This window comes from Populus trichocarpa, chromosome 6 (assembly GCF_000002775.5).
Source record: "Populus trichocarpa isolate Nisqually-1 chromosome 6, P.trichocarpa_v4.1, whole genome shotgun sequence".
NCBI classification, from domain to species: Eukaryota; Viridiplantae; Streptophyta; class Magnoliopsida; order Malpighiales; family Salicaceae; genus Populus; species Populus trichocarpa.
The window spans coordinates 24,251-92,882 of NC_037290.2; the positions used below are offsets into that span (position 1 = coordinate 24,251).

The window sequence follows — 68,632 nt, forward strand, 5'->3', positions numbered from 1 at the left end:
AGGAAGTGGTTGGTTGTTTGATAGTCTTGAAACAGGGGGGCGACCAGTGGAGGCCATGGATAATCAAAAATATTAAGCAAGAAGTACAGGGGTGGCGGCAGAGAAGAACCAAAAAATAATGTGGGAGCGGACCTTTGATCAAGAAGAACTCTCAAACGGCGAAATATTACAAAAATCCTAATGGTCAGATTGTAGTGGGGGTTGAGTCACACAACATATCAGAAAATGGAGATGATCCAACGGTGGCCGGAGTGGGTATTACTCCGGCAGCACAGCCTCTCTCTAGTCTCCAGTTCCAGAGCTTCTCTCACTAAAACTCAGAATTTTTTCCCTCCCTCCCTCCCTGAACCCTGAACCCCTAACCCAACCCTAAACCCTAAACCCGAAAACCCGAAACCCGAAACCCCTAAACCCTCAACCCTCAACCCTCAACCCTCAACCCGCAACCACGAACCCCGAACCCCGAACCCGAAACCCGAAACCCCCAACCCCCAACTCCGAAACCCCGAAACCCCGAACCCCGAACCCCGAACCCCGAACCCCGGAACCCCGAAACCCCCAACCCCGAACCCCGAAACCCCGAAACCCAAACCTCAACCCAACCCCGACCCCCCGAACCCGACCCCCGACCCCCAAACTCGCAACCACCAACCCCTAACCCTAAACTCGATCCCCGACCCCCCGAACCCCCGAACCCAAACCCCAAACCCTTAACCTCTAAATCCCCAACCCCTAAACCCTAAAACCCTAGACCCTAAACCCAAAAACCCAAAACTCAAAACCCTAAACCCGAAACCCAAAACTGAAAGCCCTTAATCCTAAACCTTAAACGCTAAACTCAAAACCCTATACCCTAAACCCTAATTTATTGGGAACTTCCATTCTTATTTATAATACAAATTTTCATTAAATCTCATTACTTTCCGGGTTAAAAACAATTATGCAATTGCATGCAGGCTTACACCGACAATCAAAGCCATTTATACATTTAACCATACATTAATTCATTTGAAAATTCTAAAATAGTTTTCTAAATATTTTCACCTTAAATGTATAAAAATTCTTTGTATTTATCACTAATTTATCAATTTTTCAACTAGGGGTCTACATTGTACCCTTTGTATTCGTTGGGTCATATTTTCCATATTCAGATGCAATTTTATATACCTAGTTTAACTAACTTGGGCCCCAACAGACGGGTCTACCAACCTGAGAAATCTAAGGCAAATACCTATCGACTAAAGCATTGACAGGTCAACACCTACCGCTCCAAGAAATCTTAGGCAAATTCCTATCGACCTGAGCAGTGATAAGATGAGACCTATTGACCCGAGCCCCAAAGGACCGGGAGCTACAGACACGAGAAAATCAAAGTAAATACCTATTGACCATAGCAAATACCTACAGACTTGACTCCTGACGAGTGGAGACCTTCCAGCCCAAGAAATCTCATGCAAATACCTATAAACCCGAGACCAAACAGGCCGACACGTATCGACCCGAATGTCGATGGGCAGTAAGCTACTGACACGAGAAATCCAAATCAAATACCTACTAACACGAGAAATCCAAGGCAAATATCTATCCATATGGTAAACATGCATTGTTAAGTTAACCATTCAAACTAGGTTCTTAATTTGAACTATAAACAAAGACCACTGGTCAACTGACCAGTTATTTATCATGCAAGTAGTTTAAACCTCGCTTTCAAGAGTCCATTTCACTTTTTTGTACATAAGTGACAAGGAGAGAACATAGCTTGTAACTACTCTATTAAGTGTTCATTATTTCAATCCACCAAGCATCATCACCTAGATATTTATCAATCATCCTAACCTAATAAAACATCTAAAAACTAAACAATCAGGATATAAGGTTAATTTGCCATTGCAATATCAAAAATACAAACTTAAAATTAAATGCATCGCACAAGCTAATGAATGAAAAAGAGATTATTCTTGTGTAGTTGTTTTGTTACTATTTTGATTTGGAACAAGAAATAAAAAGAACTAAAGCAGGAAAGAAAAAAGCTAGGAATTAAAAGCAAAGAAAGGGACAAGCTAGGAAAAAAAGAGAATTCAAGTAGGGAAAATCTGTCATTTTATTTCATCATGAAAAATTATCTCATAGACTGAAAGAGAAACATATAAATAGCATAACCCTAAAACATTCAACTATTGGGCTCAACCAATCAATTAAATTGTCTAACACAAATAACTCAAATAAAACAAATAAAATAATGAAATAAGTCTAAATGGGCTCAATCTCCCAACCAAAGAACAACAGGTTGGGCTACCCTCCATTATCGATAATCATACGCATGTGTAAATAGTGTCTCGGAACTGATGTCCCCATCAACTCTCCTAGGGCAGGAAGAACTTGACCTCATTGAGTAAAATTCAAAGCAGCTCCAATAATGCTCACAAAGATAAGGATCAACCTGTTGTGATGTTTCTTTGATAATCCAAGTATAGTCTAAATTTGGTCGTTTAACTCATACATTGGGATTCGCTGAAATTCATCATCCCTAATAAAAACAATTTGTGCATTTAAAGTAGCATTAATATGTTCCTTTTGTGCTAAAGATAAGGATAATAGGGTAAGGCTTTCAAAAAAAGCATCAGGGATAGACTATTGTGTTTTATATATAACGAGGTCATTCATGTCAAAAGCAGAGCTAATATCAAAGTTAATATAACGAGGTCATTTAGTGTTAATTTAATGATATAATTATTTGATTCAATCATTTGCAACACTTTGAATGGTCAAGCACTACTCATTTGAAATTTATGATTGGTTTTCAAATGACACCATTCAAGTCTAATCTGTATCATGAAATAATCTTCAACATTAAATGCATCATGATACTTATGTAAATCAGCTCAAAATTTATAGTGTTCATTACTTGCTTGAATTTGTTTTATAATCTCAATATGCATATTATGAATTCTACATGCAAAAGACTTAGCTAAATCAGACATTATAGAATGAAGAAACATAGAAAGAAGATCTACAAGCTTTCTAAGTTCGTAACAATGAACACTATATGATTAAGAATATGAAATGGAACAAACACTATTAAAAGTCTTAATAGATATAGTTTGGACATAACCTAGTAAATTGATATTATCTTCATCATCCTCATTACGTGTCAAGGGTAAAAGGATCATGGAGCTCAACATGTTGAAGATTATTGGTCTTTGGGTGCTTTATTCGAGAACTCTTTTAGGGCTCAATTTTTTTAAACATGTTGATCATCTAAATTTGCAGTTCTCTTTAAATGGCCATAAGAGTATCACTAAGGTTCGGGTCTACGGTAAGTGTAAACTTTAGCTTAGACACCAAATGATCATGACATAAATGCATGCAACACTAACTTAGAAATGAAATTGAGATCACAAATGATTCTTACAAGGAAAATCACAATATAAAAATAAAGCTAATTTTTTTTTATGTGAAGATTAATCAAGAACAAAAAACACCAATAAGATTATAAGCATGCAATACTAGATCCTTAAGTGTAAATGATTAATCAAATATAATGTCAAGGCAATGACTCCCAATTATCAAAGAGGACAAGGTAATATATAGTAGGAGTGATCATTTTTGGTTTGGTTCGGTTTTTATCAAAAAAAAAGTAACCCGACCGAAATTTTTTTTAAAAAAAACCGAAACCGGTTCAAATTGACCGGTTTCGGTTCGGTTCGGTTCGTTTTTTGGGACAAAAACCGGTTCAAACCGGTTTGGCTCGATTTTTTCCGGTTTGGCTCGGTTTTTTTCCAGTTTTTTTCGGTTTGGGTTCGGTTTAATTTGGTTTTTTTGGTTTCAAGCTTATAAAACCGAAACCGAACCGAACCGGTTGATTTTTTCAAAATTTTAATCGGTTTTTTTTCACGGTTCAGTTTTTTCAATTATTTTTTTCTGGTTTTCTCGGTTTAATCGGTCTTTTGGTTTTTTTCTCACCCCTAGGTAATAGATATCAATAACAAAAAAATTAAAAGGTTGATGCACAAAAATTAACAAAAAAAATGCAAGGTGGGTTTTTTTATTTTTATTTTTTTAATTATTTAGACATAAAAATAATATTAATGACAGCTCTAAATAACAATAACAAGTACAAAACTAAAGAGTGATTTACTGCTAAATTGCTTAGGAGTACGCTGGAATTTATTATCGATGATATGGCAAAGACATTGACATGGCACTGATATGGCAGTATATGATGATGGTGATGTGGTGTTTGACATGGCGCTGATAGGACAGTACATGATGATGGTGATGTGGTGTTAATGTGGCAGTGTTGGGACGGACATGGCGATGAAGTTCAAACAACGTGGTAGAGATTGGCAACATGGCTGATAAGATGGCAAAGGTTGTGTGCGTGGCAGCTGAGGTGGAAAGAATTGATGATGTGGCAGATAACATGTCTCTAGTAAATTAATTTGCCTGAGAAACTCTTGTTGTTGGTTTAGTTGCCGAGATCGATGGTGGAGATTTTTGAGGTGGTTGACGATTGATGGCAGGTGGCAGATCTTCCAAACAAAAGGAAATGCAAGGTTTGCTGGGAGAGGCTGGTTTTATCTGAGCAACGAGTGGTTGAAGGCTGATTCTTTTTTTCTTTTTTTCAAATTTTGATTATAAACAGGAAAAGACAAGCCATATATATTTGCTATGCTATTTTTTTTTTTTTCCTGTTGTTGAAAGCTTATCACAAGATTTAGGAATATAATGAATTTAAACAAGCCCATATATCATTTAATTATAAGAACAAAACAATAGATAAAAAGAATTAATGCAAGAGAGAAAAAAGTTAAGAATTAAAAGTAAAAATAAAAAACTATGAGGAAAAAAGAATTCGAAGAAGAGAAAAATCTATCATTTTATTTCATCATAAAAAATTGTCTTACAAATTTAGAGAGAAACTTATAAATAGCATAACCCTAAAACACTAAACTATTAGGCTTAAGCAATCAATTAAAATTATCTAACATAAATAACTCAAATAAAACAATAAAATAAGCTCAAATTGATTGAATCTCCCAACCAAAGAACATAAGGTTGGACTTCCCTCTATCGTCAATAATCATACACATACATAAATAGTGCCTCGGATATGATATCCCTGTCATATTTACTACATAAACATTACAACCAATCCCCATGATTGTTTTTCAAGATGAATGCTCTTCTATATCATGCAAGTTTTTGTTAGCAATTCACTCCCTAATTCCTATAGGCAGTTAGGCACCAAGGATATAAAAAGCACAAATATCTTTTATTTCAGCTATATTTTAGGAAAAATTGACTGAAAATATCCTGTAACTTTAGGGGGGGACCTTTATATTTGAAGAACAATTTTTGTTTCTGTTGATCCTAAAGGAGCAATAGGACTGCCACAACATAGATTGGTGTCGAATAGGTAGAATAGATGCTTTGGGGGCACAAGAGGAAAGGGAGATAAAAACAAAAGTTAATATATTCTTTCAATGGTTCAAGAGTTTCATAAACAAAAACCAAAAACAATAGGGTCAAATGAAATATTGGGAATCCAAGTGTACTCTAAAGTTTGAATAAGGTTGAGATAGGAGGACTAACGACAGCTATCACAGGCTCAGAGCAAAAGGGGCCTGATATTTGATGGTCAAAAGTACATTGGGTTGAAAAACAAAGCTTAAAAGGTTGTGTAAAATGAAAATAGGACTTCGTTTCCCTTTTATAGTTTGCAGGAGTTGTCTAATTTTTCAACAGGGAGTGCAAAAAACAAATAACATCACAGTAGTTTGATTATACTATTCTCATAGGCTAAAGATAAGGGGAGTTCAAGACATCGTATATGCATGATTGGAAACTTACGCAAAGCAGCATTTTGTTTTCCAGATAATTTAGTGAATTCTAGAAAATCTTCAAAATAATAAAGTGTACAATTGGATATAATATCAACCATTTATGATGTTGCTGAGTTTTCCAAGGAGATACATCAAATCAATAGCTATTTGAATCAATCACTTACTTTTACAAGACGGTTTGACAAAGGTGGGTGGGAGGGAGGTCGATATTATGGAACATGCGCACATGCATTGAAAGGTGAGGAACACACCTGGAACTACAAGAAAGGCAAAAACCAAGGTTGAAGTGCTTCATCGGCGAAAAGCATTGCCATCACCCACTTCAGTCCTTCCTTGTGAATAATGTGCACGACGACGGACGCTCTCCTCAATGGTTGAGCTCCCCCCCTTCTCAGCTCCATACACACTTTTATGAGCAGCATCTAGGAAATTCCTGCCACCCAACATGCTTGTATGAGTAGCTTCTCGTGCATCATCTTCCTCTGCCTTCCTCAAACGTTTCCATCTTTGCTCCTCATGCAACTCAGCATCAACTTGCATCTCCCGTAGCTTAGCAAGTCGCTCTTCTTCTGTCAGTTTAGAAGCGACATTTCGGCGTTTATAGTTTGAATCATAGCGAACGGACTCGGAAGAAGCATAAGACCTTGCTTCACGAGAACTGTTTGCATCCCTTCCCTTTCTATCAGCATCAAAATCTGTCCTGCCTTCCAATGAATACCTCTCATTCATTGACTTGCCATGATTCTTCCTGTGAGTATCCTGACCATCATTTTTTCCAGCTTTTGGGTGTGAGTACCCACGAGGAGATCGCTCTCTGTATTTTGAACCCCGATAGCTATTCCTTCCTCTCTGGTTTTCTCTTTCACTTGACTCACCATCTGAATCAACTTGTGCTTTATAATGATGCTCATCATACTTTGAACTCCTTCTATCACTAGTTTTTCTCCTCTTTTCCCCTTCAACTCTGACATCTTCTGAATCAGATTGTCGTTTGGAAGATGAATGCTTGTGATCACTAGTCTTTCTCCGTCTTTCCCCTTCACCACTGACATTTTCAGAATCAGATTGCAGTTTCGATGAATGCTTGTGATGCTTTCCTTTACTATGACTGTGCTTCTTTTGGTGTTCCTTTCTATCATGGTTCATCTCCTTCTCTTTACTTGCTTCAACCTACAAAAAAGTAATCATTGGTTCAGCAAGCGCACAAAACTGGTTATTTGCAATAAAAAGTTTGAGATTCTCCAATGATATTGATCTTCTTTCCCCTCAGCATGTAAATAGAAATGTTTCAGCTAATATTAAAAAAATAAAAGTATGCATGTCTGATGGGAATGTTGATGTCGCCAGGTTATGAGCCAAGGATACGTCTATGGTACCAAAGGTACTACTACCTTGAGATTAAAGTTTAACAGTTGATAGAACTAGCTATTCACCATCAATTTCATATCTAATAACGTATTTTCACAAAACCTAACAGACAGTTCTACATTACAAAATGGGAATGCATGATCAATTACATAGATGGAGAAAACAAAGATAAGGAAGCCATTCATTGAAAATTGTTATTCATCAAAAAAAGAGAAAAAGGAAAAAAACAGAGAAGGAAGCTTACAGATTTGCGAATCATGGCCATTTGAATGGGGTTGTTCTTGACACGGGCAAGGGCTTCTTGTTCTCGCTGGCGAATCAAAAGGAGAGGATCGGAATGGAGTTTCCTCCAAGCGTCATTGGAAGAGTGAGGCTTGTCCTCGAATAAGGCTCCAGGGGCAGACGACTGCTGGGCAGAAGAGGATGGCGCGTTGTTGTTGTTGCTACTGCTGGTGGTGCTGCCGGGAATGGATTCTTCAAGAGCCTTGAACGCAACTCCAACCCCCCCTCCGCTGGAACTGCCACTGGTCTTGCCAACTGCTAATCCCGAATCATAAAGAAATTCCAACCTTTCCTGCTTCCTGCCACATTTGAATAATCAATTAAGTAATAAGACCCTAACCCTAATCCTACTAACCCCAGTAGTACGATTGGTTGGTTGGTTGATTTTATTTGAATTGAATTTGAAGAAAAGAAGAGGACCAGCTTGCTGACACGATTGAATAATAATGAATAAGCGATTAATACCAACCCTAACCCTAGTAGTTTGATTAGTTAGTGGAATTGAAGGGAAGAAATGTAAAAAGAAGGAGATTCTTACGGGACAAGACCAGCTTGCTCCTGGAGAAGACGAAACTCAGAACGCTCACGCTCATCTTGAATCTGTTTGCGGAGCTCCTCCAACTTCTTCTGTTCGGCGTCGTGCTTCTGCTCAGCTTTCCACACGTTCTCTATGTTCCTAAGGCTCCCCGTGTGCCATCCCTTCTTGTTCAAAAACTTCAAAGCCATCGTCCGGTCACTATTTCTCTCTGCAACTCTTCTTCTTGTTCAAAGACACGGGACATGCACAGAATGATTTGTGTGTTTCTTCTTCCTTATTAAATAAATAAAAGAAAAGATGCAGCAGAAAACAACCCGGGAGGCGGCCGGACCAAGCCCAAACCTGTCTTTATTTATTTTTATGAAGGTGAGACAAAAGCCCAGGCCCAATAACAATAGTTTTATTTAATACGTGTGTTATCTGTGAGCCATTGAATTTGTTGAACCCAATACATACATACCCTCTGTGTGTTTAAAAAAAGAGCTATGTAATATGATTCTCCCTCCGGCCTCCACCAAATCCGAATAAATAAATGGGCGTGGAAATCACTAAAAAGCCACTGCCTGCCTCCGCCAGTGTCGGCCAGGCTGCCATCGCCACCCATCTCACACCATTATTGTTATGTGACCTCCTTTTCTTTTCTTTTCTTTTCATTTGTCACCACCATCCTGTCCTTTTTTCCCCTAAATACTAACAATAACAATAACAAACGGCACGTCGCTTACACGTTCGAAGTAGTAGAGACAGACATAGAGCATTACATTTTATTTTAGTTTCCTAAATAAATAAAATGGTCTCCCAAAAAAATCCTTGTATTTATTGGGCCGTTTCAAACCCTTTTCTTCTACCCTCCCCGTCCTTGTTTTTTCCGCTCTCTCCCGATTCTTCTACTTCTTCTAATATATAATATATATATAATTTTTTACAGAAAATTCCGTCGAAATTATATAAAAAGAAAAGGTTGCTGCGCAAGTATATATACTCCACATACATAAATTCATAATAAAAAAAGGGAGGACATTTCTCTTCTCGATCGATTGCCCTCCTCATTCAGAGGGTGAGTTGTTTTTAATCTTTCTTTCGGGATAGATAGATAGATAGATAGATCTGTTTGTTTTTGTTTTGTTTTGTATGATTGATTGACTGATTATATGATGTAAGACTGAAGAAGTGAATTTGGTTGTTGGATCTGGCAGGTTAGAGAGATCTGAGGAGAGAGTATTGGTGCTACTATTATTAAAATAAAGAAGATAAAAAATGGCTCATAGAGTAGATCATGAGTATGATTATCTGTTTAAGATCGTGCTGATCGGGGACTCTGGTGTTGGCAAATCCAATATTCTTTCCAGGTTTACCAGAAATGAATTCTGCCTGGAATCCAAGTCCACCATCGGTGTTGAGTTTGCCACCAGAACTCTCCAAGTATTTTCCTTTCCTCTTTTCCTATGCTCTGCTCTCAATATTTCTTCATTTTCTTTTATTATTCATTTCATAAATACATATTACTGTATTTTGTTTTATTTTTTTACAAAAAAGAAAAGGCACAGACATGACTCATATCTTGAGTTTTTTTTTTTTTTTTTGTATGTATTGTTTCGCTTTTTGATTGATTGCTTTTGCTATTATTCTTTATTTCCATCCATTTGTTAGTCATATGTTATCTTATCTATTCATGCTAATAGTTTCATTGTTAGCTCTTCCAAACCCAAAACTATTAACGACGATCCCATCCCCGTTTGATACTTAGTTTGTGATGCTCGTCCTTGTTGGATTCCTATTAGATAGAATACATTAAGTTATTCTAGTTCCCTTCCCTCCGCTTGTTTGATGATATGATGAAATGGAACCTTGCGCAAAACTATTTGCTCACCATACCATTACAACTCAAAGCTCCCCCTTTTGTATTCCATTCAATATCTGCTGTTTACACTTTGTGTCTAAGCCTCTTTATATGATTTAAGCTTCTAAATCTTTTGTATGCTACCGGGGCATTTAATTAACTGATGTTCGTTGCCTCCAATCAAACACTAAAACAGCTAGCTGATCATTATTTTATTTTATTTTATTTTCTTTTTGGTGAAGGTGGATGGGAAGACGGTAAAGGCACAGATTTGGGATACAGCAGGTCAGGAGCGGTACCGAGCTATCACTAGTGCTTATTATAGAGGAGCTGTTGGTGCTTTTCTTGTTTATGACATAACCAAGAGGCAGACTTTTGACAATGTCCAGAGATGGCTTCGTGAATTAAGAGACCATGCAGACTCAAACATTGTTATCATGATGGCTGGAAACAAGTCTGACTTGAATCATCTCAGGGCTGTTCAAGAGGAGGATGGTCATGCCTTGGCTGAGAAGGAAGGTCTCTCATTTCTTGAGACATCAGCTCTAGAAGCCACCAATATTGAGAAGGCGTTCCAAACCATTTTGACAGAGATCTATCATATTATTAGCAAGAAGACATTAGCAGCTCAGGAAGCAGCTGCCAATTCTACAGTTCCTGGTCAAGGAACCACTATCAATGTTGCCGATGCCTCGGGGAACACGAAGAAAGGTTGCTGTTCCACTTAAAGCCATACTTGAAGCTAGCAAGAAACCATATTTCATGATTATTATTTTTTTTTCCTTTTTGAAGTTTTGGCTAAGAGAGGGAGACATGTAGATTACTCTTTACCTGATTGAGTTTGTGAAATTGGAAAACGGTATTGTTAGAAGTTTCAGGGTGGTTTGCTCTTTATGTTTATTACTTGTATGTTACCTTTCAAACTGGAAGCGTGGAACTGACTGATAGCTGGGATTTTTGAGTACTGGGAGAAAGAGTGGTGTACATCATTTAATGAGCAAGTATATTGCTGAGAAAACTGTCTTGCAATTCATGCGTGCATTGTCTGAAATTGTCCCAGATAATTCAGTTCTGCTGTGGTTTAACTGCGCAGTGAGTACATAATATACACGTCATAAATTGCCATGACAAAACTCTCCAATTGGTGATTTTTATTACAGTTTAATATTGCTTGCTATGGTGGTACATACAATACCATAACAAAACAAAACAAAAAAAGACATACTCTTTGCATGCATATTGTAAATGCAAAGCCACAAACAATATGGCCCCAAAAAAGCTCATTTGAGGCAGAATCGGAGAGAGATTCATGAGATGATTCTACTTATCTACTCCATCCATGCTTCATGTATGTAGAAAGAAATAATACGGAGTCCATTATTGCTCCTCTCCCTGTTGTTGATTGTGACGGCTCTGATAGAACTGAATTAGCTGCCCTCGCAAGCTGCATTCCTTTACCTGAAATCAGGCCCACCATTTTATCAATACCGTTTGGATAGATATTTTATTTTTTTAATTGGAATGAAATGTTTTAGTTTTGAAATGTTTCAGTTTGAAGTGTTTCAGCATGTCATTTCAAGATTATACTATATATATATATATATATATTCAATAAACATCATTTAAATTCAAGATAAATTAATTATAAATTATGCAATACAAATACAATGTCAAACAAATATAATTTTAAAATTTAAAATATTTCTAAATAGTCAAGATTAAATAGATCTTTAACTTAAAGTAATTTAACTTAAACAAAATATCAAAATATTATGAAAGTAAAATGTTTTAACACAAATATTTTAAATATAAAGTTAGGTTAATGTTATCAAGAATAATGGAATCTAAAGCATCCTTTGTTTTGCTCAAATTCCTACAAAGTATAAACATGAAAAAAACAACATGAATATAAACCATATATATTAGTGATAAATCTAATTTTAAAAAATTAATATCATTGTTAATGAAAATAGTAATAATAATTTTCAATATTATTATTAATATCATTGTTATTGAAAATTGTAATGAAAAAGAACTTTTTATAATTGGGTGGTTTAATTAATTAAATTGAACAAGGTTCAATTTGATTCAATGGCTTTTCAAGAGCGGAACGAAACATGTGGAATGAAACAGGAACGTTCCGGGTGGAATTTAGCCGAAAAATCCGGAACGGACCGAGATTTAAAATGAGATGAAATTTGTTCCGTTTTGTTCCGTTTTTTGAATTGGTATGGAACGTTTCGGTCATTCCGAACAAAACGGAACAGAATTGACAACCTTGAAAAGAATTGAACAGCATGGTAGTTAATTAGAATTGAACATTTTTCTTTCTTCTTATCCAAGTGATTGATGAGCTCAGGGAATGGGCACAGAATACAATAAGATATCAGTAGTATAATTAATTATGAACAGAATTATGGTGTAGCAGACCTGTGAATTATATGTCACTGACAACAGATCCCCACATTCTTCAATAAGACCTCTTTCTCCTCCAGTCACCCTAGCTACTTCTGAGATCAAATGTTCTGTTTCTTCAGCCTGCATCAAGAAATGTTCAAAAGAATCATTCATGATGGGTTGGAGGATAAGAAATGGAGGCAAATTTAATTTTGGTTAAGGTAAGGATTATAGCTTGTGACACTATTTTGGCATATTAGACATGGGTGTGACAGAAGAGAAGGCAATTCTGTTTGGAAAAAGAGGGAAGCACCTACCTACTTCAGTTAACAGACTGTTCAGATTTTGTAGCGAACACGGGACCCTCTTTCTAACACTATGCCCTTATGCCGCATTGTTTTCCTTTGTAGGACACAATTAGGCTGGTCTCAAACAACCTTCCTCCTTCGAAAACTTTTCTCCATTGGTTCTCCTACCCGTGTGGTTGGCGTATATAGTTTATGGTTAGATGTTTTTTCACTTCCCAACAGAAGTACTTCCATTCATTGATTATTAGAGAAAAATGTGAGAAAATCCACCTCACCTTTGGCATAAGGCTTTCAATGTGAAAAGCTATTGTGTCCATCAATTTTGCTGCAGAGTTCAATGCCTCCCCTACCTCCCTAATATCAGCCTACAATGGACATCCATATCGTTGTCAGAGTACAGCACACAAGAATGATAAAACCCTGAAAGTGACCAAAGGAAAAGAGTAAAACATACTCTAGCATTTCCACTGATTGGAACTTGAAGTGAGGCATTCAACAAAGCTTGAATTGCTTCTGACAGGGATACTGAATAATCCGTTTCAAAAGCTGACCATTCATCCAGATATGGCATCTATAAAATTGATTCCATTAGAACAACAAATAGCACTATTGTTGCCGTAAACTATTACATGTAACTGTAGATTGTTTGGTCACAATAGAGATGCCTAAATGCAAAACACAAGTTAAACGCATCAACCAGGTGAGATACAGGCAATTTGTTTTTTTATTGTTATACATTATTATAGTTCTGGGGCAAAAGTTGATGAAGAAGAGGGAAAAAAAACTGTAGAATTCAATAGATACAATAAAAAAGAATGTGTGTGTGTGTCAGCAGCAGCAGCCTTACTTGAGCTTCAACGATGGTCCATAGAAGTTTGATTCTCTGCAGAAGGCCAAGCTCAACGCGTTTTCTTTTCACTGAGTTGTATAATTCTGCTATCTTGACACCAAGGGAATACAGGTTTCTCTACGAAAGACAAGAGAGGATTAATCACTTTTGAGATTGGAATTGAACAAAATAGCAAATATTAAGGAATGAGATAGTATAGTACCTCAGTTTCGCTTGTCTGAGCTTGTGTGGAAGCCTGTGCTTTTGCGTTGACAAATCTCCACTGTAGGTAGTGGTTGTGCAGCAGCTTGAGAGATTGCACATCTTCTTGGTGACTAGAAACTTTCTTTGTTTTTCTAGAAGCATCAATAGGGATCTTGGAGCAAGGGCCCACTGGAGGCAGCTTTGCAGATTTGAGTGAATGAAACAAGGAGGGATCGCAGCTGCTTGTAGATCGCTGTAAATTGAGAGAACGGGAGCAAGGGGAAGCACACGGATTGTTATTATTATTAAGCCTGTTAAGATTTCTCTCCGCTAGAAATCTAGTATCAGTATCGCCGAGGAGATCAGGAAGAGAGCTTCTGACATCATTATTGATGTTGTGATGATCCGAAGAGGAATCAGTGGAAATGGAGATCCCAGTGGATTTCAACAGCTTCGCAGCAGCCGATGATATGTTGATGTTGGAGGTGGAACGTTGATGCATCAATAGTAATTTAGAGTAAGAGGATGTGTTGATGGGGTTGAGTGTAGGGGTATCGGGCCTGTGACTATGGGTATGGGATCTTGGTTCGTTCTCCTTGGAAAGCTTGACCACAGCACGCTGATGATGTTGTTGTTGTTGTTGTTGTTGTTGTTTTCGCTGCGGGCTGCAGTCGGCGTCCAATTCCTGGCTGCGGCGCTGCCTTTGCAAGGAGCTGGAGCGCTGTTTATTGGACGGAAGAGGGGAAAGAGAGGAGGAGGGAGAAGCAATTGGAGACATGAACCTGGAACTGACCTCCCTCACCCTCGGCCTCCGAGGAGGAGGATTTGGGGGATTCGGGCCTAGGGTTGCCTGCTCTTGCTTCATCATCACCGATTATTCATTCATCTGCTCTCACAGTTGCGATTTATTTGATTTTATCTCAAAATATCCTCCAGACTAGACCGTCAATCGACTTCTGCAATTCGTATCTGTGCGTGAGAGGTACAAGACAGAAGATATCCGATCTGGCTGTGTTTAGGGCTGCTCCGCGATGCGAGAAAAAAAAAAAAAAAAACTAGCCGTTGCTGAAACCAAGGTAAGGCTAACGGTTCTATTTTCGAAAAAGCAGCATCTCATTAGAAAATAAAAAAAAACCAAAAACTCATTAAACTGGAAAAAAAACTCATTAGGATAACATGTTTAAAGTATCAATTCATGTAGCATTAATTTTTAAGTTTTCATTACAAAACATAAATTTTAATTCTATAAATATAAAATCTTATTTCTTCGAATATAGAAAGATCAAATACAATTGTACCTAAATCTATACAATAAAAAAATGTTTTCCTACTAAAAAAACTGGATCTTTAAAGGTGCTACCCAACTTAAACCTTTGCAACTATCACAATCAAATATTCAACTCAAACAAACAACCAAGTATAGTAATGATAAAGTTAATCTATCCTTCCATAAACATTCAGCTAGTTCTAGATTTTCAAATGAATTTTCTACATCCAGTACAATAAATCTTGAGAGAATTTCTAAAAATTTTTCAGTTATAAATATACATTACCACACAAACTCATCTAAAAAATCAATCTCTGATATTTCTAGCACTAGTTTTTAAAATGTTGATTATACCATAAATATACTTAAACTATTATATACAAACACTAACCAATTTTCTCCACCAACCTCCCCAACATTCTCATCTGTAATCGAAAACATCTAAATGAGCTGAATGTTAAACAAATTTTATTATAAAACACAAAATATTTTATTGATGATTTTTATAGTACCTGTAAATCTGAAAAGAGATCTTGATTTTTTAAGACTTTCAGCTTAAATTTTGTTGCATTACTTAAAGTTTAAATTTTGTTCTTTGAGTGGTTCGAATCATTTTATGTATTTGAACACCATATTACATATCCATTTTCAAAGCATGCATGTCCTATAACATCTAGAAATAAAACTCTTGTTTGGAAACTTATCAGTTGTACTTTTATTAAGTCTAAACATCTATCCTTGAGAAACCTCAAAATTCCTCATAATAGTCAGACTGTAGATGTTACCCCTTACAAAAACTCAAGTGAAGACACTATCATAAACACCAAACACATTATCAAGCAAAAGAACTTCACCAATACCAATCTCAATACCATAGGAAAACAATTGTCTAGAATAAATAAACAAATCTTAAAGACTATTGTTTCTCCAGTTGAAACTACAAAATCTGTAGACCAAAAGCTAAAAACCCAGTATTGAAACCATACAAAATTATAAGAACTAGCCAAACTCAATTCCAAAACAACAAAATTGACTTTCTTAAAGCCATTAAAGATCACCTTAACCACCTTGAAGCTTCGTCCTCCACCTTGATTGCTCTTGATGCCCTATAAGTTAGTAATAATCTCCAAATCTACACAAGCCACATAAACGCTATTCAAACTTACCAAACTCAGACCACTAATGAATAAGCCTTTCATGAAGAAACTCTTGAAATTAATAAATTTGTTTGGAGAAATCATACTCCTAAAACAATCATTGCCCTTGATATAACCCTCCATAATAAACTGGCTATTACAAACCAACAAAGATTCAGTGCTTTCTCTCTCTATGAATGGAACATAGACAGAATATCCGAATACAATATCCTAAACACCTTACAATAAATGATTATAAATGTCAATACCTATAAACCCCAAACTGAAACTTCAGACAAAGCTATAGTTGAATTTCTTATAGTTGGTTTTTCTGGTTAGTTAAAAGGATGGTAGGATTATCATCTCACTGAAACCCAACACCTTGAAATCCTTAACTCCATCCAAATGACTGAAGACCAAATACATATTCTTGACTCTGATGGAAACACCATCTAAGATGCAATTTCAACCCTCATTTTAACAATTTCCCTTCATTTTGTAAGAGATCATTTACTTCTCAAAGATAAAAATGTTGAACTTCTTTCCAACCTTAGATGCAAAAAACTCAGTGAGTTTCAATGGTACAAAAACATTTTCCTTACTCATGTCATGCTCCGAGAAGATTCAAACCAATCTTTTTGGAAAAAAAAATCCTTACTAGTTTGCCAACCCTCCAAAGAGAAAGAGTCAAGAATAAAATCGAAGACATTTTTATCTCCAAAGCAATCCCTTATGATCAATTAACATATGTTGAGCTTGTCATTTTACTCAAAAAGAAGGTCTTAAGATTTGTTAAGACCTTAAACTTCAAAAACACATTAAGTGGGAAATGAGAAGAACTAGATAGGAACTAAGAAGTTTTTGTCAATAGTTTAACCTATTCCTACCAAAGTCAACTTGTAATGGTTCATGCTTCAAATCTACCACCTTAAAGCCCAACAAACCACTTAATAGAAGATCAACCAATAAATACAAACGTTTCTATAGTAAAATTAAGCCATACTATAAAAAGACCACTACAAAGCCCACAAAACCTTTTCAATCAATACCAAAACCCAAGCCTAAAATTGATCTAAAAAACATTACATGTTACAAATATAGCTAGAAAGGTCATACCTCTATATTTTTTCGAATCAACACAAAGTTATATGAAATACAATTAGAAGAAGAAGGCATTCACCATATCTAAAACCTCTTGGTTAAAGCATCTAAGATTGAATCCAGGTCGTCAGACATTTATAAAGAACCCTTCCAAATATATGAGTTAGTAACATCCAGCTTTGGCTCAAACATATCAAACCATAACACTTGAAAAAAAAATGTCTTAACCCAATACCAAGAATTGATTCTTAAAGCTATTACAAGACTTAATGATCCTTAATAAAAAAAAAACAAAAAAAAACCTATATGGATAAACTTATGAGTTCCTTTCATAAGTCAAAGACACCACAACATGTTCAAAAACAATCATTATTGTCATCAACCAGTACAAATACCTATGACATTACCAAAATTCTCAACAACAAAAAATCTAAATATGTTGTTATTGACTGAACTACAAAATCTTAAACAAGCCCAATAAAAAGACTTCTATTTTACAACAGCTTCTTACAAAGTTAGAAAGTCAGTCTGATTCTAAACCAGAATCAGAAGATCAAACCTTAGATAATCATGCATTGGATCATGCATTATCAAATACTGAGCACATTCCTAAATATTTTCAACATGTTTTAACTCAAATTACTTCAAAGAAGTATATCATAAAAATTACATTAATCTTTTCAAATGATTGTAAAATAGACAGTGTTGTCTTGTTTGATATAAGTGCATATTTGAATTGTATTAAAGAAGGAATAGTTTTAAAACAATTTTTACAAAGCACTTCTGAAAAACTTTTTGCAGCAAATAATACTAAATTGGTTATCGAATACAAAACTCAAGCATTAATTTTTAATAATGAGTTTTATCTATAAAAAAAAATTATTACTAATGACATTAATCATACTGTTATTCTTGTCATTTAATTTATTGACATGATTACTACTTTAAAAAACTAGTAATGAAAGTACTATTTCAAAAATCAATGGCATGAAACTTGTTTTTCGTTTCATAGAAAAGCCAAAAACTAGGAATTTAAATCAATCAAGGCATGTTCTATTCATACTCATCACATCAATGCATTGATTCGAGGAAAGCAAGTTCATCTCATACATCTTAGACAAGATGTCTTTTTTTTAAAAAAAATTGTTTTTCGTTTCATAGAAAAGCAAAAAACTAGGAATTTAAATTTAATCAAGGCATGTTCTATTCATACTCATCACATCAATACATTGATTCAAGGAAAGCAAGCTCATCTCATGCATCTTAAACAAGATATCTTTTTACAAAAAAAAAAATTAAGCAGCAATTACAAAATTCTATTTTACAAAAAAGAATTTTAAAATTCCAAAACAAAATAGAAAAAAGAGATTTATTTTGATTTACCAAATGCGTTTTGAAAGAGAAAACAACATGTTGTTGATCTTTTTTATGATCATTTTAATGAAAAACAAATTCCTACAAAAACAAGACCTATTCAAATGAATGTTGAACTTAAAATCAAAGATTTAAAGTTTAAAGGCCTTGTATAAAAATCCAGATAACCTTGATCGTGTGTAGCTTTTTATGTTAACAAAAATTCTAAAATTGAACAAGGCACGCCAAGGCTTGTTATAAATTATAAACTTTTGAACAAAGCTTTGAAATGGATTGATATCCAATCCAAAAAAAAAATTTGTTACAAAAATTACATTCTGCATTCATATTTCAAAGTTTGATATGAAATTAGAATTTTGACAAATTCAAATTCATCCAAAAGAACATTACAAAACTGCATTTACAATCTCATATGGTCAATATGGGTGAAATGTCATGTCATTTGGATTGAAAAAATGCTCCCTTTGAATATTAGAAAATTATGAATGATATTTTCAATATATATTCAAAATTTTGCATAATATACATTGATGATGTTCTTATCTTTTTAAATTCAATAGAACAACATTTCAAACATTTACAGACATTCTTCTATGTCATAAAGAAAAATGGTTAGTTGTTTCAAAATAAAAAATTTCTCTTTTTCAAACTCATATTCATTTTCTTGGTCATTATATCTCCTAAAGAACAATTACACCTATAAAGAGATCTCTTATATTTGTTGCTAAATTTTTTGACAAAACTCTAGAAAAAACCCAACTACAAAGGCTTTTAGGATGTCTAAATTATGTTCTAGACTTTTATCCCAATGTGAGTAAAATAGAAAAACCCTTACATAATAGGTTGAGAAAGAACCATATTCCATGGTCTGATGAACATACTAGGATTGTTCGACAAATTAAAAAATAGGTTCAAGAAATTCCTTAGTTACATATTGTCAATCTCTTAGCTCCTAAAATAGTTAAGACATATGCTTCTGAGTTAAGGTACGGAGGTATTCTTAAACAAGTACAAAATAACAAAGAACAAATTCTTTAATTTACATCTGCACATTTGAATGATTGTTAAAAGAACTATTCTGCTATAAAAAAAAATTTCATTATGTTATGCATTACAAAATTTCAAAGGGATTTATTAAATCAAAAATTCTTTTTACGTATTAATTACAAATCTATTAAATGAGTTTTATAGAAAAATGTTCAAAATATTACTTTAAAACAAATGTTTGCCCGATGGTAAGCTATATTAAGTATTTTTTATTTTGAGACAGAATATATAAAAGGAGATTCAAATTTCATTCCTGATTTTCTAACTAGAAAATTTCTCTAAAACAGGTTCTGATACCTTCTAAATCCAGAGACAAAGGCAAAGCCCCACGAATAAAGTTTGAATCTCTAAATTCTCAAAAATTACAAAACCCTGCAAAACTCCTTTCCTTAACCATTTCATCTACAAAACCAATTACAAATCCTGGTATGAAGCAGTAATTGAATATAAGGAAGCAGAAAGCTTTTTACAAGTACAAAATTGGATAGAATCCCTATCCAATTCATCAAAATTGCTTTTAACCTTACAAACTATCAGCTAAAAGTCATCATAGGAAAAAAAAAGCCTTCTTAAAGAGGTAAAACTATTAAACCAATTTTCAAAACAAAAGCAGGTTTTTCCATACAAAACCACTATTTCCTTTTGATCCAAATTCTTCATTTGAACTGTTGTTGCCAATTTTTGAGTCCCCGCACAAAAAAGGAGAAAATACAAAAAAAAGTTCAAAAAAGTTAAAAAAAAAAGCACCACAACATGGTGTCATTTTAAACGGCACTGTGCTTCTTTTTCTTCCCTTGGACGTGTAGCAGGGGAAGAAGAGTTTTTTATTTTGATTTTCCCCCGCTTTTCTCCCTCTTTTTTCCCTCTAACTTGTACAAACCCTAACAAAAACCATACCCACATGCCCATGCCACCATGATGAAGAAAACCAGGGGAACCATGCCCTATAAGCAGCTTCCCATTACCCACCTTACCCTGCGCCATGGCAGGGGTAAGGTGCCCCTCTCCTCCTGCACTTATAAATACCAGGGGAGGCAGAGATAAAATAGGAGGGGATGATTTGGGATGAGGGAGATTGTTTTTTAAACCAAAATATAGGGAGATTTTAGAGAGAGGAGATGGACAAAAAAACAGGAGGGGTGAATGAGGAAAAGTTTTTGGAGGGGGGACGAATGAATTGAGGATTTAGGGGCGAGAGAAAAAAAACAGAGAATAGAGAGGAGAGAAACAAAAAAAAAAGGAAAGGGAAAGAGGCGGGGGAGATTTTAGAAGAAGATACAAAGAAACAGAACGGGGAACATAGAAGAGAGTTTTGAAGAGAGAGAAAGATTTTGAAAAAAAAAAGAAACAAGGAAACAGAAAAGGGAACATTTGAAAGGACTAGAAAGAGACAACCAGAGAGAAGAGAAAAACAATTGAAGAACAAAGGAGAGGAATAAAACAGAATAGAGAGAAGGAAACAGGGGACGATGAAAAGAGAGAGGAGACCAAAAAGACAGAAATGAGAGAGAGAAAAAAAGAGAAAGGAGAAAGAGAATACAGAGGGACGAGAGGAACGAAACAAAGACAGATACAGGAGGAAGAGCAATAAAAAACAGAAAAAGAGAAGGAAAAAAAAACAGACTTATGTCTCTGCATAGAGAAGAAGAAGAACCACAACAGAACCACTGTCACTCTGCTTCATCGCCGACAACACTGCCACCGTGAGCCTCCAGCACCGCCAACGTCGTTAGCAAGTCAGCTCTCCCCCCTTATCCTTTTTCTTCTTCTTCATTTCACCCTGCCTTCACTATTCACGTTGCATGTGAACAGTGGAGAGCTACTCCACTATTTATTGTCCGGCCTAGTAAAATATATATATATATATATATATATATATATATATATATATATATGTTTTTCCAAAAATCCTTTTAAAATTTGTGATTTTCCAGTGTATTTTTCCATCAAATTTGCTTAATATTGGTTTGTATTATTATACTATAAAGATACGAATCTGGTATTAAAATACCCGATTTTCTTCGAATATTATGAAAAAACAAAAATATCTTATTTTCATACATACGGCCAAGTCTCTCAAAGATTAAAAAAATTATATTGTATTTTCATACAACGAAAATTCAAAAAATATGTTTTAGCATGCATTTTGGACTTTAATAACTAGTTTATTAAAGCCATGAGAACTAGGCTAATATTTTAAAAATACCAAAAAAAATTATTTTGTTTTCTTTTAATATCTTGGATTATGAACTTAGACGTAAGACATATTCCTGATATTAAAAAGGTAGTTCTTTTATGTATAGACTTTATAGTGGTTAGGTTTTACCCAATAAAATAAGAATCTCCTTACTGGGAAGAACTTCTCTTAAATCTTAGACAGACTAACAATTAGAAAACACGACAATATCTTAACTTATATCAGACAATTAAACAATGCAGCTTACCTCATGTAAGGTGTATTTGAGGTGCTAATACCTTCCCTTTACGCACCCAGTCTCTATGCTCGATCACTAAGACCAGTTAGGGTTTCTAGTAACTAAAACTAGGTGGCGATTCCCATTTCCTCTTTCCATAGTAAAAGACAGGAATTCCTTGTCTTCCCCACATTTCCTGATACCTAAAACCAATAAAGTGAAAAATTATCGTGACGCCGCACACGTGCGACATGAATTATCTCAAAAGTTTTCAAAAGAAAAATTTGATTACATTAAAAAACCAAAATTTCAAAATATTTTAATTATTGAAAATGGAATTTCCATCTCAACCCTTTCATCGCAGTTATAAAAGTCTTCCCTTCAAATTAGTATTTCAAACATTGAAATTTATCCAAACCTCAGTCTTACTATATGACAATACTTAAGATAACAGCTTCCGTCAAATTCAAACATTTCAAACTTCAACAAAATCATTTTGAATACACCTACTCCACATGCATCATTCAAAATATCTTTCATCCTTCTGATTGGAAACAACTCATTCACTAAGCAATCCAATTTTCAATCAGTTAGCATGTTAAACTTGGTAATTTCATTCCCCATTCTTATTGGAATTATCAATACGCATGATTTAAAACTTTTTTCTTCCAAAATTCCAAGGGTACCCACTCCTTAAATATGAACAAGAATTTTATAATTTATCAATTTCTACTGTATATCTCCTTAAAAAAACAATAATTATAATTTATCAAACTAAGGTTAATATGATTCACCTAATTTTTCTTATTTTATATAGATTTTTTAAAAAATATATTGATTTTTTATAAGATTTTTCATATGTGCAGCCTTGCATAATTTTTTTATTCAATAAATTTTATGTATGTATCGGTTTCTATTACAAAACTGTTTTGATAAACAAATTCATTAAACACAACTACGTAAATTACTTATATTGCGATATTAAATATCTTGATCTACATTTATCTCTTAGTTTTTTCAATTTCTTTACCTAATAGTTATTGATTTGTTTAGTTAGATACATGCATAAGTTTTCGATTTACTTCTATGCTTTTTTTATGTAAAAAAACAAAATGAAAAATTTTGCATGTTCAATTTTTTATATTATGTTTTGATGTTTTAGATTTAATCATTATTTTTATGATTTTTGATTTTTTTTCCTTGACACTCTTATAAAAGTTTTATTATTTTTAATTTCACCCTTCAATCCAATCCAAGTTTATAATTTTTTTTTTTTCATTTTATTCTTCATTCTTTTGATTTTTGTCTTTTTGTTAATGTTTTTATTCTTTTCAATTTAACTCTCAAATTAAAAATTTGTTATTGCCCTTTGATTTTTTTTTTTTACGATTTAACCCTCATTTTTTATTGTTGTTTTTTATTGTTGTTTTTTTTTTGTTTAGTTTTTTTGTGTAATTTTAACCCTCATAATTTTTTCATGTATAGTGCTTTCAGTTTGATAATTCAGGTCATTGTTTGAAAAATTAACAGGGATTGAAATCTTTTTGGTTTTATTTCTTTTTCAATATCATCGTTCGATATTGTTTTTTAATTTTTTTTGTTGCCTTATATTTTTATCATATTATTAAATTAATTAAAATTTAATCCAATTATTGAATTTCTTTTATTTTTTTTAAAACATAAATATCTTATAAACTTTTTTTTAGGTTAAAAACATTAAACCAACTCGTGGCTTTGCGCGGAAGACCAATCCAGTTATATGTGTTTGGTATTGTGGTAGCTTTTGTGGTTGTGGTTTCAAAAAAGTTGTTTTATAAAAAGCACTTTTGGTTGAGGTTGGTTTGATATTTATATGTGTTTGGTTAAAATTATGGTTGAAATTGAGGTTGAATAAAAAATAGTTTAATGTGTTTAGTTAATAATGCTTTTCAAATTGAGGTTATAAAATAACTAAAAAAGATATATATATATATATATATATATATATATATATATATATATATATATATATATATATATAAATATTGATGGTTTTTAATTTAAATATTGTAGATTTAACTACTGCCATTACATATGAAATAAATAATATTTTATATAAAATATTTTTTATTGTTCCATTAAACTATCTACATTCCATCACGTATGAAATCCATCCGACAAGAACTACAGTTTCATGGTTTCCTGAGCGTGCAACAACATCAAGTAAAATATCATCAGGAATAAAATTGGGATTGCAATCAAATTCTGCAAATGATACGTCATCATGTGATCTCATTCTAATTTAATCGTGTAGTGCCATTGAATAATGATAAACACTAGTTTTTCAAATAAAACACAATTAAAAATAAAAAATAGATTTTTTTAATTTTACTAGGTCGGATCCGGTCCAATGCATTTAGGTTTGGGCCGGATCCGATCCGGCCATGAATAGTGGAGACGCTCTCCACTATTCAAGTGGAGATGGTAAAAGAAGGAAAAGCAGCTTCAACTTGCTTTCGATTACCTTGCGTTTTAAACATAAATTATACTGCATCTCACAAATAGTAAATTACTTTTAATAATTAACCAAACACAAATATTGCCTCAAATATAAACAGGCTCTAACACGAGCCTCACGAGAGTGGAGGTTGAGGATGAAGAAAGACCGACATTTTATTTATCAATCCTTGCTTGACATTTGAAACACGATTGGTTTCTTTTTGAAATATATTGGACTAGATTTTTTAAACAAAGAAGTATCAATTTCCTTAATGCTAAAAAAGTATAGAGCTATATTTTTTAAAATTTCCTTAAACTATCAAATGTGAAATAATAAAGGTAAGTATAAAATCAAATGAAAATTATACGCAACAAAAATAATAAGTGAAGTTGTGAACCAAACTTATGCAATGCGTATTAAAAAAATAAAATATCAATTGAAAAGGTAAAATTCTCAAATTTCCCTGGAGCAAGCGGCCGGGACAACACGCCAGCATGAATTATAGGAGGGAACCGGGAAATTTTTGCACGATTTCTTTCTTTTTTCCTTAAAAAAGGAAGGCCACAAAATAATTAGATGATCACAAGCCTTGCCTTGGTCATGCTTTGATTCCTGCTTGCGTATCAAGATACACACCCAAGCTTCCCTATATTCTCTCAATCACTTAGAGTGTTTGGAATTCCAGTGGAAAATATATTTGATTTTTTTTTTATTTTTAATATTACCACATCATAATCATAAAAAAAAAACTATAAAAACATCAATTTAATATTTTTTTCAAATAAAAAATACTTTAAAAAAGCATTGAAATCTGTATCAAACAGCCCGTTCTATATATATAACAGCTTTACTATATAAATTTAGTAAAGCTCTCGTATGCCCCATGCCCTTCTCTCCAACTTCTTCCCTCTCACACTACGCCACCCGACATTATTTCACAACAAGAAACTATAACAGTAGAAAGTCTCTTCTCAATTTCTTCTCTACTGCAGAGTAACATGAGGTATGTGACCATCATCATGTACATTATTGTCAGATCTAGCATCCTCATGTTCATAGGAAATTGCAGATGCAGACTGATAATCACATGAGGGAGTCGACATATGAGTAACTCCTGCGTCGGTTGTACTGAAGGAGGCTTCCATAGGTGCGATCCCACACTCCAATGAAGAGGGATTCTGTATCAGGGCTAAAAGACACACCAGATATCTCCCCAAAAAAGTCGATCTCCTGCTCTTTCTCAAACCCATTCTTCGCATCATAGACATGCACAAAGTCTGCTGGCTCTGCCATTGACATGAACTGCCCATCAGATGTAAAACGAATTGATCTAATGGCTCCTAGATTGCCCTTCAGCACAGCAACAGACTTTGACAAGTTCCGAGCATCCCAAATACGACAGGTTTTGTCTTGGTTCCCCGTGGCAAAAATGCGGCCATCAGGATGCCAAGCAGATGCAAATGAGAAATCCACGTGCCCGCATAAAGACATAATGGGCTGCAATAATAAGGACGTCAAATTAGATGAAGCTGCCCACATCCGAGAATGCAAACAGGTCTATTGAGCTCTAAGAACAAAGGATTCAACAACAATAATAATAAAAATGTTTTATCAAATGCAGCAGGCTACCTTTCCTGTTTGAGAATCCACCAGTATCCCGTCGGGGTTGTCACCGACAATGACAAGAAGCTTACCATCAGGACTCAATGAGGTGTGCTATCAACAGAAGCAACATATTAATACATAGAAGGAGAGCATGTGACACATTAATTCAAATGTTATGAGCAATACATGCTCATTCAGTAAATAAAAATCTCAAATCAGCCAATCCTTTAGATCAAATCTGGGGAAAGCATCCAGAGATGTGCACTCAGAACAACTAAACATAACAACCCGAAGGCCCGGATGCAATAGACACTCACAGACGCATGAGTGCACATGCACTCAAATGTATATCACAATCCCAAATGAGAAGCATGACTTCTTTGTACACTAGTATCATACAAAGTAAATAAAAAACCATACATGTATGTTCACAAAGTGAGGAGGTGAGATCGTAATTTTTATATCACAATCCCACCCCTCCCTTTTTTGGCATCCTAATTTATTTTTCCTTAAAGGCATAATCAATCTTGTGAAATATTTAGTATATCTATCTCCTTTTTTTAATCACAAAACTCCATATTTATCTCCATTTAATCTCTTCCATCAAAGCCTTTTTACCATTGTTCCCATGTATCAGCTCAGCTTTCTTCTTTGCACCATCAAGATCCAAGATTACTTATTTCTCCTTCAATCTTTGAACCTCCCTCCCTTTTTCCCACAAACTTATTGATTCCATACCTACAATTTCTTTTTGAAAAATATCCTGGACTACCTTTGCATTTTGTCTAGGTTCACTAGATCCAATGAAACTATAAGTTCCCCTAGCTACACAAGCCTTCCACCAGCCCCTATTGAGCTCCAAAAAACCTTCCTTCATCAACAACATACTCCCAAAGCAAAAGGGGAACTTCCCAAATCTAAGACCCTTTTAGAACTCGTTTTGGGAAATTGGTTACTGGAAGAAAGAGAAAAGAGCTTAAACCATGATGAAGGCTAGCTGGCAGTAATGGAACAAGGTGCAATCAAAGCACATGAATGTGAAAGATTAAAAGGTGGGAGAAGGTGGAAGGACAATCTGGAGTGAGGACAACCTGGAGCATCTGTTACAATAACATGATTATGGGGGCACTTAAAATTTATAATTAGGCTGAAATGTTTACATTCACAGAAGGAATACTTACATTCACAGGCCAATCAAAGCAGAAATGCTTAGTTTGCTGAAATCTCTCCATGTCAAAGTTTCTCACTCCACTGTCATTATTTGAAGCCATGAAATGAACTGCACCACTGCACAGCATTTGCTTCAAGTCAGATAGAATTAACAAATGGCACTGTCCCTTGACCAACATCTAAAGTAAAAAATGTGCAAAGAGGTGGAAGTAATGAAGAACCTGGGACATTCATAAATCTCAATTGCATTTGTGATGGCATTATCATCATAGGTCGTTCTGGAGCAGAAGCTAACACCTGGTCGATCCAAATACTGCATCCTCAACAAACAAGCAAGCAAACAACTCATTGGCCATTATATACAACATTCTTTCAGAAATAACCAAAAATACTCAACACATCGTAAACATCACAATCGCAACAGAAATGGCTATGGTAAGTTGGTTAATTACTTACAACTTTCATTTATATGCACCATGACCACCAATCAGAACAAGCACAAAAAAGTATGTATGGGCATAACAATAGAGAAAAGTTGGCAGATATATCAGACTTCTACATTTTCAGTTCATTCAATCAAGAAATTCTTTTTCTGATGAAAATGATTATTGAATAATACAATGCAACTTAAAAGTACTTACAGATGAAAAAGATTACCTTGCAAATTAGTTCTCCCTGGAACCCCCCAGCAATCAACAACCTATCCTTTACTGCCAGTGTACTAACTTGAGTTTGTGTGAATCCTTCTAAGAGGCTTCCCGGGTGTTTCTATCATACAAAGAAGTTATTACCGCAACTTCACAAAGAAAGAAAGAAAAGCATTTGACTATATTGTGGGATGTTATATTGTAAGACATCAAAAGATTTATATACCTCACAAGGTGCCACATGCCCAGAAACATTAAGGACTTCATTTTTTTTGCAACTTAATGATGACCAGTGAACGATGGAGTAATGTGACATGAGGTAGACATCATGCTTTGATGTTGACCAAACCAAGTTTCGCAACTGCAATGCCAAAACAACAGTTTTCAAATACATAAAGTAGCCTTTTGAACAATATTCTTTAAAACCTTTGCATTTTTAGTTTTTTTCCGCATTCAAAACACTTCAAATGATCAAAAGTCTCTAAATTAGTTGACATCTAGCTCCTTTCTTCAATTCTTTGCATACTTATAAAATCTTAGCTTCCCAAAAAGTCTACTAGATTGGCTCCTAAGATACCGAAGTTCCAATAAATCCTGAGTTGCCAATCATTAGCTAATGTCTCAATACTATGTCCTTAAATCATCTCATCTCAGTCTTAAATAAGGAATCCATCAGCATCTCACCACCATCCAGCACCCCCCCCCAACCCACCAACACATGGAGATCAGACATCATGATTATGTAAGACAAGAAAATCTTATCAAGTAGATCATACAACTAAAAAATAATTCAATTCAAGCTGATGGGACAAAAATATCAGCATACTTGGAAATGAAGGATTGTAGATTTCACTGATCTGGTGTTGTGCCAGAACTCATAAAACATCCCCCCTTTCTTAATAGGTTCGCATTCCTGGAGATGGTTAAAATAAAAGCAAGTGAGAAAGAAGGGTCAACTGTATCTAGTAGTCCAATAGCACCACAAACTAGGAGAAAATAGATTCTACCTTCTCTGAACTTTCTCCTGATTGAGGTACGTTTTCATAGTTCTTGTACTGCTCTAACCTAGTTTGTCGGTACTTCTCTCGGGAAATGCTCAATCTTTCCCAAGGAATTCCCTGGATATCCTTTCCCTTCCGAGCATCTGCAGCAGATGTATCCGTTATCTTATTATCCTGCATAACCAACAACCCACCCCCACCCAAGGGCCAAATGAAAAAAGAACAGAAAGGTCACAAACAGGATCTGTCAATAAAACTGATAGTAAATAAATAAATAAACAACATATTTTTCATCACATCAAAAGCAAGAGTGCCAGATGATGTAATGGACAACAAAAGACCCATTCCACATTAATGGCAAAAATAACAAAAAAAAATGTGGAAACTGATGTATGAATTGAACAAACCAAATGATCATATTCATCATCATCATCATCATCCTCTGACTCTGAATCAGCCATGAATCTGCCATGAAAATAGACATCATCATCTACTTCTGCGATCTCATAGTCATCAACCACGTGATCCATTTCATCCCCTTGGTACTGGGACATAACCGATGATCAAATTTATAGCTGAGCCAACAGAAATGAAGGAGAAGGAAATCATGATTCTATTATATTTATTCCTCTTTAACAAATGGACTCAGCACATAAATGATAGTACTCTTATACATGCACCAAAGTGAACCACTAAAAAGGAAATACAGTAAAATTATTCCAACTGAAAAAAAAAAAACTTCAACCATTTAGATTCTTTAGACTGCTCTTTATGCTTCCCATTAACAACCTCCGATACACTCCCTTTACTCACTAGCAAACTCCTTTGAATCCAACAAACTTTAGGAAGAAAAATCCCAACTCGGGGAATCTTAAAAACTTGTCAAAACCTGAACTGAATATGAACAATCTCATTTGCCTAGAAAAGCTGCATCCAAAATCTATCTCAAAATGACAACTCTCTTGAAAGAAGGAGGAGTTCTTCGAAATATACACAAAGCCCATCGGACAATGAGTAAAGAAGTCTCAAGTACTTAAAAGACCAAATAACCAGAGCATTTACACTCGCATTTTGCTGCCCAAAATTACATAGAACTAATATATCACATGTATATGAAGCATCCAATTAGAAGCAAAACAATTAATAATAGACCAATCAGTGCTGAATTCCCGCTAACCTTTTAAAGGGTTTATTTTGCGGTGGGAAAACGAAAAAAAGCAGATTGTTGGTATGAGATCTCTTTGGATTAAGATGTGATCTGCGTCTGACTCAATCGAACCTTCTGCAACAATAACGCATCCAAAAAAGGGGAAAAAAAACAAAAGTAGGGGAGGCAGGGTCAGTACTTATAAATAGTAATTGCAATTGCCCACCAAAAACAAAAACCATCTTATGGCAATATCAAATCATCAAAGGTCATGTTCACTTACCATCATCATTGTAAGAAGAAGAGAAGAAGGGGGAGGCCTAGCTAAAATAGACAGGCGAAGGGAGAGTGAGACGCACCAGTCAGAGAGTTAAATAATAGCATCTTACATTTATGCCCCCGACTATTGAGGGGAAAAAGATCAAGACTTTATGACTACCAAAGGAAGGTAAAACTTGCCCTTATCCCAATCTTCCTAGTAGTAAAGTAACTGGGCTTGCCAGGTTTCATTGTTTGTCTTGTTTTAGGGGAAGCAAAGCAAAAAAGGCCTCATCCATATCATATGATCTGGGCCATCTCATCTGTAAAAGTAAAACTCCTTCATTCTCTACAGACTACAGGGTTGATTAATTAATGTAATGTTACTCCTCGAATTCCAAAGCAGATTAGTATTTATCGGAAAGTAGAAGAGCAAGTGAACTGGATTGAAGTGAAGGGAAGGGGGATGAATGCGAATACAACACTCACTCTAACCAACATTACCACTAGCATAAAAAACCCGTTAATGTTAACGATGAAGTTTTGTCCTTGTCCTTGCCCTTCCCCAACACCACCACCTCCGTCTCCCATTTCTTCAATCAGGTCTAGCTGCCGCCGCCGCCGCCGCCGAACAAGGTCCTTGCAACCCAGCATGGTCATACAAGACACATCTACTACCGCCGCCTCCGCCGTGTCTGATGCTGATACTGATACTGATACTGATACTGATTCACTATCTGTTTCCCGTCGCCTTATTTTGCTTCGTCATGCTAAGAGCTCCTGGGATGACCGTTCACTTCGAGGTCTCTCTCTCTTTCTCTCTCACCCACTATCTACTAACAATAAATATTTATCTGCTCTTAACAATCCCGTTTTTCTTCTTATTGATTTCTTTAGTCTTAAACATAAACCGGCCAGTTAATCTTCTGTTTGCTATATCTATGAATTTCTTCCTAATTGTGTTAATAAAAAAAATAGATCATGACCGGCCACTGAGTAAAAGCGGAGAGCTTGATGCTGCCAAAGTCTCTCAAAAGCTCCAACATTTGGGTTGGATACCTCAACTTATTTTGTCTAGGTGGGTTTCTCATATCTTTCATTTCTCTTCTCCCTCCACCCTAACAACATACTAATACATACTTCAATAATTAATGATATTCATACTCAGTAAAAAATGACTGATGACAGTGATGCATTGCGAACCAAGGAAACACTTCAAATAATGCAGCAACAAGTACCAGACTTTTTGGATGCAGAGGTTCATTTCATTTCAAGTTTCTATTCTATTGCAGCTATGGATGGTCAGACTGCCGACCATCTTCAGCAAGCTATCTGCAATTACTCAAGGGATGACATTCTTACTGTCATGTGAGTCAATTTCTTTGCTGTTAATACTCCCTTCACTTTCACCCCAAGGATTAACTAACACTTGTGTACTGCCGCATTTTTTTGCTGCCAATTGCCTTGGTTAAAGTTTCTTTCTTCTATCGGAAGATCAATTTAGTCCTGTTTCTTTCTTCAATTTCAATGCAATTTGTATATTAAATAAGTGTGCTACACTCTCTTGATAACAAGTTGGCAATATGATTTGGAAAAAGTTTCTTCCATTGGTTAGAAGATAAATTCTTTAGTCTTGTTTCTTTGATTTTCTCAATCTTCTAAATGCGATTTGAATGCATTTTGTAATCTATCCTGCCAAGAAACAAATAAAGATGATGATTTTCTTAAACGTCGACGCTGAGGAGTTAATTGACTCATGCCTGGCATATTGAGAATTGGCTATAGAGAAGACAAAAAAAGGAAAGAAAAGAAGAAATGGAGTGTGCTAAGAAATTATGGCTTTAGGCATTTTGATTGAATGCTGTTTGCACCTTAAATCTCATTGCCTTGTTTATCTCTGGAACAAACTGGGATTATAGAAAGTTGGAAAAACTATGCTGATTCTTAGTCAATTATACAGGTGCATGGGGCATAATAAGGGGTGGGAGGAGGCTGCCTCTATGTTCTCTGGTGCCTCCATAGAGCTAAATACATGCAATGCTGCTTTGCTTGAAGCTGCTGGGAAATCCTGGGCAGAGGTTAGACTCGCTCCTTTTCTTTTCGTGCCTGGTATTCATCAGTTCAGTGACCTTCTCATTCTATGCGTCAAAGCAATGCAAAATTGGAAAGCTTTCTGATTGATGCTATATCCTATTCATGGGGTATAATTGCTAAAGATTAGCCGTCTCCTTTCAGAATAACACCTTGAGATTATCCTACCACGATTATCGTGGCCCTTGCAAGACATGCTTATCTATGCTTAATGTCCTCATCCAAACCTCTTTCTGAGACATAATTGTTGGCCGCATTAGTCATCTCTTCTCAAAGTACTGATTTAACCAAGATTACCCTATTCTCAATTCTCTTAACCCCTATAGTTTTAAGCCCTTCTCAGCAATAGTGCCCACCCCATTTATGTTCCTATTATTCTCAGTATACCCAACTATTTTATGATGCTTGATGATTTTGGTAGTCAAGTTTCAATATAACCTTTAAACTTGCACTTCAAATGTGAGTTTGCTGGCATACTGCCCTTCATCCTGCTATCAAATAAGCAATGCCCCGTAGAAAATATTTAGTTCCTGCATATGTACTGGCAGTGCTTTAGAACATTGGTTCTTGCAAGTGTCCTCTTTCCATGGTTAGCAGATAGATAGGAATGTTTCTAAATAATGAAAGTATGAATTTAGATATGGAGTTCTATTAAATTGAGACTTAAAAACTGCATAAAAAAGCATATTTTAGGTGGAGGCAGATGGAGCAGAATTATTGATGCTTTTACCTGTTACAGGGTTCAAGAAATTAGTAGTGATCTAATGAACTTAGAAATGACTGGGGCGGGGCTGTAAAGTTTGAGGATTGTTGCTTGCCAGTGCTATATATGGTTCAATTACATAAGGTGAAACTGTTGCTGTTATTTTTTTTAAAATATTCATTTATCTTAGCCTGATCTGATGTCTTACACTCTCAGGCATTTGCTTCCGCGGGACTTGGTGGGTGGAAGCTTCAGGACATTGTAAAACCAAGTGATAGCCCAAAACTTTGACATCCAACCCTCCTCTCCAAAAAGAAACAAGATCCTGCCTTTGGGTTCATGATGATAAAAAAATCTACTCCTTATGGGCTGAACCAAATATGCCCTCCTCTTTTAATTATTCATGATCTTTGGTGCAGTTTGAGAAGACAATATCATCCTCCGACCCAAGAAACCTTCTACAATACCATGGAAAGATGGAAAGCAATGACGTGTCACTGGAGATGTGTATGGATATACAAGAGAAACATCTAGAGCAATTATTAGAAGAAAAAAAATTTAAAGGATTTCTGTTGATCTGATGTGTGTCCATCTCTGTATTGTATAATGTTGTTTTTGAAATGACAAATCAGATGTCGACTGTATTCATATATAATGCTAATCTGATTCTTACTACACTGAAGTGCCCACGTAAACGGGGACACCAAACCAAACAGTGAAAGGATAGGCGACATTCGTTAGCATCAAGGGGACCTTGGGAGCTCTCATGCTCATGGGTGCCAAAACAAAGTGATGGTGATTGCAGGTTGAGTTTGTTTGACTTGGATTTACATTATTACGTTAGATCTGTGCCTTCATAATGCTTAACCAAAAACTAAATGCCAGTTAGAGGAGTTAAACTGAATTTGGGGACCATCTAGGATTGTAAGAAAACAGGTATTTGATGAAACGCAACATTGGAGTCACTGGGCTGGTTTAACTGGGGACCGTATGTATGATAAAACCTAAGCTATACTTTAGCTTAGATTGGATGACTTGTGAAGGGCAAGGGAGCTGGTCCCAGATGGGAAAAATTCCTTTTCAATTCAACCCCATTCTTATGCCATACATGCTAGATTGGAGATATGCATAAATAAATCCATGTTTCTACTCCACCAAGAACATAGATTTCTTGTTCAAAAGCTCGGAAATTTGTTGTTGCTTTTTTATTATTACTATTTCTTTATTAAAATTTGAAACACCACCAGCGCACTTACTGTAGTAGTATGATCTAACAACATTGTAGTTGTCTGTGGTGTACTAGTACAACGTAACAAAAAAACAAAAAAGGAGAGCAAAATGGGGGAAGGGAGGAAGGTGATGTGAATGGTCAGTTGGTTAGCTGTCCAAGAAAAGAAGAAGTAAAGAAATAAGATAACTAATCATACAACAAATACTACAACAACAGAATAACGTCGTCCTAGGAGGAGCATCGGTAAAGGTCAAAAAGGACAGGACGGAGACACGCAGAAGCTGGCAATGGCTGACACAGGTAGATGCAAGTAAAATCCTAAAATGGAATAAAAATTTGGTGTCCCTTTCTCTTATTTATTTATTTATTCAATAATGTAGATGAATGAATAGAACACACTTACTAATGGTATATAAAAAGAAAAGGGCAAAAGGAAGCAGAGGTAGAAGAAAAACAATCAATCAAACAAAAGCGTAGAAAGTACTGTTGTAAGCTGTGCCTCTCTCTCTCCCCCATCCCCAGTGTCCGGCGACGACCCAACCACATCCCACGCAGCAAGCAACGAGGTCAAAACACTCCTCCTCCTCCTTCTTTATGGCTCTTTTTAATCTAAATTTTTGTTGTTGGTAAAGACGTGGACTTACTCTCTCTCTCTCTCTCTCTCTCAAGGTATAAAGGAAACCCTTTCTCATCAAGTTTTCATTTTTTCGTCTTTTACCTGGTCAAGTAGGAATAGGTGTTTGTTGTTTGATGTCTTTAATGTTCTAAGATCTGAATTTGGTATTCTTTTTTCCGTTCTCCATTGCAAGGACGATGAGTTGGCTCAACTAGTTGAAGAATTGAAATTCTATTTTTCCAGGTTTTAAAGGCCAACACTCCTTCCTTTTGAGATCTCCTGATAAACTTTTCCTTTCCTTTTCTCTTGCTTTCTGTTTTTCCTCACTGTCACAGTCTCTTACTCCTAAAAAAAAACCCCCCTGAAAGTGGCATGGGGTAAAATAGACAAGTAAATGGGTGGTTGAGTTCAGATTCTCATCATCATTCACTTGCTCGCTCGCTCACTTTGGCTCAAGTTTGCTACATTTTTGGAGGGGAGGATATACTTTTGGATATGCCCAATTAGAAACCAAGTTTAGTTCTATGATATGATTGGCCAGTTCATCAATTTTGTAATTCGCCCTCCCAGGTACCCTTCTGTGCTTACTATTTCTGTTTACTTTTTTCCCTTTAATCAAAATATGCTTCTTCTTGTCATTGATGATGTATTTGGCTGAGCTCCATATATTATTGTACAGGGCGGATTATAACCCAGATCAGTATTTATGGGAGAAGGATTTCACTCTTGCTGGTAGAGCATACAAGAGACAAGACTTGGAGGCAAGTATGGGCATCATTAGTTCACAGTAATTTTTTACTGCCATTTTTAACTTTATGTCTTTAATTGCTTGCAGCTTACCAATGCAAGGGGTCATACCTTGCGATGCAGCCATTACCTGCCTTCATCTTTCCCTGAAGATACTCCCCTTCCTTGCGTTATATACTGCCATGGAAACAGGTAGGCAACAATCATTCTGACAGTTCCATGTAGTTTTGCTTCTATATAGTCTCGTCACTCAGCTTAAATAAGCCTTAGTTCCAAACTAATTAGGTAGGCTACATGGATCTCCTTTTTTGGTTCGTTATATTCTGTATATGATCAAATTTTCTATAAAAATGTTGTAATTAGTTTTCATTTTTGGCCAAATCTATTATTTGCTTCTGTTTCAAATCAAATCACTGATGCATTCATAGATAATTTTCTAGACCATTACCTTATCGCTATTCATTTCAGTATAATATATTTTTAAGTCTATAATCTGGTTTTCCATTCTACATACATTTCTTTCAGTGACTTCATTGACCAGAGGCAAGCCATGTTGGCTCTCTTCCCAGCCATCATATCCACTGACTTTGTTCACTTTCTTGTCGAAGATCTGGTATTTCATGTCCTGAAACCAATCCTACTCTCCAGCTAGGTTCCTTACCCGCACCTCTCCACTAATAAATGAGAACCATTTTCTATTTCTCACCACATTTAGGCACCAATGTGGCTTCTTTTTTTTTGTTAACACCCAGCACCATAGCCTACTTTTCACAACATCAGGAGTCTGATACAATGCATCACTAGGGTTCTGTGACATCTACATCCATATGTTGAAAGTGGTTTTACATTTGCTGTCATTGTATTAAAAGTCTTCTCCTTTATCCTGGTTTGGGATTAAGGTGCTCGATTTCAACATCAAAGTCAGCTTGGGCTTAGTTATAAAATCTAGATCTGCAGTGAAATGTACTATATGTGTATATAACAGTGCATTGTGTTTCCTCGTCCTTTCCCTAAATTAGTAATTGTTAGATAGTGCACAAGGGCAGAAAACTTACTCAATTAGCAACTTGCACAAAAATGCAGCGGATGTAGAGCAGATGCAAATGAGGCTGCTGTAATTCTTCTTCCATCAAATATCACTGTTTTTGCTCTTGATTTTTCGGGTTCTGGCTTATCTGATGGTGATTATGTGAGCCTTGGTTGGCATGAGGTACGTCCCTTCTCTATTAAGTCCTTATGTAACTTGGCCTCTCTCATTTTCTGTATGCCTTCTTTTCCCCTATGACAGAGAGATGACCTCAAAGTAGTGGTCTCGTATCTAAGAAGCAACAAACAAATATCATGTATAGGCCTGTGGGGACGATCAATGGGTGCAGTCACTAGGTACCTTTTTTATTTTTATAATTGAGATGATAAATACCTTTTTAAGGACTCTTAACACAACTGATAAGTGGTTGTTCTGTAATATTATTCAGCCTTCTCTATGGAGCAGAAGACCCATCCATAGCTGGAATGGTGCTGGATAGTGCCTTTGCAAATTTATTTGATCTAATGATGGAACTCGTTGATGTATACAAAATCAGGCTTCCAAAATTTACTGTATGGATCTGTCTCTCTATCTTTTGTTTTGTGCCTAACTGTTGGAAGCTCTTGCACTTGTCCTTACACCAATACTTTTGATATATTGTTTTGTTTGGTTTAGTCTGTTGATCCTTCTGTTACTTCTGCAATTTATTGGTGTTTGTCTTGTAATTTGCATTTCCTTTTGATTTGGATAACTATATGCAGCATTTTCAATGATCAATCTCCAAGTTATAAATACTGCATGCTACGCTTGTAACCATGTATTTGACTAGGTTTCTAAACCTTGAATGTTTATTCTGTTATTTTCCTTACCATTTGTGTCTTTGAGGATTCTCTAGTGTGGCCTCAGGTAATTTTTGGGGTTTGGATGCTGTTAGTTTCATCTTTGTTAATCATATATAACCAATCTGGAAATATGAGGTTATTTGGAGTTTCAAAACTTGTTTTATTTCCCTTAATGTCTGGCATATACAAATGTAACTTTTTTACACATTTTATTGCAATCAGGTTAAGATGGCGGTACAGTACATGCGTTGGGTGATTCAGAAGAAGGCAAAATTTGATATTATGGATCTTAACTGCCTAAAGGTTTGTCTTTGTTTCTTAGACCGTTAGATGTTGAGATCATACCATCCTACTATTGTTCTTATAGTACGCCCACCAAAAAAAAAAAACAATGCCTAATTTTTGGGATTGTATGCGACTTATTTGCATCAGATATATTATTTCCACGTTCACACACCCATTTTTCAGTAATATGTTGCGTTCTTTATTTCCTGGATGATATAAAGGCATTAATGCCTTTTGATTCTCACAGGTAGCACCCAAAACATTCATTCCTGCTCTATTTGGGCATGCCAGTGAGGACAAATTCATTCAACCCTGCCATGCCGACCTCATCTTTAACTCCTATGCAGTAATTATCATTCCAAATTTCTTATCCTTCTATAACCATATTGGCTCATTTTGACAAATTAACAAAGTTTCCATCTTTTGCAGGGGGATAAGAACATGATAAAATTTGATGGCGATCACAACTCTTCTCGACCGCAGTTTTATTATGACTCGGTATCCATTTTCTTCTTCAATGTCCTTCACCCTCCTCAAACTTCAGCTTCTTCAAATAAGCTTGAGAGATATTATGATTTGGGTGATTTGAAAGTCAGTGCTGGCATGGATGAGGTGATCTCCTTACCTAGCTTTTTTGAACAATTAAAACACCAACTTCAGATCAGTTGCTGATTTTGGTAATTAACAAACCTAAGGCTTTTGCTATCTTCTTTCCTTTACTGCTGTCGGTACCAATTCCTCTAACATCTTCTTGGTTCTTGGAATCTGTTTCTAATTAAGCATCTCAGCTTTTGCACCAATAAGCTAGCTCACTACCCAGAGACCATTATAGTAACTTAAAATTTAACAAGCGGCATCTCACCCATTTGGTGGGTGTGCATTATAAATATTAACTCTGTCAATTTTATTTATTTATTTATGATTTTTTTTATCCGAAGTATATGTATATCTGCTGTTATTTATTTATTTTGTGAGATCTCTTGCGTTGCAAGGACTGCAGAAATCAAATACACAAGACACACTATGACCATAACTATTCAACAATTTCTTACAGCTGTTTAGTCAACATGAGTGCTTTGCGTGAAAATGAAAACTCATTATGCTTGGACTGTTATAACGTTACCATAAAAATGCCCATGACAACTACTTGAGAGTTGACGGTGCATCTACCGTCCAAAAGGATTGGCAACATGATAGTGCTCCTTTTGTACCAGCATGATGCAATGATAACTTATGGCCTGTTGTTTATTTGTTCTTCTCTTTTTTTCTTTGAGAAAATGAAACCAAATATTATTTGCCAATTTTTGTTCCTAGAGCCTCTTGTATGAGATAATCACAGGCCTTCGTTCTGCCTGTACCGATGCTGCAAGTTCTTCTGTTCGTCCTAGCATTCCAACCACGAAATCTGTGAGCGAACTTCTTTCTGAAGTTGCACCATTAGCTAATATAGTGGTATAGACCTTCTCTTTTGTGCTTAATTAATCATTTCCTTCTGTTGTTTTTTTTTAATTGAATATTGTGTTGATGATTTAGGACTCCATGGCTAGTGAAAATGCTGGGCTTTGCAGCGATGAGCCATCAAATTTGCAGGTGAATTGAGTTAATGGAAACTTGAACATTAAAAACCTGGTTGTAGTCATAACAGAGAGAAACCAGTACTGGAGAACTGATGGTTGTTTGTGTATGTCCTTGGCTAGTGCAAAATGTGTCTTTGGCTAAATGCACTGGGCCAAACATTTATTGGAAATTCAATGGCGGCGTTGCAGTTTTTAGCTCAAATGGATTTTTTTACTCCCGTCAAGATTCATACATTTGTGTGCCCAGTAACTCTCTTACCAGCCAATGCCCTGAATGGTTACAGTATACACACAAGTTGCCCTTAAAATAACCTACGCAGGTTAATCAAATAATGTGACATTTTAGAGTATAGTACTTGCAGTTCAGGTACACAGTTGTTGGAAAAGTATTGCATGTAGCGAAGAATGACACCGTTTGATTTTGTTGTGACCAGTGACCTTAGAAATCAAGTAATGAAGACAGAATGAGATATGAGTCATGGTTGTTAACACCTAAGTTATATCTTAAATATTCTGAATAGCCTGATATTTCTTTTTCTTTTGTTTTCCTTTATGATGTTATTTTTTTTATTAGTCGAGGACACTATGGATACATAGAGCCAACTGCCCTAATGGTCATTATGCATCTGCATTACTTCTACATCTTTTACTAATTACTGTACAAACTCTGCCTTGCTGGGATCACACACGTCTTTTTACTCTCCTAAATGTGATTCTTGGGCTTGCACCCATGCTTTGAGTTCGACTGAAATTCTTTACTGATCTTTCACTGGATATGGGAATTTTGATTTTACAGGGAAAACCAAATGGCCAGAGCGAGTGTTGCTCTTATACAAGCTCTAATAGAGAGAGTTGGGGAAGATGCTCCTCCCTAGGAAGCAGCGATGAAGAATCTCCTGCTGAATGCAGAACTGTGGACAATAGCCATGAGGTCACTTCTCTTGCTCTTTCATGATTTTTCCTGGGTAGATTCGGTTCAACACTAACTTGTGCCCTTTTTCACCTGCTTTCCTTATTGTATATATGCTGTGCAACTTTTTTTTTTTTTTTTAAAAAAAAAAGCATGCATAATGGCTGTAGTTTCAGTTGGTTTGGCCTAGTGCAGTTAAAGATCTCCTTTCGTTGATCATCGAAAGCATGGGTATCTTGTACACACTCAAAGACCACCACACCCCAGGCGAGAAAAGAAAAGATAGATATTCATTTGGTATCCATTAAAGAAATGAGAACCATTATAAAATTGCTGCGTTTATGCCAGCAAAATAATCTGTTAATCTGCATCATATAACTATAAGAAAGTCATTTTCTTCGTTTTCTTTTTGTATTTAGATGACTCTAAAGGCATCTGCAACACCTCTAGGAAGCATACAGCAAAAATCCCCAGTCCCAACAAAAGAGGAAAAGAAGAAGAAGAAGAAGAAGAAGAAGAAAGCTCTTACAGTGCCAAAGAAGCTCAAGGGTGAGAAATTTGAAAAGCTTGAGGCCTTCAGCAAACGTCTACGCCATTGCATTCTAAGGAGGGTAAACCATCACAGGCATCGTTCTTCATGACAGCTGCTGTACCATAGAAACATGTTTATAGTTGCAAACTCAATTTAATCCACCTCCAAGTTTGAATTGTTATATTGTCCATCCCCACCACTTATAGTCAAGAGGCTTGATTCTTTTTATCTTGGCAAACTTAATGGCATGGAAAGGTCGTTCAGGATGAAAAGGTCATCGATTTGGATAAAAATGTCAAGGGAGTCCTTGTTATTTACCCTGGAAACCGAGGCAGAGCTTCCTAGTGACCATTTGTCAAGGAGCATGATAGTCAATTATACGTGAACAAGCGTGCAGTGCAGAACTAAGAAATCTCGTAGTTCAGAAACCAATTAATGACTGCAACTGCCAGGGAGGGCGATTGCAGTTATAACCAAATTCATCCTCGTTGATATTGTTTCTCATTTACTCAATGCATCTACTAAGTTTATAGGATATCAATGTAAAATGGACAACTTTCCTTAAACCTAATTATCTAACATCAATTTGTTTGACCTGATTAAAAACACGTTTGAAATTACAGGCAAGGCAAAATGTAAAGAGTCAAGGAGGGTCCAAATCATGCAGCCAACAAAACTAAACATCACTGCCTGAAACTTTCTCCATTTGATCTTCGATTCCCATTGATAACCCAGATGAAGGATCAAACTGCTCTCTACCCAGGAAGGCAGAGTGTGGTCGTGGATAGGAATTTAAGCTTGACTCGAGTATCTGGTGTGTAAGAACCATCTCTTGTTTACCATATGTTACACCCATGCTTACCCGTTGCTTCTTCATAGATCTCTCACCTCTAGGGCTCTCTGCTGGGGAGCCAGCATTGCAACGTGAATCTGGTGTCAGTGGCTCAGGCTGAGAAGAGAATGATTCATCAATTGAAAGGCTCTTTGCTGGGGCACGTTCCTTGGCAGCCTTGTCTTGGAGGGGTGATTCAGAAGTTGGGGCAGGGGTTGCTGGGTCTGTCTTGTCAGATTCTGGGCAGTTATCACCTGATACTGGGGCAGTGACCCCCGAGCCAGGCACATCTTCAAGAACTCCACTCAATCGTTGTTGCTCTTCAATTATCTTCTTCAAATACTTCCCTTGGGCTTCTATGCGTAATTGTAGCTGTCTCTGTACCTGTTATGTTCAAAGCAAACAAGAAATTGCATGCTGGTAAGAGTAGGGTTGGACATAAACCTCTGATTACACAGTACAGTTAGACCTTAGATTAGAACCAAGGACACATGTGCATAGAAGTCTCCACACATGATGGCGCTGAAAAATATTAAAGTTTCATAAATAAATAAACAAAGATGGTAAAATTCGGCTCTTGCTATTATTTCCATCTCCCAAAAACATCAACAGAAATGGATTAATCCTTTCTCCTCATTCAAGCAGGAGTTTAAAAGCCCAAGTCGGTGATAAATGATCATACTGATGAGGGAAAAAAATGATAATAAACCAATTAATCGGATGCCGAGTGCAAGGAAAACATGCCTCCAATTGCTCATGTAGACGCTTTTGCACCTCCATCTGCAGCTTGAGTGCTTCTGTAATTTGCATGCCACTGCAAAAAAGAATCCTCAAATAACTCAAGCCAATCTCCAAATGATTCAAAACAAATTAGGAAATATACAATTTGTGAGTCATGACTTTGCAGCCAAGGTGACAAGGCGTTTTATATGATTAGAATAAAACCAAATTCTTCAGTCTAGAGTGTCCAAAAGAAGTCCACAACACGTGGTTCTATGAACAAAATTATTATGAATAACAGAAACAAAGAGGAGAAGAGACAAGCTCTACTTACGATGAACCATCCAAATTGGAAATCATATCCCCTGTTTCCTTCTTGTCCGCTTTTTTCCCTTGCATTACCATTTTAATTTGTTAAGAGATGCACAAACAGTGTGGCATGCATGAGCAAATAAGCACATAAACAGCAGATATCAAGGGGGCTTACCATCAGATGAGGAGTCAGGAAGGTATTTTGCAAGTCGATATTTCTGGACACATCAGGAGATCACAGTCATTAGATGATATTAAACAAGAACATGGCGTATCTGCTTCCTGAATAATCAAAGAAAAAGGAATTTGAAGTTTTGAATAGGATGGGAATTGAGTTTATACCTGTAAATGGCTTTTAACATGGTATATTGTTAAGCCTTGCACACCCATGACTCTGAGAACACCTTTAGGCGTAGCCCCTGGAGAGAGAGGTAAGAGAATTTAAATTAAAAAAAAATCTAATAAAAAAACAATCTTCAACACCTTAGTTGTTCAATAAATTGACATGTTTTGAACATCTGATCTGCCTTTTCATGCAGTTATATCAAGCTATAACTCTCATTTGGGTTCTCACATAATTAAATAAACAAATTTCCGGCTTCAGGCAAAAAGAAGTTTATTTAAATGGGAGCCCTATGACAAGTCATCTAGTATTTATTTTTTTCCTGACAATTGCCTCCCTCTGTATTCGCCTGCCTTTCCATCAGTCAAAATATGCAAAAGTTGCCAGATATTTCCATCTAGACAAAATGCTTAACAGGATATCCAATGGCAGATCAAAGTTCTCTAGAAACAATCAACTTGTCAATTAAACATATGAGACAACTAGAATTGCATGAAAAAAAGGCATTCACTAATTTAAGCACTTCAATGCTTTATAAAGAATATATTTGAAAAAATCAGATAAATGGTGTTTAAAAAATAACAAAAAAATCAAAGTTAGAAATAAAAGACCAGTCACGTGGATGTTTATGAGACTTACGATCTGGCCCACCAAGCTGAGCCACAGCATCAACAAAGCGTTCGTGAAGCTCATGAGTCCAACGCAATCTTTGCTTTGAGGCAAGATTAGGATTGTTGTTGAGATTGTTCCCTCCATTGATGGGATCCATTGTCATATCATCACAATCTAAATACTGATCATTAACTAATGAGTTTTTATGGACCGAACTTGAACTAGGAACGCTCTCCAGCTGATACATATATCATGCATTCATCTATAACCACAAAACCCAGCAGGTCAGACAGAAGAATGAGAAAGGAAAGAGGAACGAAGTGTAACAGTTCCATTTGAGTATAGCTTGCATTTGGAAAAACACACTGAACAAAATAGAATATCCATCTACACATGGATAGTGCATCCTTATTATTAACCAAAGTCGTGAATGAACAAGACTCTGATTTTCTTGGCAAAAACACACATGATTATTATAAATATCCAGCACACCAATTTTTCTACAAGGGACCATAACCTAAGGCTTAAGGATATTTTTCTGTCACTAAATCTCTAAACCCTGGAATTGGGTAAAACTGTACTACCTGAAGCAACTTTGAATCAATGGGGAATTCAGAAAAAGAAGTGACCATAAGAACTTGGATGTAACAACACACAGCGTTAAATAATAATTACCAATATTCCACACCCTGACCTTAAAGATGTTGAATAACTCAAAGAAAGAGTTGATCTTTGGTTCCGCAAAAGGGGTTGTTGAAAACTAAGCTGAATAGAAAAGGGAAGTGATTGGGACCCCAATTGATCCTCAACACTATCTCTGGCTGCTGCAATGAATTCAAGGTTATTTCCACCAAGATTTCCTAAGGTTCACCAAAATTGGAGCTTAATTATAAGGTTAGAGGAGAAGCAAACAAAAGACAAGAAAGAGGAGTGGAGAATAAGTTGGGAGAACAGTAAGATGCAAGGGAAGGCAGCTTTATTAACAAATCACAAATTAAATCAAATCAAATCAAAAAAAGAAAATTGAAAGCAAAATTAGGAGTGAAAAAAAGAAGAAGAAAAATAATACGTACTCCCCAGATCTATCGTCGGACTCTTGTTAATCCCATCCCCTGTACCTTTGCTGATCTTGCTGGAATTTCGGAGCTGCTGCTGCTGCTGCTTTCCCTAATCGTAATATTAATGACTGATTGGTTGAAAGAATCTATTAAGTAGTCATCTCTATTATTAATCAATCTCTCCTTCTCGCTCTGTTTAATTAACACTGCTATATAGAAAGATAAATAATTTGTCCTTTTTTTTTTTTTGAATGAGAAAGAGAGAACGAGAGGGGGGAGACTTGTTTGACCCAAATGAGGGAGCAGCACTACCACCACCCTCCCAGTCCACCATTATTCTCTTTTATTTTCTTTCTTTTTTTCCTTTCTTTGGGATTGCGGACCGTGATTTTAAAAAGTTTTAGAATTTGTTTGGTTGAAGGTTGTATTTTAAGATATTTTTTATTTAAAAAATATTAAAAAAATATTTTTTTTATTTTTTATAAATTATTTTTGACATCAACATATTAAAATAATTTTAAAATATTAAAAAAATATTAATTTAAAGTTAAAAAAATAAAAAAATTAAATGTTTTTTTAAAAGCGCTTTTAATTTTTCTTAACTTTATTTGCTATATTAATAAGAAATTTAAAAATAAAAAATATTATTCTAGCATATTTTTAAATAAAAAATATTATGAAATACAATCTTAAATTAAATTCTAACCTGTCCACCTTGTATATTTGACAACTCCGAAGCTATTTGGTATTTGGTAACATCTTAAGAATGATGTTTTTTAAAAAATTTATTTTTTTAAAAAATGAATTTCTTTTATATTTTTGGATTGTTTTGATGTACTGGTGTTAGGAATGATTTTTAAAAAATAAAAAAATATATATTATTTTGATGTATTTACAAGTAAAAACTACTTTGAAAAGCAACCATCATCAAACTCTCAAACACCCTCTCTACATAAAAAGATGATTGAACTTGTAGCTCTCTCTACAATCATGAGTTCACGATCAACACTCTATTTAAATCGAGAAATTTGAGTATGTTACTAATACTTATTGTGTATATTGTTTTTCAAAATGTGTTTATCTATTTAAAAATATATTAAAATAATTTTTATTATATATTTTTTGTACTGCAATATTAGCTGTCGTGGCTTGACTAAGGGCAATAGAGTTTTTAATATGGCCGATTAATTGTTACTTACTGGTATTAATAACATAGTTAGAAAACTTAGACTGGGTCAACTTGTGACTCCATTTACTCGAGATTTAGACTAGTCTGGTTTTAAAAAAAAAAAACAAGTTAAGACATTCCATAACCCAACTTAATCAAAAACTCGAGTTAGACCTTTAGTTTTTTTTTAATCATGTTTTACAAAAACAATTTTTTTGGGGTCAATTAATCAGGATTAATAATATATATTTATACCTTGTGTAGTGTGGTAATATATACTTACTACACAAAATAAATAATGATTGATTGATAAATACAATAAAATTAAGGATAAGGTGATGCTATGAATTACAATTACACAAAGGATAATTATATTATAATAAGACAACCATGAACATGACACCGATGGATGGATTGAAATCGAAGGACAAGACTAAAGAGAGTGAGTACAACCGGCCTTCTCACGGAATCTTCTTTTCTTATATTCCTTTTTCTTCTCCCAATTTAAATTATAATTACAAGAGAGATACTAAAATAATATTCCGGCAAGTTTCCGTCTCTTTCCTTTCCTTCATTGAGTGTTATGTGTTTGGATTTTCTTCTTCCTCATTTATTTGCCTAACCCTAGCTTCTTTTATTGTTAATTCGTATTTATTTATTTATTTATTTGTATTTCCAATCATTCCTAATATCTCTTCCTCGAATAAATAAACAAAGATGGTACTTTTTGTCGTGCTCTCATGCAACCTTTTTTTTATAAAAAAAATTAGTACATGGATAGATAACATCATTATTCGGGTGATTATATATATATATATATATACGGGCTTGGAGTTAGATTAGTTAGCCATAGAAGTATCCGCAGTTAATTCACTATTGATCGATCGGTCTTGCCTCCCAAAAGATGCGATCTATCGAGGGACTCGATCTCTCCAATCCCATCTGTTGCTTCCTTCCATGTGGCTAAATTAACAGGTATTAATATATATTGACGAGGCTGTACGTTGAAAACTTCTCAAAGAATATCATATTGAAGATATATTGGGTTTGGACAACGAAAAAACCTAGCTACAAAAACAAGTTAAGTGGCTTTAGAAACCCAAGAGCTTCATGCATGTGTCTACAACTTTTTGACCGAGTTGTCTTTGAAACTAACAATCTATCTAGGCTATGATCACTCTTCTCAACTGCAATATTAATGGATTTATTGATGTATATATAGTAGTACTGTTGTCCTCACTCGGGTGTTTAATTGTTGTCGAGGCCGCCCTCCGATCGATCTGGGATATATATCTCCATGCATTGTCTTATATATATATATATAAAGCATCACGAACTAAGATGAAGCGCTGGCCGTTAACTATATATATAGTGATCAGTTTTTATGGACTAAACTTGAACTAGGAACAGTACTACTCTTCAGCTGATAAATTTACATGTACTGATCATGCATTCATTTATATATAACCATACAGAACCCAGAAGGTCAGACAGGAGAGTGAGAAAGGAAAGATCAGAAAAGAAGCTGTGCGGTCGATCGATCTGTTTGATCAGTACAGGTTGCATAATTTGGAAGAAACAATGACACTTCACAGCATAAAATAATATCATGCATGGACCATGGAGAGAGTACTACTGGGGATACTGCATCCAGCTTGTCGTGAATGAATAACACACAGCTGGTTTTCTTGGCAACAAATTAAACGCACGCGTGATTAATTATTCTACGAATTCATTCTCTCTATTAATTCCATTTCACCAAAATCTCAAATTCTCAATCCTTCCTCCACCTGCCTCGTTACCTAAGACAACAATAAGTCGAGCCATTATTGTTTATTGGGCTATGTTTTCCTCAATTAAGTTTTATTTCTTTTTCTTTTTATCCTTTAACATTTATTAATTTAATTCTCACAAGATATATTTAAATGTTATATTTTTTAGGACTTACTTCAGTATGAGAATAAGGACCATATTCTATTTTTTAGGACTTACTTTAGTATGAGAACAAGGACCATATTCCAGTGTTATATTTCTACAAAACAAAATTTTAGGTTATTATTGAGAAAGTTAAAAAGAATAGCGATTAAAGCTAAAGCTAACACAAAAAAAAGGAGCCCTTTTCATTTGCATTGCTCTTGGGATGCGGAAAACTTCAATTTGGTTTCTCAAATTTTATTTTTTTCATTAATTGAACATAATTATATATTTTATAATTTCTTCATTTCATTCCTCAACTTTATTTTTTATCATGTTTAAGTCATTGAATGTTAAGAGAGAGAAGAGAAAATTATTGGAAAAGAGAGAGCAAAGAGAAGAGTTCGACGGACCACATTTTAACCATATAAAAAACTGTTCTTGATGTCAATGGATTCGTCTTGGAGATATAATGAGTTTAATAGAGGTGATATTACCCTTTAAACACGCCCAAAAAAAAGAATCGAAGCCTATAAAGTTTTTTTATTTGATTTGATTGTTTTTTATTTTTAAATTGAATAGAGGATGTTTTGGATTGGAATTTAACTTATTGAGATTTTAAGATGATTTTAGAGTATTTTCAAGTGAAAACAAGTTGAATGATTTTTAAAATTCAAAAACTCAAACCCTGCTTTTTAATAACTAGAGGTGCTAAAAAAGAATCGTTGGACAACTCTTCATCTATCTAAACAAACAATATATTTTAATTAAAAAAAAACTAATTGGGCACGCATGCTAGCCATTTAAGCCCAGCAACACTTACTCTTTATTTATTTTTATTTTTAAAAAAATTATTACCATTTATCTCATTTTTAAATTTTTTTAGTTTAACTATTTTTTACAATATCAATAAATATTTTAGATGGTTTATATAATTTCATAATATATAAATACACCATGCTATTGTAATTTATCTTTAATTTTCTTCTCATGTTAAATTTAAAGTATATAAGTCATATTTGCATTATCCATTTATAATAAAGAAAATCATATGTTCTTAGAAATCATACATATTAAATCTCTTAAGACTATGATAAAATATATCAGATGAAAAGAACAATTAATTATGAAAAAATATATGTATTAATTTGTATCTATCTTGTATCCAATTCAATATCGCGCAGTAACTTCTTTTTTTTTTTTTTTTTTTTTGTATAGACGGCTGCGCTTCCAAAACCATTTCCTTGTGCAAAAGAAAAAACTTGCACTAAAAAGGGAAGGTTCCACAATGGCCTGCTTGGTTTTCTAATCTCGCGCACAAAACTCCATTGTGTGGGGAAGGTGGTAGTGGGGGCCGGTTCAACCCTCCACCATCACGTTCACACTACAAGATATTTGCCATCGAAGCATTTTCTTTGATCTTGCATGGCTTTTATCAACCAAGTCATTGTGTTCCTAAAATGCGTATCTTTCACAGCACAAGCTAGCTAGCTAGCTAGCTAGCTGTTTTCATTTACACCAGGTCAAATATTCGCATTTCACACATCATTTCTTTCAAATTCAATCATCAGAACAGTTTTTTTTTTCACAGCACAAGACTGTATTTTTGTATGAGAAGATAAATTAATTATATAGTGACAATGATAGTTTAATAAAACTACAAGTCAATTTAATCAGCATCAAAATGCCTAATTCAAAGGTTAAATTTACACTCACGAGAAAAGTCGTCTTCACTGCAGTTCAAATGACCATATCCTCATTTTTACACTTGAAATTGTAACTCATTAAAGAATCTTATACCCAATCACATAAGATGATCATCCTGGAGTTTTTAATTCTATATACCATACACAGGCACCGTAGGAATTAACTTGGGTCACATTAACTCCTGCAGTTTCCATTTCTGCTTCACCCCAGATTAATTAAAGATGTTGCCACCTCCAAGGTCAGCGCCTGTCTTCCCTCCAGCAGGAGATCCTTCCGTATTCAAACCTCCAGGGCTCTCATGAGAAGTCAGGCAGCTTTCAGTAGAACAATCAGCCCCTTGGTGATGAAGACTAGGCACATCGATTTGTTAGAGAATAATATAAATCATATCTTAGAATCTCAAATAATAGCTTAAGCTTTTGGGTTGAGATGATTTTTTGACATGATATCAGAGCCTGGATGACCAAGCGGTCACGAGTTCAAATCTCACCATCCTCATTTATTTGATAAAAATTAAGCACAAGATAGTGTGAACCTGTGCAGGTTTCAAGCCCAAAGAGCTTTCACTTGAGGGAGTATGTTAGAGAATAATATAAATCATATCTTAGAACCTCATCTAATAGCTTAAAGTTTTGAGTTGAGATGGTTCCTCTTGACCATTCATAGAGGTTTAGGAGTAAAAGCCAAGTGAATCAAGAGAATCAATTATAGTTGTATTAGTTCCCACCCCCTTCTGGCTATCTGTATTGATAACTGCAGCATCAATAAATTGACTAGTAAACATCTTACAAGCTCTCTCAAGCATGGTCAGATATCTTCGTTTTGCATCCAGGGGAATATGCAAGTGCTTCTCAGCCTGCATAACAAACATATAAAGATCAGCTAGCTGGTGCATAGAGCCCCTAAGCAAAAGAGAAAGAGTTTAGAGCCAAATGTAAAGTCCACTTGAATTAGTTCCTTATAGAATGATAATGAAAGATTTTATGTCAATTACTTACATTTCATGCATATGATGAAACTGAAAGCAACTTGTTATGAGCTAAATGAAAATTAAAGAGTTCTTGATTATCAACTACATCTCAAGCTTAGCTAATCAAACCCACTTTCAAACACTCATTACTTGTTGGAAAAAAAGGATAGGGTGTGGTAGCTAATTTATAAGAACAATGAGAAGAATGAGAGGAATGATATTAATTTCATTTAGAGTTTTCTCAAAATATACACCTTTATAGTTCTTCTCGATATCTCTCTATACTTGTGTGATGCTTAAGATTACAAGCCTATTTATAGGCCTCAAGTTTTAGATAATAAAGGAATTAAACTATTTCAAGAAAATTCTAATTTAATAAGGAATCTAACATTCTAATTAAATAAGGATTCTAAAAAACTAGTCTATTATAAATCTTTCTTCATCAAGGATTCCTACATTAACTAGAGTTCCTTCTTTGGCTAATATTAAAACTCTTACAAACTCTAAATCCTATTAGCCTAAATCCTAGTTAATATTGAACTTCAACACTCCCCTTTAATATCAATTGTCATCATTCTTCATAATTCTTAGCATATTTCTCATCTTTGCAAAAACATCATATTTAAGTGGTTTTGTGAAACTATCTACTACTTGGTATTAAGTCTTCACATACTTGACTTCAACTTTCTTGTTTACAATGCAATCTCTTAGATAATAAAATCTTGTGTTGATGTGCTTACTTCTGTCATGAAAAAAATGGATTTTAGCTAATACTCTAGCTGATGAGTTGTCCACATAAATCTTTGTAGGCTTTTCTTGTGACATTCATAATTCCTTCAATAATCTTCTTAGCCATATGGAATGACAAACACATGATGTAGTAGCTATATATTCAGTTTCACAAATAAATAATGTGATAATAGATTGCTTCATTGAACTCCATGTGAAAATCGTGTCTCTCATGTAGAAAACAAAACTTGTAGTGTTCTTTCTATCAACCGTATCTCTAGCCTAATCACTATCATTATAACCCATAAAATCAAAGCCATTAAAATAACCATATAATAAGCCAAAATCTATGGTACCTTTGATATATCGTAGAATTCGCTTTGATACTTTGAAGTGAGTCATAGTTGGTGTCTCCATAAACTTACTCACAAGGCTTATTTTATAAAGAATATCTGGATGAGTACATGTTAAATATCTCAAACTCTCAACTAAGCTCTTAAATGTTGTAGAGTTTATCTTTTTGGTTTTGAGTATGCTTCTTGTCATGTTAAGGATATTTTTATTCTTTCTCTCCACCACTTCATTTTATTGTGGGGATCTAGACACTGTTAGGAGTCTCTTTATACCATGATCAAACAAACATGGTTTTATAGGACTACAAACATCAGCATGTATTTCTTGTAGGGGTTGATTTTCTCTTGACGTAGACTCATTCAAAAAAATCTTGTAAAATTGCTTGCCCACTAAACATCTTTCACACAACTGATTTGGATGTATAATGGATGGTAGACCCTTCAACATCTCCTTTAGTGCCATCATCTTCAAGTTATCAAGTTTACATGCCCAAGTCTCAAATACCAAAGCCAAGTTTCATTTTCACACATGCATTTAGGCATTTAGACACATCCGTCTTTATATTTAGTAAGAACATTCTATTTTTTTTTATCATGGCTACCTTTGCAATCATATCTCTTTTAGTGTCAAGTAATGTCAAAGTATGATCTTTCATCTTAATTTCATACCCCTTCTCCAATAATTGTTCTAAGATCAATATGTTGCTTTTCATCATTGGTATATAATAGACAATCCCTCTTGGTTAGACTCCAACAATCCCTAGCGTAATGACCTGTCTTTTGACACTATAACATTTAACTTTTGATTTGTCACACTTGCTATCAAATTTGGATCTTGGATTGCTACTGCCAGTTAAATCAGTTGATCGATTCCTTTCATTTGGTTAACCGTTTGATCTATTAAGGCTTCCTCGACCTTCTTTTCCAAGTCTTTCTCTTCCTTCTTCTTATTGGGAATATCCAGAACCATCTTGCTTTGAAAAAAAATGTTTGTGCACCCACATCCTCTTGAATCTCATTAACTTTCCTCATGGGCTTGTAATTTTCCCATAAGACCTTGTATTGAAAGAAAATCTATATTTTACGACTCCTCTATTGCGACCACTACATAATGAAACTTTTTTTGTAGTAAACGTAGGATATTCTCTACCACACGTGTCTCTTCCATATTTTCCTCATATCTTTTCATTTAATTGTATATGGCCAATACTTTTGCAAAGTATTCTGAAATATTCTTTGATTCAAGCATATGTAACTTTTCAAAGTTACCACGTAGTTTTTGTAGATGTACCTTTCTTACATTGTCAGCTCATTGGTTTGCTTCTTGTAAAACTTATGATCATGCTTATTTGTATGTGGATGACTTGATCTTTACAGGAAATAATCCAAAGATATTTTAAGACTTTAAGCAAGCAATGATCAAGGAGTTTGAGATGATGAATATTGGTCTCATTTCCTACTACTTAGGGATTGAGATCAAATAAGAAGAAGATGAAATCTTTGTGAATCAAAAAAAGTTTGCAAGGGAGGTTTTTAAGAAGTTCAAGATAAAGGATTGTGTAAGAGTAAATACTTCAGTTGAGTGTAAAGTAAAAATGTCAAAGAATGATGAATGAGAGAAGATAAAATCTACAACATTCAAGAGCTTAGTTGAGAATTTAAGATATTTAACATGAACTCATTTGGATATTCTTTTTGAAGTAGGACTTGTGAGTAGGTTTATAGAGACACCAACTATGACACACTTTAAAGCATTGAAGCTAATTCTTCGGTATATCAAAGGTACTGTTGATTTTGGCTTGTTCTATGTTTATTCTAATAGTTTTGAACTTGTGGGTTATAGTGATAGTGATTAGGCTGAAGATATGGATGATAAAAAAAAAAACACTATGAGTTTTGTTTTCTACACAGGGGACATAACATTTACATGAAGTTTAAATAAGCAATCTAGAGTCACTTTGTCAATATGGAAAGATGAATATATAGTTACTACATCATATGTTTGTCATTCCATGTGGATAAGGAGATTATTAAAGGAATTAAAAATGCTATAAGAGAAGCCTATTAAAACTTATATGGATAATTATCAGTCATTGCATTAGTAAAAAATTCAATATTTCATGATAGAAGTAAGCATATTGACATAAGATTTCATTACCTACGAGATTGTATTTTAAATAAGGAAGTTGAAATAAAATATGTAAAGACACAAGACTAAGTCACAGATATCTTTACAAAGTCACTCACATATGATGTTTTTATCAAGATAAGAGATAAGTTGAGAGTTATAAAGAAATCAAGTTTAAGGGGGGTGTTGAAAGTAAATTGATTTCTGAAAATTAGTTGTTAAGACAAAGAAATTAGATGGAATAAGTTGAAATGGTCGACTAGTTGAGAAACTATCGACTGGTTTAGTCGACAAAATATAATTCTTGTTCAGATTAGTGTAATTTCTTAATTTTCTAAGACTTTATGCCAATAAAAAGGTTTGTAATTCAATATTATTAAAAAGCATAAAAGATAGAAAATAGCTAAGAAAGCTTAGAGAGAATAACTATTTTTATTCGGGTCAACTCAGATTGACCCTCCCAAGCCGTTACTTGAGTCTTACCCCAGGTTAACCTCCGAGTCAGGTTTTAAAACTATGATAATAATCATTTTTATTCTTACGCTGCTTTGGATCAACTTGGGTTGACTATTTCAACTCATAGCTTAGGTCTTGTCCCATGTCGATCTGTTAATTGAGTATTAAAATTATGATAATAACTATTTTTATTTTTACGTTGACCCGGGTCAATGGTCAATGATCAACCTGGCTCGTGACCCGAGCTTAGCCTTGGCTCAACCCCCAAGTCAGGTTTTAAAAGTATGATAATAACTATTTTTATCCTTATATTAACCCAGGTCAATGGTCAACTCGACCCATCACTCAGATTTGGCCTCAAGTTGATCCTTGAGTCGGGTTTTAAAAGTATGATAATAATCATTTTTATCCTTGCGTTAACCCGAGTCAATGGTCCCAACTCGCAACCTTAGCCTGACCCCGAGTCAACCCCCGAGTCGACTTTTAAAAGTATAATAATAATTAGTTTTATCCTTACATTGACACGGGTCAATAGTCAACCTGTATCCTGGGCCTGACTCTAGTTCTATCCCTAGTCAGGTTTTAAAACTATGATAATAACTTTTTTATCCTCACGTTGACTCAGGTCAATGGTCAACCCACCTCGTGACCCGGGTTCGCTCCTAGTCGAGTTTCAAACTATAATAACAATTATTTTTATCATTATATTGATCTAGATTAACTAGATTAACCATTGTGCAGAGAATTTGATAGACCTGTTCTATCCCTTTTAGTGAGACAAAAAATTTCTCCACTTACACAGACTTGGATAGGATAAAAATTAATTTATATATTATCTAAATGTGCACCAAACAACTTCATAAAAAAAATTATTTTGTCGAGTCCATCATTTTTTAGCATACCAAACATTGTCTAAAGCATCTCTATGTATGTGCTAGAAGGAAATCTAAAAAAAATAAAAAAAATATTAATTTGATTTTTCAAAATTTGTTTTACATACTCAACAAATTATTATAATATCATTTCTCTTACACAAATGATATTCCTACCTATCTTACAAAAATATCAAAACCCTACAAAACACTATTCATTACAATATTGTTTTTTTACTAGTTTTCTTCCTTTGATTTTTTTAAATCTATATTTTTTTAATTTTCTTTCCATGAGATTATCATAGTCTTATGATCCATGTCATGAGCTTGACGAGTTCACCAGGATTAATTCGGGTTATTTTTTAGTTTTTTTTTAATTAATTTTTTTTTTAATTTCGTCATTTAATATTGACTTGATTGAGAATCATCTAAATTGTTTTTAGACCCATCAAATCAACCGAATCATATCAGGTTATTAAAATAATTGTGTATCAAATATATTAAAATATAACTTCAGGGCCCGTGAGATTAGTCGAGGTGCGCGTAAGCTGGCCCGGACACCCACGTTAAACTAGAAAAAAAAATACAATTAGCTATTCTAAATTAGTTTTTGCTATTACAATGCTATATATATATATATATATATATATATATAAACCTCATTTATGAGGAGATGCTATAATAAAAGAAAGGAGGATTATTACTAATAGTGATAAAGTGGGCTTTATTATTACTATTATCTCAAATATAAAATTTTAAAGTTAAGGAAACAGTGTACCAAAGCTCAGACTGGCTGGATTAATTAATGATTTGTGTTTAGAAAAACTGACAGCCAGCTGTTTTACTTTTATTTCACTGGACTTGAAAAAAAAAAAATTACAAACTACAAAGTTGACAATGCAGGAGGGAGGGTGGCAGAGTTGATGATGAGTTAAGGTTATGGTTGAGGAGAAGATGCTTAATTTCCATTTCTAACCGTCTATATATCTGCTGCTGCTGCTTCTTCTATTTGTTTAATTAGATGGACTTTTTTTCCCCAGAATTTGCCTTTGTGTGAACAACAATTAGCTGCCAATTGGACAAATTTCTAAAATAAATACATGATCAATGCTAATGCTTGTTGGTTGCTTCATCATTGAGCAGACCGTGGCTCAAGTCTTCAGAAGTCATTTGACTTCGATAGCTGTAATTGCAGACAAAATACATTATTTGCTAATAGGCATGAATTAATTGATATATACTTGCAATTGCAATGGCAATTAATTTGTGATTTCTTAATGCTAAACACTCTTCTTATTCATCTGATCCATCACTCGTAAATGTGTTTAAGCATAATGTGATCATCCTACTTTGCTGCCTGCTTGTTCTTCCTCTTGGTTGCGTTACTCCTTAATTTCAAGTTCCAAGCCTTGTTGAGGGGAGGACACATTCATTTATGGATGAGAAGCTCAAGTAGTAGAAAATTGCAATGGAGATATAAATGAATCAAAGCACCTAGTATGATTTTTTTCCTTCAAAATTTAACTACTTTTTTCTTAAATTCTGTAAACCACTATCTAAGCACGGCTAGTTGGCTACTTGCTCAAACTATCAGGAGGCTCACGGAAAATCACTGAAATCCCCCGTCGATATAAACTACAGGTATTGCTTGACTCAAATCCTATAGCCATGCAAATGTTTAGCCCATCTTCTAGCCATGTAAGGGTCATGGTAATCCCAACTTTCAACACTGCTACTCCTGCCACCAAATATACTGCTGGAGTCCCTCCCTGCTACAGCTTCTCTGCCATCCTCATTTGCTTCCCATTTTTCCCCTAGAGTCACCACAGTTTCCCCTGTTCTGTTGCATTCACCAACTCCGCCATCAATGTAGCTATATCCTACACTAACATAATTTGACTCGCCCAATTCCAACACAATTCTTCTTTCTTCACCTCCCCGTAGCTCTCCGAGCCTTGTAATCCTGGCTTCATCCCCTATTCTCAACTGGACGTCTCTAATCACACCTCCTAGCATTCTTGCCAAGAACTCTTCAAATTCATGCATGACAAATCCATTTGAAGTGCCAAAGCCAAATCCCACATGAAACCGGTGGATGGGAATAGGAACTTGCATATTGATAGTATGATATGATCTTGTTGGACTATCAGAGAGATGCAAGATAGTAGACTGTGGATTCTTGTGTGCACGATCCTCTAGTATTTTTATTCCTTTTTTGAGACCTTCAATTGGGTCTGCTTGTCCCATAAAATAAAGGCGGTCAATGACTTGTAAGGCTGTTCGCTTACCGTAGAACGTCATGCGTCTTAAAGGGAACACACGGGCTGCAGCTGAAGAGTAAGTAACAATAGCCAAACGATCAATGGGTCGGAGAGAAAAAACCACCAATGCCATCGATTGCTTGAGAAGCCTAAGATGTGGCCCATTGGGGCTTGCAACCAGAATTAAATCTGTTGGTCGTTGATTTGCCAACTTTACTGAGAGATAGGCAGCAGTAGATATCCTATTCGATGAGGAGGTGCATGCATAAGAAGCGGGTGGGTGTGAAAAGAATGAGGAACCTGCTGTTAAATTGTGGTGGTGCTGATAATGTTGTGTGCGAGGATGGTGAAAGATTGTCAATGGGATTGGCACTATAGAGAAGTCTAGACGGGGATAATTGGGAGTCTGATCAGGTTCTATGGGGTCATCATCATCATAACGGGCAGAGCGTAGGAAAGAATGCCTATGGACCCGGAAGTTGGCAATGGAATCATCAAGGATTTGGAGAATGGGGTCAGTTTGGTTGCAGGAGAGGGAACAAGGCATATTTAGGTTGCGGGGAAGCTGCGTCCAACGAGCACGGCAGATGGGGCAGGTGACACTACCATGGCGGACATTGGATGAGATGCAGGCAAAGTGGAATGCATGACGGCACTGGGCTGTGAATATGGCCTGCCCTGGGCTGTTGCTTGTGCTGTAACTCAGAGGATCAAGACATATTGCGCACAAGTTCTGCCACATCACATGAACCACATAATAGGTTAGTTATACAAATCCATGAGCATGCCTGGCAGGAATTTGAAGTAAGAGATACATCATGAAAATAGCATTTGATCATAATCTCGAGGATGAAATATATAAGAACATGCAAAACATATTCCTAAAAATAAAAATAAAAATAAATCCCAAAAAATTTGAATTAAGAATTGTGGTCTGCATTCAATTGTTGATAATGGATCAACAATATTGTGCTGTTATTGCGGTGTATCAAGAGTAAAAGAAGAGCAAATTATCTAGGAAATTATTCGGTCAGGAGGCTACAATTGTATCAATACTGTCCTTTGATAGAACTATATAATGATGATTTTTATAACCTGAAACGTAAAATTTGACTTGGAGAGAGTTGGCCAAATGTTATGATTGTGGGTTTTCTTTTTGTTCCCTTTTTGAGAAGGGTGATTAATTGTGGTTACTAGAAATGAACAATATCGTGGGAAGTAAAGTGAGAGGGAAATTAATATAATTGACATGATGGATCACCAACAAATATAAATAGTGCAAGGAGTTGAACGAAGACAAAATTGGTTAGAAATCATGTGGTGGTAAATGGGACTTGATTAAGGTAGGTGTTGTGGTTGTGACTTGGAAAGGTAGATTTTAAAAAGAAAAAAACAGCATTTCAAAAGAGAATTTTTACAGGAATGTGTTTTGATCAATCAAAAACTTTTAAAACTGGGAAAAATACAGTTCAATCATCACGCTAACATAGAGATACTAACAGTGGGTGGATCAGGGCTCATGAAAAGTGCAAGTATTCAGAATCACATGCTTTTGTAGGAAATGAATGATTCAGGTAGTTTTCAGAACTTTAAATTGAATGAACAAATAAATAAAGAAAAAAGTTTCCTCGAGAATCACACTGCAATTTTACTAATGAACAGAGAGATATTTTTAAAAAAATAATGAAAAAGGCGGTCCTGTCCTCTCTCCATGTCCTAGAGAATTGCCACTCATATTTCGCGGGCAACTGTGAAATGAAGCAGAACACAGATAAACATAAGATGAGACGAGGCATGAGAGCAGTCGAACTTTGGATTCCAAAAGTTAATGTAACAAATGGACATAGCCAGGTAGATTAAGACATCAATTCAAGTCCTCTAAAGCGAAGAGAAGACAAAAACATGTCTTGCCTACCTTAGAAGCCACGTTGTTGTTATTTTTATTGCTAATGATGGTGTTGGATTCTTCTTCTTCTTCATCATCATCATCATCTTCCCCTTCCCCTTCCCCTGAGAAGCTATTATTTGTCCTTGTTGGAAACGTTGCTAGGCTAGAATCCGAGATCTGTAAATCTCACTCGCAAATATTAGCAACCATCTTAATTAATCACAATCCTCTTCCGTTAATTAATTTTATGCAAATTACACGAAGATGGATTTCTGAGGAGAGATTAAAAATGACTGTTATCGTCATAAATCAATGTATATGTTGATTTCATAAAATTGCATCCCAAAAAAACAAAAGAAAAGGAAGGAAAATTAAGGGGAAAACAATTTTGGAGTTTTGTGGAGAGAGGGACTGCATTGATGTTTTATGGATTAATTAAGAAGAGAAATTGAGGAAACGAGCAGCAGGAGAAGCGAGTGACTTACATTGATAGAGTTGGTATGAAGGGAAGCAGAAGGATCAGCAAGAGCAGGTGGCTTTCTGGAAGAGAAGGAGGTGCATGCAGCCACCACCATTTTCTTAGCTGCCCTTTTCAGCTTGGAGGACGCTGCTCCTACCCCCATATCTCTTCTTTCTTCTCTTATTGCTTCTATTCCTCTATGCTATGCTATGCTATGCCAGAGTGCAATGGTAGAGATCAGAAGAATTTCGATTTGATGAATGAATGAATGAAGCTTAGTCCAAGAGTCCTAGTGGCACACAAAAGCTGAAAAGGGGCATACAAAACACTGCCAGATCCTGCAGTTTCTTCAGGAGCTTGTGTTGCTTTCTCTCTTCTTTCTCCCCCTCTTAACTAGGCAAAGGCCAACTCCAACATTTTTATATAACCCTACCTCTCTCTACCACTTTGCATTAAAGTAATGTTATCTCCTTGCCCCCCCTTTTTTCTTACTCCCCCCCTCTCTCTACCATCCCTAGCCTTCTCTACCTTGACCACTCTTTAAGGGCAAAGAAAGAAGAAAAAAGAAAGAGACATTCTTTACCTTTTCCTTTTCATCCTCATGGATCATAATATTATTCTCTATTCTTTTTAATTAACATTAATAAGGAAAGTAAAAAACAAAAAATATGAGAAAACTGCTGTCTGATGAAGCACTAGTGCCACATATTCTTGATAATGGTTGGACTCCTACGGATAGTCTTCCCCTGAAAGAGAGAGGACCTGCTCCTGCTTGTCAGATACTAAGCTGTAATCATTGTGAAAAGGATGACACATGTTTATATTACATCTGTGCCTCTGTGTGTGTGTGTGTGTGTGTTTAAATAAAAAAGAACAGTATAATAGAGCTTGCTCAACCTGCCAATCCTGGATTGACAATTAATTAATTATATCACTAATGTCACCACACAAGTATATCCTGTCCGGTGGTGAAGGATAAAAGGATTTATTATAAATTAAAACTCTTAAAAATCAAATAACATATATGGATAAATATTAAACATCTTAACAAATAATTAATCCATTGGCGTTGGCACTAGTAGACCTCTCTGTGAATAAATGCAATGGATGGATACATTGGCGTTGACACTAAATTAACCTCTCTTCAAGGCATGGGGTAGCGGAGTGGAGAGCCACTCGCAACCAAACATTATAAATGGAACGAATATATTGGTGCCTGAATTCATTATTGGTGGTAGACCATGAAAGGGAAAGAATTGGCAAATACTGCTCCTGTACAGGCAAAAAACAAAAGTGACCCTACCAGCCCCTGCATGCAACCTAGCTACATACACTACATGGATGGAGTCGTGGACAATATTGGACCACCACCTAGCTACTCCCACCTGACTTGCAAGGACCAAAGGTCCCAGTCGGCCACTCCACCCTCTCCCTCCCCGCTCTTCCTCCCTCTTGTATCGTATTAGTTATGAAATCTCCCTCTAGCATAGTGCTAGCTGCTTCTGCTTTGCCAAATGCCCTCGTCTTGTTTATTAATGTGGCTTCTACTCCTATAACATTTCCCTTCTCTTAGCAATCAGTGAAAGACCCTCTAATCAATTATTGATGCATTGATGTAACAATACATCACTTCACAAGTGTAGCCAAGAAGAAAAACCAAGGGGAAACGTGAAAAAGACCGTTGGAATTTTTTGAATTTCAAGTTTCCTTTAGAATAAAAGATTTTCCATGGGGACCAAGCCACCAAGGAGCTTTTGGCTCCTTGTTTTTCCTCGGTTGGCTTCAAGTTCAAAGGATACTGCTGGTTGGTTGGCTGCCTTGGCGCCAAAAATACTCTTCCTTCTACCAGTTGCATTCCATTTGGCACTCAAAAGGGTCATCTCCCTCTTCCTGCCACCACCTGGACCGGGCACCCTAAACATACACGCATAGAATTAATTATAATCAACATCAATGGGCATAACTCATATTATACTTCAATACATCACCTACAAAACACAAGAAAGAATGGCAGGTCTTGAGCCTAATTAATCTTGGGTTTCTGTTTCCAGTAGTATTAATCTCAAAGGGATATATAGGTCTAATCGCCCCCTGTAAATTCGAAAGGGAAGGGGCCCAAGATCTTTGGCCTTTTGTTATTATGACAAATGATACAATTTCTACTTAATTCAAAGCTGGATGATTATACATGTCCTAGCTAGAATTGGCCCGGCATCCCTCCCTCTTCTCGTGGCAAAAGCTCAGCCTTAAACCCTTTAGATAAATGATGGCATCCTCAATCCTGTCAAGTATATGTTTCGAAAGGGTTGATGTCTACAGGAAAAATGAAAGCAATTAACGTAGGGGTCTGGATAATTAATGAGATGGACAACGGATTAATTTGGTAAAACGCGTTTTCAATTGGCACTGCCAAACAAATCCTAATTAATAATAAATCTTCTTTTTATTATTGAACCAACCTCTCTTAGGTGTTTATCACAAGTTAAGAAAGGTTTTGATGTTGATTGGACATGGAAGCATTAATAAAATCATGAGAGGTTCATTGTATTGAAACAATTGAAGCTAATAAGAAACCTCCCTTGATTAAAACCAGATATCCTCATGCACAGATAATGTCCTTTGATCGGGACAAATTTACATGCATGACGCATGCCAAGGAACTCTTATTATTGATCAGATTCTTTTCCAGGGTGGTTCGACAAGACTCCCATCACTAGTCTCCAATGAAGAAAAGATAGTTGATTATCTGCTCCCAGTTGTGCCCAAGTCGTGTCATCAACAAATGAGGTTAAAAAAGGACATGCGACTAAAGTTAACTACTGACTGTATTGAGGAGTGGGGGGAGAATCTCTCTTTATTAATGACTGATATGTATTTGGAGAGGGCTTTCAATGATCCGATCATGAAAAGAAGTAAAAGAGTAAAGGTTCGTTGTGTCCTCACCACTTTGCCAGCCTAACCTACGAAAGCACAGGAATGTTTGATCTTGCTCATGCATTTTACCAGTTCAAGAGAAAATGGGTGGTCAGATTTAGATCTTGAACTATGAGATACTTGCACAGCAACCTACTGTTTTCCCATTCCATATTGGAAACAGTGGCTTCATTATTTCCTATTAATTAATTTGTTATTCTTTTAGATCAAAGATTCTATTTAGCAATTATATATTCAATTCTTTCACTTTGGCATCTTCTAATGATTGTTCCCACCTCCGTTTCTTCCTCAAAAACTGTAATGTGATAAAGACTTGCGACCACAACTTTCTACCATTGTCAGAGAAAACCCACATTCAAATACTAAGATAATATTGTAGTTTTTACTGTTATGATTTTTTTAAAAAAAAATTTATGATTTTAAGTTCTTACTGGATGGATCGATTCCGTATATAAACAACTCTCAAAGCTGTGGTAAGAATAAAAACATCTTGAACTGCAAAGATTAACGGTGTCTAATTCATGATATTACTGAAGGTTTCCGAGAGAATCCATGCTTGGCTCCAATCAAACTTCTTACGAATCTCAATTTTGCTTTCATTTGGTGTCCGAATTTATATTATTTTTCCAGGTAACTCTCGAGTTTTAAAATTCATTGAAAATAATTCTGACATGTATGTCTGTTACCATAAACAGGTAATTGAACTCAAATCCAGCTTCTATAATTTAAATATTCACGCCACCCCACGTCGTAGACCAACTGTGATAAAATTCATTTTAAAAATCCTGACATCAGTTTTTGCTAAAGTCAACATGTAATTGAACAAAATCAGGCTGATTGGTTACAGATCTATGGCCCTTTATGTTTACTTTTTCTCATAGCCTAACCAACCTCTTCCACTAGGAGGTGGGGACAAAGAGGGCCGCAGGGGACAGTCGCCTTCCCTGAGGGAAAAAATAAAAAATTCTTACGGTATAATATATAGTAATGACTTCCCTCTCCCATCCAAAAAAATAATAAATGCCAGTGTATTAATTTGAATAATAAGAAAAACTAAAAGATAATCAAGTGTTACATTCAGCTTTAAACAGTCCAGCAACAGAGCTAAAGTTTTTAAAAAATTAAATTTGCCTGTTATGGAATCCGTTCAAAGTATTTTTGTCTCAGTAGTGTTATCTTTACTATAATTTTATTAATTAAATATTACATTTATTAATAAAATATTTAATAAACATTAAAAATAAATAAGCCTATATTAATAAATAAAATATATTTATATAAATAAAATCAATATCACAGTAACCAACCAATTAACTATAAAGTATATATACTAACAACATAAATATCAATTCACAATTTTATTATTAAATATTTTTTTTGAATAATCTATCTTTCTAAGAAGCTTGTAACTTTTTAATTAAACCTGAAAACCAAACTAAACAAATTAGAAAAAAAATTTTAAAAAAAATTCCTTTACAGCACTTGAACATTCAAGATGAACGGGTATCTTGGGCCTTTCAGCATCGCTGTTGGCTAGCCCTCACTATTCTTGACCGTTAGCAGTATATTATATGTCCTGAAAAAAGTCCATCCATTATATAACTTAATTACTACAAAGTAAGATGGCTTTATAGAGACTGTACCCCTTATAACTTAATTACTACTTAATTAATTATTATAAATAAAAGACAATTAAATGCCACAGAATATTAATTATACAATGTCCCAGTAAATAATTTAGCAAAAACACCACATATTTCACATAGATTCATCAAGTCTTGGTTCCCTTTAGCCAGTACTGTTGGTGAACGAATTCACTTGAAAGCAGCCTGGCAATCGTTACCACCGCTTGAGGCTTTGCCTGCCAGCCTAGCCAATTCGAAGAAAGTCTCGGAGTCCAAGTCGTTGAAGGCCATTTCCATAGCTGAACAGCCCTTTTGTAACCGCGTCTACATATTTGGAGACGTTCCTACTGCTGCAGCTCACGATAGCTAGAGCCACTGGTGTTAATTAACTTGAGCTGATCGGATTTGTAGTGTCGGGGGCAGTGTTTTAAGACCCGGACCGGCCCGGCGGGTCGACCCGGGACCCGGCCGACCCGGGCCTGGGACCGGTCCGGGTGGAGGCAAAAACCCGCTCGGGAGTTGGCCTGGTGAAACCCGGCTGAGACCCGGTCTATTTTTTTTTTAGACTGATTGATGTTAAACGACGTCGTTTTGGCCTTTGTTTTAAAGGCCTAAACGACGAAGAACAATGAAGCAGAATTGGGCATTTTGATTACAGACTACAGAGCAAACCTAATTAACAAACACATCAATTTCAATCGATAAGCTGAGGAGCAGAGGAGAGCAGAAGACCAAAGACGTCTTGATCATTGTTGTTTCACTGCGAAAAAGGTTAGTTTCTTGTTTCTGTTCACAAATCTTCTTCTTTCATATATGTGTGTGTGTGTAACGACATCGTTTTCAAAACGATTAACAACAAAGACAAAATGAGAATTGAAAAAACCTAGAAATCTTCAAAGCCATTTCAGCAGTGAAGAAAAGCAGAGGAGGAGAAGAATCTGGATCACTATTTCAAATCTGCTATAGAGAAGCTGATGTTACTTGTACCCACATGTCTTTTTATAGCAGCCGGCAACCATACATAGACTTTTCTCTCTCGTTTTGTCGCCCACGTTCATGCATACTTTGTTTGATCTGTTGTGGAATCAAACAACCACCTACGCTACCTGTCAATTAGCAGAGTAATTAGGAGGCTAATTGCGCAGAGAGTCTTCATGGTTTGGTAGACAATCTGCCTATGTGATGGAGGTGCGGGGGGGAGAGTTTAACTCTCTTTTAATTTGAGGTAAACAATAAAGGGTGTGAGGTGCAGGGGGAAAGATTTTAACTCTCTTTTAATTTGATTTGAGGTAAACAATAAAGGGTGTGAGTATGCAAGTGGGTGTCGTTCTTAGTTCGAGTTCGAGTTTCAGGAGAGTTACTCACTTCTGACTTTAAGGAGTTCGAGTTTCAGGAGTCGTTCTTAGTTTTGATTATACAACTATCTTAGATTATCTTTTTAATATAGATTATGATTATCTTTATTAGTTATTTTTCAGCAATTAGATTTTGTCACTACCCGATTCCCGAGCCCATGACTAGCAATGCGAACATAGCACCTCAAGGTGCTCTGTTTACACTAAACCTTATCATAAAAATCATAAAAAAACGCATCATAAAATAAAATATTCAAAACTTAGAAATTTAATAAATAAATTAAAATCCATCTTTTTCATAAATAATCCAAAACGAATTCAAAACATAGTTAAAATAATTCAGTGGAGTATCTATAAATAACAAATAAAGAATAATTTAATGGCTTCGAGGAACAAACGAGGCATACCAACTCAAGAAACAGGAGTAACACGGCCAAAATATCATGCTACAAAAATTGAATTAAGGACCTGAAAAAATATGGATGGAGAGTTGAATCCAAACACTCATTGAGAGGTAATATTTGTAATATATGCTAATATACATTTTAAGATAAATGAATACGGTTACTATAAGACCCAAACTTTTGGCCTAAATTCAAGTCCAAGTCAACTCAAACCTAATATAAGTTAGCCTAGGTATATCAAAAAAAGTTGCAAGAGAATTGTTTTTCTCTCTTCTAATTCTTGTGGCCGTCGTGACCCTCCTCTCATCAAACCAATGATTTCGGTTTTTGATCTTTAATTTTTTTGTTCAAGAAATGTGGAAATAACAAATAAGTTGCTTTTCCTCATGTTACTTTTGATTATAGTTTGTTTATGGAAGGATTAAAGAAGAAATTAGAATTTATAAGGATTTAAAATTTATGTTGTTAAGATTGGTTCATGATTATTAGGGATTTAAAGTTAAGTGATTAATTTGGAATGTGTTATTAGAAATAAGGATTTGTAAGTTGATTTGTGTAACTTGATTTTTATGGGTTAAAAAATTCATTTTAACTTTGTAGGAAAATCTGGATAGAATGGTCTTGAGGTTGAAGATGATGAAATTTTATTTTGATCATTGATTTATGAAAATTATAGTTTAGTTCTTAAACTTTGAAAAAATTATACTTTGACCCCTAAATGTATTTTGGGATTCTGTACAGTGTTATTATGAGGTTAAGGATGATGAATCTCAGTTTAATAATTGATTTGGAATATTTTCAGTTTGGTCCCTTAATTTTAGGAATTCACATTTTTAGTCCTTGAAATTTAAAAAAATTACAGTTCGGTTCCTGGTTCGTTTTGTGCAGAATTGAGGATGGTTTATTGGTGAAATCTCAGTATGGTTATGTATTTACATTTTGGTCCTTTAATTTTGGTAAAATTACGTTTTGGTCCCTATTTTGGAAAATTATTATTTGTCCCTAAACTTAGGAGACTAAACCTGGTTTTCTTTTATGCATTGGAATATTTTATTTGTGTTATTTTGAGCTGTTTTTTTAGTATATTTCGTATATTTGTTGTAGATTTTCTTAACGATCCTCAGTAGTATTTTTAAGTATTTCATCTGATATTCCTTTTAGTTCTATATTTTTTAGGTGAGTGAGATATCTTTAATATGTATATAATATAAATAAATATGTATGTTGATTATATGATGAGTACGACTAATTAATCTCTTGAATATTTATATATGTTGCTTTATTTTTCAAGTACTCATTTATTCTTCAATTTGCAGTCGCATTCTATTGAACTCAATTCTATTTATGAATATTTATTATGTCTTGATATAGAACTTGTCAATAACTCCATGCTAACGTAGAGTAGTTAGCTTATGTGCACATAATATTCCGTATACCTAGCCGGTGAGAGAGGCATCAGCCTGTGGCGACTGATCCTCCCACTGTGGTCACTTTCGGGTGTCATCTGATTTTTGACATGTATTCCACTACTTTATAATAATATACTTAATATGTATATGTATATCAAGATAAATTGACCTGCAAACGATTAATATCTAAAATGTATATTAAATATTATTCTCTCACCGAGTTAGTTGAACTCACCCCTTATTTTTAATATTATTTCAGGTTCTTAGTTTTTGTTAGCAGGTGGACTTTGTTGAGTGTTCTTGTTTTTCAGTTTTGGTCGGTATACCTTGTTTGTTTCGCGAGGCTTTCCTTTTAGTTTAGATTCGATGTTTTAAACGCTCTACTATTACTTTATTTTAATTAAGTTTGGATTTTCATAATGTAATGAGTATTATGGATTTGTGTTTTTGTTTAAATTACTAATGAGAAGTTTTGAACTATCACATGGTTTCACTCATTTTGAATAATATAATATTTCTGAAGATTATGAAATGCTATGTATTTTTAATAACTTGTTCTTTTGATATGTCCGATATGAGGCCTAATATAGATGGGGTCTCTTTTCAACACCGTTCCTGTGTTGCCGGTCATGGACCCAAGATTCGGGTCATGACAGTTTCATAAATCAAGAACAAAACAAAACACGTATATCAAATGTATCATATCAAATGGTGTACAAAACAAGTATGCTCGTCTTACATATCATATTACTGACATCCTACTCATCAACCAGAGAATATATATATATATATATATATATATATATATATATATATATATATACCCGGAAGATAGAAACAAAAGGAAGAAAATAAAACCAAAACAAATTGATTCATCGAGGATCAACTGGAGCTGTACCAGCTAAACCTATATAAAAAATAAAATATACATTAAAAAAATTACTCGAAACTGAATCCTATATATAAAATAAACTGAACAAGACTGAAAAAAACCCTATTATTTCTTAAATGGTCGACCGGTATGAACCTCAAATCCTATCATAACTTCAAATCAAACTTTCACACCCACCCTTTGCTAATACATAGTAACAATGAGGATGAAAGACGAATGTTTGTAATTCTTGTCTGCATAATTACTGTTATTATTTTGGCAAATTAAGATATATATATATATATAGAAACACACATGGGTTATGACTTATGAGGTCTGGTTGGACTTCAGGCTTTGGGTTATTGGGCCAAACCCAAGGCCTCACGGAGTTCTTGTTAAGCTTTACTAAAATGCTGCAAAAAGCCAAGATGT

General features: G+C 35.0%; 9 protein-coding genes across 31 annotated transcripts in view; 3 read left to right on the plus strand and 6 right to left on the minus strand.

Annotated features, from left to right (window-relative positions):
* Window positions 1-57, minus strand: part of LOC112327843 (uncharacterized) — a 4,561-nt gene extending 4,504 nt beyond the window's left edge. Inside the window, exon 1 of the mRNA XM_024602696.1 lies at window positions 1-57. This exon is cut by the window's left edge and continues 637 nt beyond it. Coding sequence (XP_024458464.1) covers window positions 1-57 — 57 coding nt within the window.
* A 5,845-nt stretch (window positions 58-5,902) lies between these two features.
* On the minus strand, window positions 5,903-8,337 carry LOC7459914 (uncharacterized). Its single transcript, XM_002308695.4, has 3 exons — window positions 8,035-8,337; window positions 7,459-7,795; window positions 5,903-7,016 (listed from the first exon to the last, which is right to left on the minus strand). Exons 1-3 carry the CDS (start codon window positions 8,220-8,222, stop codon window positions 6,138-6,140), a joined length of 1,404 nt encoding a protein of 467 aa, XP_002308731.1. The 5' UTR covers window positions 8,223-8,337; the 3' UTR covers window positions 5,903-6,137.
* A 223-nt stretch (window positions 8,338-8,560) lies between these two features.
* LOC7489179 (ras-related protein Rab11C) lies at window positions 8,561-10,892 on the plus strand. Its single transcript, XM_002307802.4, has 3 exons — window positions 8,561-9,091; window positions 9,231-9,456; window positions 10,117-10,892. The coding sequence occupies exons 2-3, from the start codon at window positions 9,292-9,294 to the stop codon at window positions 10,600-10,602; spliced, it is 651 nt and encodes a 216-aa protein (XP_002307838.3). The 5' UTR covers window positions 8,561-9,091; window positions 9,231-9,291; the 3' UTR covers window positions 10,603-10,892.
* Window positions 10,893-10,980: 88 nt separating this feature from the next.
* On the minus strand, window positions 10,981-14,690 carry LOC7458455 (protein ENDOSPERM DEFECTIVE 1). 3 transcript variants are annotated; one of them, XR_002982391.2, is made up of 7 exons: window positions 13,632-14,690; window positions 13,427-13,546; window positions 13,034-13,150; window positions 12,855-12,944; window positions 12,589-12,743; window positions 12,305-12,412; window positions 11,292-11,332 (listed from the first exon to the last, which is right to left on the minus strand). XR_002982391.2 is itself a non-coding variant. In XM_024603187.2 (6 exons), the coding sequence occupies exons 1-6, from the start codon at window positions 14,478-14,480 to the stop codon at window positions 11,252-11,254; spliced, it is 1,365 nt and encodes a 454-aa protein (XP_024458955.2). In that variant the 5' UTR covers window positions 14,481-14,663; the 3' UTR covers window positions 10,981-11,251. The 3 variants fall into 3 exon arrangements, 2 of the variants coding, with proteins under 2 accessions (XP_024458955.2, XP_024458956.2); XM_024603187.2 differs by lacking the exon at window positions 12,589-12,743 and having other exon boundaries at window positions 10,981-11,332; window positions 13,632-14,663; XM_024603188.2 differs by lacking the exons at window positions 12,305-12,412; window positions 12,589-12,743 and having other exon boundaries at window positions 10,981-11,332; window positions 13,632-14,686.
* Window positions 14,691-25,184: 10,494 nt separating this feature from the next.
* On the minus strand, window positions 25,185-30,432 carry LOC7489180 (uncharacterized WD repeat-containing protein C2A9.03). 4 transcript variants are annotated; one of them, XM_024603624.2, is made up of 12 exons: window positions 30,284-30,432; window positions 30,031-30,135; window positions 29,599-29,742; window positions 29,261-29,428; window positions 28,860-29,027; window positions 28,679-28,765; window positions 28,079-28,213; window positions 27,863-27,973; window positions 27,427-27,518; window positions 27,217-27,322; window positions 26,060-26,146; window positions 25,185-25,927 (listed from the first exon to the last, which is right to left on the minus strand). In XM_024603624.2, exons 4-12 carry the CDS (start codon window positions 29,405-29,407, stop codon window positions 25,514-25,516), a joined length of 1,347 nt encoding a protein of 448 aa, XP_024459392.1. In that variant the 5' UTR covers window positions 29,408-29,428; window positions 29,599-29,742; window positions 30,031-30,135; window positions 30,284-30,432; the 3' UTR covers window positions 25,185-25,513. The 4 variants fall into 4 exon arrangements, with proteins under 4 accessions (XP_024459392.1, XP_024459393.1, XP_024459394.1 ...); XM_024603625.2 differs by having other exon boundaries at window positions 29,599-29,747; XM_024603626.2 differs by lacking the exon at window positions 29,599-29,742 and having other exon boundaries at window positions 29,261-29,318.
* Window positions 30,433-30,515: 83 nt separating this feature from the next.
* LOC112327959 (uncharacterized protein At3g52155, chloroplastic) lies at window positions 30,516-33,727 on the plus strand. 5 transcript variants are annotated; one of them, XR_002982487.2, is made up of 6 exons: window positions 30,531-31,061; window positions 31,237-31,336; window positions 31,447-31,626; window positions 32,219-32,336; window positions 33,089-33,196; window positions 33,269-33,727. XR_002982487.2 is itself a non-coding variant. In XM_024603633.2 (5 exons), the coding sequence occupies exons 1-5, from the start codon at window positions 30,725-30,727 to the stop codon at window positions 33,341-33,343; spliced, it is 810 nt and encodes a 269-aa protein (XP_024459401.2). In that variant the 5' UTR covers window positions 30,531-30,724; the 3' UTR covers window positions 33,344-33,727. The 5 variants fall into 5 exon arrangements, 4 of the variants coding, with proteins under 4 accessions (XP_024459403.2, XP_024459404.2, XP_024459401.2 ...); XM_024603633.2 differs by lacking the exon at window positions 33,089-33,196; XM_024603635.2 differs by lacking the exons at window positions 33,089-33,196; window positions 33,269-33,727 and having other exon boundaries at window positions 30,516-31,061; window positions 31,551-31,626; window positions 32,219-32,290.
* A 681-nt stretch (window positions 33,728-34,408) lies between these two features.
* LOC18099730 (uncharacterized) lies at window positions 34,409-41,091 on the plus strand. Of its 5 annotated transcripts, none has more exons than XM_024603616.2 (15): window positions 34,415-34,583; window positions 34,664-34,952; window positions 35,093-35,469; window positions 35,579-35,660; window positions 35,735-35,838; window positions 36,730-36,856; window positions 36,935-37,029; window positions 37,122-37,245; window positions 37,738-37,818; window positions 38,048-38,146; window positions 38,230-38,412; window positions 39,115-39,252; window positions 39,334-39,390; window positions 40,174-40,308; window positions 40,707-41,091. In XM_024603616.2, the coding sequence occupies exons 3-15, from the start codon at window positions 35,429-35,431 to the stop codon at window positions 40,926-40,928; spliced, it is 1,488 nt and encodes a 495-aa protein (XP_024459384.2). In that variant the 5' UTR covers window positions 34,415-34,583; window positions 34,664-34,952; window positions 35,093-35,428; the 3' UTR covers window positions 40,929-41,091. The 5 variants fall into 5 exon arrangements, with proteins under 5 accessions (XP_024459390.2, XP_024459384.2, XP_024459386.2 ...); XM_024603618.2 differs by having other exon boundaries at window positions 34,664-34,849; XM_024603620.2 differs by having other exon boundaries at window positions 34,664-34,849; window positions 35,143-35,469.
* A 206-nt stretch (window positions 41,092-41,297) lies between these two features.
* LOC7458457 (myb family transcription factor PHL7) lies at window positions 41,298-45,041 on the minus strand. Of its 10 annotated transcripts, none has more exons than XM_052454142.1 (8): window positions 44,712-45,034; window positions 44,333-44,462; window positions 43,666-43,900; window positions 43,026-43,102; window positions 42,859-42,901; window positions 42,706-42,754; window positions 42,396-42,465; window positions 41,298-42,035 (listed from the first exon to the last, which is right to left on the minus strand). In XM_052454142.1, the coding sequence occupies exons 3-8, from the start codon at window positions 43,883-43,885 to the stop codon at window positions 41,496-41,498; spliced, it is 999 nt and encodes a 332-aa protein (XP_052310102.1). In that variant the 5' UTR covers window positions 43,886-43,900; window positions 44,333-44,462; window positions 44,712-45,034; the 3' UTR covers window positions 41,298-41,495. The 10 variants fall into 10 exon arrangements, with proteins under 10 accessions (XP_052310102.1, XP_006380859.3, XP_024459397.2 ...); XM_006380797.3 differs by having other exon boundaries at window positions 42,706-42,763; window positions 44,333-44,498; window positions 44,712-45,032; XM_024603629.2 differs by having other exon boundaries at window positions 42,706-42,763; window positions 44,333-44,459; window positions 44,712-45,030.
* An 11,429-nt stretch (window positions 45,042-56,470) lies between these two features.
* Window positions 56,471-60,411, minus strand: LOC7489182 (E3 ubiquitin-protein ligase WAV3). The gene is made up of 3 exons (XM_002308699.4): window positions 59,628-60,411; window positions 59,170-59,319; window positions 56,471-57,987 (listed from the first exon to the last, which is right to left on the minus strand). Exons 1-3 carry the CDS (start codon window positions 59,763-59,765, stop codon window positions 56,647-56,649), a joined length of 1,629 nt encoding a protein of 542 aa, XP_002308735.1. The 5' UTR covers window positions 59,766-60,411; the 3' UTR covers window positions 56,471-56,646.
* Window positions 60,412-68,632: the final 8,221 nt, after the last annotated feature.

Excerpts from the sequence above, each read along its gene's own strand:
- LOC7459914 (XM_002308695.4), bottom strand. The coding sequence starts at position 8,222 with ATGGCTTTGAAGTTTTTGAACAAGAAGGGATGGCACACGGGGAGCCTT. Across the intron at positions 7,796-8,034 it reads GAGCAAGCTGGTCTTGTCCC|GAAGCAGGAAAGGTTGGAAT; the intron begins GTAAGAATCTCC and ends CAAATGTGGCAG. Across the intron at positions 7,017-7,458 it reads TGGCCATGATTCGCAAATCT|GTTGAAGCAAGTAAAGAGAA; the intron begins GTAAGCTTCCTT and ends ACTTTTTTGTAG.
- LOC7489179 (XM_002307802.4), top strand. The coding sequence starts at position 9,292 with ATGGCTCATAGAGTAGATCATGAGTATGATTATCTGTTTAAGATCGTG. Across the intron at positions 9,457-10,116 it reads TTGCCACCAGAACTCTCCAA|GTGGATGGGAAGACGGTAAA; the intron begins GTATTTTCCTTT and ends TTTTTGGTGAAG.
- LOC7458455 (XM_024603187.2), bottom strand. The coding sequence starts at position 14,480 with ATGATGAAGCAAGAGCAGGCAACCCTAGGCCCGAATCCCCCAAATCCT. Across the intron at positions 13,151-13,426 it reads GGACCATCGTTGAAGCTCAA|ATGCCATATCTGGATGAATG; the intron begins GTAAGGCTGCTG and ends TCAATTTTATAG. Across the intron at positions 12,945-13,033 it reads CAATCAGTGGAAATGCTAGA|GCTGATATTAGGGAGGTAGG; the intron begins GTATGTTTTACT and ends TGTCCATTGTAG.
- LOC7489180 (XM_024603624.2), bottom strand. The coding sequence starts at position 29,407 with ATGTCCCAGTACCAAGGGGATGAAATGGATCACGTGGTTGATGACTAT. Across the intron at positions 28,214-28,678 it reads CTACAATCCTTCATTTCCAA|TTGCGAAACTTGGTTTGGTC; the intron begins GTATGCTGATAT and ends TTGGCATTGCAG. Across the intron at positions 27,519-27,862 it reads AGGGAGAACTAATTTGCAAG|TATTTGGATCGACCAGGTGT; the intron begins GTAATCTTTTTC and ends TTGAGGATGCAG.
- LOC112327959 (XM_024603633.2), top strand. The coding sequence starts at position 30,725 with ATGAATGCGAATACAACACTCACTCTAACCAACATTACCACTAGCATA. Across the intron at positions 31,337-31,446 it reads CCTCAACTTATTTTGTCTAG|TGATGCATTGCGAACCAAGG; the intron begins GTGGGTTTCTCA and ends GACTGATGACAG. Across the intron at positions 31,627-32,218 it reads GATGACATTCTTACTGTCAT|GTGCATGGGGCATAATAAGG; the intron begins GTGAGTCAATTT and ends TCAATTATACAG.
- LOC18099730 (XM_024603616.2), top strand. The coding sequence starts at position 35,429 with ATGATTGGCCAGTTCATCAATTTTGTAATTCGCCCTCCCAG. Across the intron at positions 36,857-36,934 it reads TGAGCCTTGGTTGGCATGAG|AGAGATGACCTCAAAGTAGT; the intron begins GTACGTCCCTTC and ends CCCCTATGACAG. Across the intron at positions 38,147-38,229 it reads TCATCTTTAACTCCTATGCA|GGGGATAAGAACATGATAAA; the intron begins GTAATTATCATT and ends CATCTTTTGCAG.
- LOC7458457 (XM_024603627.2), bottom strand. The coding sequence starts at position 43,885 with ATGTATCAGCTGGAGAGCGTTCCTAGTTCAAGTTCGGTCCATAAAAAC. Across the intron at positions 42,764-42,858 it reads TCCTGACTCCTCATCTGATG|GGAAAAAAGCGGACAAGAAG; the intron begins GTAAGCCCCCTT and ends TGGTAATGCAAG. Across the intron at positions 42,036-42,395 it reads GTCTACATGAGCAATTGGAG|GTACAGAGACAGCTACAATT; the intron begins GCATGTTTTCCT and ends TGAACATAACAG.
- LOC7489182 (XM_002308699.4), bottom strand. The coding sequence starts at position 59,765 with ATGGGGGTAGGAGCAGCGTCCTCCAAGCTGAAAAGGGCAGCTAAGAAA. Across the intron at positions 59,320-59,627 it reads TTCATACCAACTCTATCAAT|ATCTCGGATTCTAGCCTAGC; the intron begins GTAAGTCACTCG and ends TGAGATTTACAG. Across the intron at positions 57,988-59,169 it reads ACAACAACGTGGCTTCTAAG|AACTTGTGCGCAATATGTCT; the intron begins GTAGGCAAGACA and ends GTGATGTGGCAG.